The sequence below is a fragment of the Lygodium microphyllum genome, chromosome 23 (genome assembly GCF_053477565.2).
Source record: "Lygodium microphyllum isolate KBCC chromosome 23, Lygodium_microphyllum_v1.1.10, whole genome shotgun sequence".
Taxonomy (NCBI): Eukaryota; Viridiplantae; Streptophyta; class Polypodiopsida; order Schizaeales; family Lygodiaceae; genus Lygodium; species Lygodium microphyllum.
Genome location: NC_141157.1, coordinates 108,520,548 through 108,592,636, shown reverse-complemented (window position 1 = coordinate 108,592,636; position 72,089 = coordinate 108,520,548). Strand labels below are relative to the sequence as shown.

At 44.3% G+C, this 72,089-nt stretch overlaps 1 protein-coding gene and 1 pseudogene across 1 annotated transcript; one reads left to right on the top strand and one right to left on the bottom strand.

Annotated features, from left to right (window-relative positions):
* Window positions 1-503: 503 nt before the first annotated feature.
* On the top strand, window positions 504-18,374 carry LOC148016603 (uncharacterized; annotated as a pseudogene).
* A 6,771-nt stretch (window positions 18,375-25,145) lies between these two features.
* LOC148016602 (methylsterol monooxygenase 1-1-like) lies at window positions 25,146-52,687 on the bottom strand. Its single transcript, XM_087663980.1, has 5 exons — window positions 51,943-52,687; window positions 51,533-51,855; window positions 25,838-25,985; window positions 25,670-25,702; window positions 25,146-25,546 (listed from the first exon to the last, which is right to left on the bottom strand). Exons 1-5 carry the CDS (start codon window positions 52,270-52,272, stop codon window positions 25,493-25,495), a joined length of 888 nt encoding a protein of 295 aa, XP_087520106.1. The 5' UTR covers window positions 52,273-52,687; the 3' UTR covers window positions 25,146-25,492.
* Window positions 52,688-72,089: the final 19,402 nt, after the last annotated feature.

The following is a 72,089-nucleotide window of genomic DNA, read 5'->3' as shown; positions in this document are numbered from 1 at the left end:
TCACCTTAGTTAGTTGAGTTTGGTTTGAGACCCATATATAGGGTTCTTCTATTTCTTTGTAAGAGAGTTCTTTTTGGCTTACACAACTAAGAAGAGGAAAACTGTTTTCAGCCTCCACCTGTGTGTGTATTCCCCCATTGTGCAACCAAGAAAGCGACAAGTGAGACTCATTCCTTCTCTCCCACAATCTTGACATAGTATTGGTGAAAGACCTCACCAAGGGAAGGCCTCTTATCCTCAAATTTGCCAACTTAGAATCTAGACGAGCCTTCCTCTCTAAAAGGACAGCTCTAAAAGGGGAAAAAGTCTACCTGGAGGATGACCTCACACCCGCACAGGTGGCACACCGTAAAGAATGCATGCCACATATCCTGGAGACTCGCAAAGCAGGAAAATGGGCAGTATACAGAGATGGTCGGGTCATCATCACAGATAAGCGCCAATGACGGGGCGCGGCCTATGAGACCCACCTAAGTTTTGCAGTGTGGAACTGCAACGGAGCTATGAAGACAGATGCAGGATTATTCCAGGAGACCTTCACCGGCAAGGACATCGTCCTCTACACAGAAACCCACCAAAGCCCCGGCACCTACTTACTAGAAGTGAGGGGATATAGATGGGAGACGGCATGCCGCCCTAGAGCCCGAACAAAAGGAGGGACCCGAGGGTCCGGAGGGGTGGCTGTGTTGTACAGGGAGGAGCTACAGCCCATGGTGCAAGTCATGCGGAAAGATGAGGAAGCCCGGTTCATGTGGATTCGCGTACACACAGATCGTCCCCGAGACATATACATGGCGGTGTGCTATTTCCCACCAGCACACTCTGCATATGCACCACAGAAGGGCGAGTCACCATACCTACTACTTTACGAAGATATCATGCACTACTCCAGCTTGGGGGATGTCATGTTGGCTGGAGACTTCAATGCACGCACAGCACAAAGGAAGACCCCCTTCTTCAAGAGCGAAGACCACATGTACAAAGAGATTGCACCGGAGGAGATAGGACTCAACCGGGTGTCACAGGACACAACTGAGTGCACCGAATATGGCAAACACCTACTGGCATTAGGGGGGGCACACGGACTGGCCATCCTCAACGGCCTCGACAGACGGCCCGGGTCGGATGCCCTCACATGCTTCCCACACAAGCACGCGGCCAACTAAATCGGACGGGGGGCACATGGAGCACCCACACAAAAACTGGGAGCAAGCACAGCGGACTATATCATCGGCCCTCTATCACTTATCCCCGATGTCCACTCCTTTAAAATATCACCTCGCCCACTCACAATGGCTGCCGACCATGCATACCTACAATTTGACATAACCTGCAGGTATGACCTAACCCCCCCAGCAAGCAACCCCCCAAGATTCCCCATATACCACTTTACCAGGCTAACTGCGAGCGCATACTCCGACCATCTCTATTGGAGCCTGCAAGAAATGAACCCCCAGGCACCCCTAGAGGAGGTCACAGCACAGTTGGTGGGCACACTATACACCTCAGCTGCCGAATACTTCCCCCACACATCCCCCTCCCCCCACCCTACCCCTCCAAACAAGAATGTCCCACAGAATAGCTGGTACAATGTAGAGTGCAGGAAAACCCGGCTCCGTCTTCAACAGGACGAAGCACGGGGAGTACACACGCATAAACAGGCACGCTTGATCTTCCGGTTCCTAGTGCGACGAAAGAAACAAGCCTACCTCTCCAAAGTGGAACACGAATTCTACCAGCTATTCTTAGGACAGGACAGCAAAGAGGCATGGAAGGCATTTCAAGAACCCCGAGCCCAGACGCCCATCACCTTCCCGGACACTTGGCATGCATATGCAACCTCACTATACCAAGTACCCAAGCAGCCCCAGCTACCCCGACCCCCAGGGAGCAGACCCGGATCATCCACATTCTTCAGCACGGGGCGGGTTCGAGACGCCATTGACAGACTCCAAAATGGCCATGCCCAAGACCACGAAGGCTTGGTAGCAGAGCATTTGACCCATGCTAGAGACATACTGGCACCTCTCCTAGCACACATGTTCAACAGAGCCCTATGCGAAGGCTTTCCAGCCAGTTGGTCAGCCAACACCATAATACCTATCCTGAAGGCCGGAGACCCCATGGTTCCCATGAACTACCGAACAGTCATGGTTGGCCATGCACTAGCCAAGCTCTATGGATCCATACTGGACCACGAGCTGAGCAAGTGGGCAGAGCAACACCAACACCGAGCAGCAGGACAAGCAGGGTTTAGGAAGGGGTTCTACACCCTTGACCATATCCTCACACTGAGAGCCATCATAGAGGAGGGCAGAGCACATGGAAGATGGGTGTACTGCTGCTTCATGGACTTCCGCAAGGCTTTTGACACAGTTCCACGAGTGAGGCTCACGCAGAGACTACAGGAACTAGAGGTACCAACCAAAATATGATGGGGGATACTAGCACTATACGAATCGGTAACGGGCCAAGTTCGGGCACCGGGAGGGTTGTCAAAGGAGATCACCAGCACCTTCGGAGTCAAGCAGGGATGCCCACTCTCACCCACCCTATTTGGCCTCTACATTGATGAGATCTCAAAGTACATAGATAGATTGGGCGAGGAGGGATCGAGCCTGGGAGGGACACTGATACCTATCTTTCTATATGCGGACGACATAGTCCTCATCTCCAGCACACCCGAAGGGCTGCAGCGCCAACTGGACGCACTACATGCCTTCTGCCAAGACAAAGACCTAACTGTGAACCTGGGAAAAACCAAGGTCATGGTGTTCAACACGTCAACCCAATGGCTCCGACGGTCTGTACCCCCCTTCACATACGGTGGAGAAACCGTGGACGTGGTCCAAAGATACGTCTATCTGGGGATTATATTCTCTGGACCGAGATTTATCCTGGGAAAAGCCGCGGAAGATAGACTAACCCGAGGCTATGCAGCCCTCGGGTCAATGGAGAACCAATGTGCCTGCATACAGTTCCAAGAACCCCGGACAAAGCTCTGGCTTTTTGACACCTTGGTCACACCAGCCCTCCTGTACGGGGCTCCCATATGGGGGTCCAATCTCTACCACACGCGGAGGGCCTCACAGGATCAGCCACTGCCTAAGGAGGAGGCCACCTATGAGGGATGGGACCAGATGGAGAGACCCCTAATACTTATGATCTCATAGATGATCCGAAGCAAGCCCTCTGTACCACATGAGATCATCCGCGCAGAGCTGGGGGCACCGCCCCTCGTGGCTGAGGCCCTCTTCCAGACCGTGACCTTCTTGCGCCGAATATAGGACCTGCCCCGGCACCAGTACCCCAGACTCGCCTTGAAGTCATCCAAATAGCTAGCAACACAAGGGGACACTGAGTGCTAGTATGCCCGAACAGAGACCTGGCTACGGCTCCATGGCCTGCACATGGACCACCTCCCCCCACTACAATACAACCTAGACTGCCCACACCTGGAGCTCAGCCGAGAGGAGGTAAATCGCATCACCAGAATGGATATCATCCAGACAGACACCGCCAAGACATGGGTGACCCCCACATCAGAACTAGGAACCAAGAATGCTTTCTACCGAGAACACTTCCTGCATATCTCCCCGGACGGCTTCATCACCCGCCCAAGCTACATGGACACACACCTGTCTCACGGGGTCAGAAGTGCCATCGGACAGATCCGCACGTCCTCACACCAACTACGGGTCGAAACGGGCAGATACGGGGCCAACCCCCTCCCCCCAGAAGACCGAATCTGTCAGCTCTGCCATCTCGAGCCAGAGACAGAGGAACACTATATCTGTAGATGCCCAGTGTACTACGAAATCCGTGGACGCTTCCACTGCCTATTCAGCGAAGGATTCGGATCACTCTCCAAGGTGATGGAATTCAAAGACCAGATATGCCTGGGGCTCTTTCTACTGGAAATACGACGCCACAGAGACCACCTCCTACGAACCACGGAGCAAAGACAAGAAGCCACCAACCAATGCACACTCAACGGCTTCTGCCAAATACCAGCTATCCTCCCCACCACCGAGGCCCCACCAGCCCAACCGGCCTCTCGGCCCTCGGGGACCACCTTAGAAATAGCCACAGCAAGAGGTAAAGCCCGGTGCCCACGCCCTGCCGGCCCCCGTCCCCGCAAAAGACACTGGTCGAAGATACAAGGGATACTACGTCGCCATCGGAGGGCCCTGCCCATCCACTTTAGCCTCTCCATGCTAGATTGACCCATGCAGGACATCTTAGGATGAACACCCCAGGAGCAGTTCCACACCGCACTGGAAGTACCTTAGATTGTATCTAGTCCAGATATCATTTTGTACCTACTCAATTTAGTCCAACATAGCATAAATGTTAGCTTCACTGGGACTTTTGAAATCTCCCAGACATTTGTATGCAACATTTTGGTCTCATAGGCCAACCTGGCATGTTGTAGACGTTAATATAACTTTCTCTCTCTCTCTCTCTCTCTCTCTCTATATATATATATATATATATATATATTTGGGAGTCACCTTTACAGCAGCTTCAGGGATTTTCTTGATGACACAGGCAGCTCGTGACCGCCTCACTAGAGCATACTCAGCATTGGCTCTTATGGAGCGACAGTGTCATCAGGCACATTTCCAAGAGCCCCGCACCAAGGGGTCGCTCTTTGATACTCTAGTCACTCCAGCACTGATGTATGGAGCAGCCATATGGGGGCCAAGCCTTGCCAATTATGTATGGACATTGATGGAGAGACCTCAGGTGATCATGATATCTAGATTGATTCGCAGCAAGGCCTCAGTCCCACATGACATTGTGCGAGCAGAGCTCGCCACACCGCCCATGCTAGTCGATGCATTATTTCACACAGTCTGCTTCCTACACAGATTTCAGGATATGGACAAAGATTGCATTGCATACAAAGCATATATGGCATCTCAGGAGATGGCTCGAGCGGGGGATACCACATCATGGTATGCACAGACTAGAGCTTGGTTTGACAGACATGGACTGGACATTGATAGACTCCCACCTCTTCTATACGATACTCACGCTCCCACTTACACCCTCTCTCTCTCTGAGAGGAATAGAGTCATCAGACAGGAGATATGACATATTTATATACAGAGGACATGGGTCAGCCCTGCACAGCCACTGCCATCGAAGATGGCACATTATTATACACAGTTCTTGAGGATATCAAAGCAGGGATTCATAGAGATTCCGAGATATATGCAGATCTATATGCCACATCGATTGAGAGTTCTTATTGGACAGCTCAAGGTATCATTACATCAGCTTATGATTGAGAGTGGTAGAGCCAGTGGCATCCCACGGGAGGAGAGGATATGCCCCCTTTGCAAATCAGAGGTGGAGAGTGAGGAGCATTTTGTTCTCAGATGCCCGGCATACTCAGAGTTGAGATCTAGATACACATTGAGCAGCTCACTTCAGGGATGTATGACTGATATGGATCAGAGATCATTTGGCCGTTTTCTGGGAGAGGCATGGCACATTAGAGAGCAGAGCACACAGCAGGTCCCAGTCAGAAAGGGACCCACCCAGACGACTATTACACAGTTCTTTCAGACAGACAGAGTGAGAGATACTGTACCAGCCTCCAGCCAGACCTCCGGGCTCACACTACAGCAGGCTGAGGACCAGCGTACCCGACGCCGCACGAGGATCCGTGGGTTTCGAACCCCACAGCCACACTGACAGGAGATCCAGAGGATTCTTGATCTACATCGACAGCAGACTGAGATCCGACGACACTCGACACATGGGATCTCAGATCTCCAGTTTGCTCTTTCTCCACCGCCGATGTGCCACAACCTGCATCCAGGAGGGATCACCTGCTATTAGCGACTTCGACGACTGCTGCTATATCCCAGGATAGTATATCTCCCTGCATCTGTTACATATACACATCGCACCACTTTATCACAACCGACAGTTGTTCTCCTATCATAGCCGACATTTGTTCCCCTTTTGTAGCCATTATCTAGAGTACCAGAGCTACATACGCACATACACATACACGACACTTATCACACTCACAGCACCATATTTTCAATTTCCAGTTTTTAGCTTTTCATTCAGCACTTTTATTTTGGATAGCTGGACCTCATCAGTTGTATCACAGTTTGTCTCATAGGCCAGTTTTGGTCTTTAGAAGACGTTAATATAACTTTCTTTCTTTCTCTCTATCTCTAGTTTGGGTGAGGTCTTCCTTATGGGGGACTTCAACGGGCGCACACAGAGCCGACAATGTGAGAGTTTTGATATGGAGCAGCCAGAGATCATGAGAGCATTAGACCCTGAGGAGTTGGGGATCAGTAGGGAGTCAGCAGATACTGGGCCAGACGCCATAGGGTATGGAGGGCATTTACTTGAGCTTGGTAGTAGACATCATCTCATTATTTATAACGGGATGGCACGATGGCCATATTCAGGAGGTCTTACATGCTTCCCACATGGGGGGGGCGAGAGTACTGTAGATTATCTGCTCGGACCGATCGATGGGATGCATACTATCGAGTCCTTCGGCCTTGGGAGACTTCCACTCGGTGCTGATCACACCTTTCTCAGTTTCTCACTCCTCACCTCATTACCATCACCACTTATAGATATCATACCCCACATGCATACTACCATACACTTCACTCATGAGCTCTCACATGTTTACTCATAGCATCTGGAGGAGCACATCACGTCACTTGATCCATACGCACCCCTTGATACACTGACCACTGATATCACACGCATTCTGCATGATTCTGCTACACTCAGTTTTCCACATCACACATACACGCACCCCCCTCGGACCGGTACCATGCCACGGAACAGGTGGTATGATGATGAGTGCAGAGATCTACGTTGACAGCTACGTGATTTGGAGGCCAGAGGAGAGATCACACATAGACAGGCGCAGAGACGCATGCACCGCTTGACCCACCGTAAAAAGCAGGAATGGGAGGAGGAGAGATATTGGGATATATACCACCTTCTTATGAGCAGAGATTGTGCAGAGGCATGGAGGTAGATTAGAGAACCACGCTCACCCACACCGATACATGACCCTGCAGTATGGCATGGATACGCACAGAGTTTATATCATGTATCCGCACAGCCACTGATACCCACACCATGTACACCGAGACCAGGTATTTCATCCTTTTTCACCACTAGTATGGTGAAACATGCTATCTCACGGTTACAGCATGGCCGCGCTCGAGACCAGTTTGATCTTCAGGCAGAGCATATTATATATGGCAGAGACACATTAGCTCCACTCATTGCTCACCTCTTCAACCGTGCATTGTCTGAGGGGTTCCCTGACTCGTGGACAGAGCACACCATTGTACCTATCCACAAGTCAGGGGATCCTATGGATCCTAACACATATAGGACCATCATGATTGGGCCAGTTTTATCCAAACTTTATGGCACGATGATGGAGGAGGAGCTCAGCACGCTGGCAGAGAGAGAGTGCATGCGCACACCCGGACAGGTAGGGTTCAGACGGGCATTTTCTACCATAGACCACATCTTCACTCTCCGTTGTCTGATCGACCAGACACGAGTGAAGAAACAGAGATTGTACTATTGCTTTGTGGATTTTCGTAAAGCCTTTGACACGGTTCCGAGAGAGAGGCTTTTCAGACGCCTACTTGATCTGGGGGTGGATGATGACATGATGTGGGGTATTTATGCACTATATGAGCGGGTTACTCGCAAAGTCAGATGTCCGGGAGGTATATCAGATCCCCTTGTGAGCACCATTGGTGTGAAGCAAGGATGCCCACTCTCACCGACTCTATTTGGGCTATACATTGATGAGATAGCAGAGTTTATTCAACAGCGAGCCGGTGGAGGTATAGATCTCAGTGGAGCCACAGTTCATATCTTACTATATGCAGATGACATTGTGTTGGTCTCAGACTCAGCTCAGGGATTACAGCAGCATTTATTAGCATTGGATGATTTTTGCATACAGAGAGGCATGACAGTGAACCTTGGTAAAACCAAGGTTCTTATATTCCATACATCAGCTCAGATACGCAGACAGAGTATTTTCATGGCAACAGGAGGGAGTATTGAGGTCACTGGATCATATGTATATTTGGGAGTCACCTTTACAGCAGCTTCAGGGACTTTCTCGATGACACAGGCAGCTCGTGACTGCCTCACTAGAGGATACTCAGCATTGGCTCTTATGGAGCGACAGTGTCATCAGGCACATTTCCAGGAGCCCTGCACCAAGGGGTGGCTCTTTGATACTTTAGTCACTCCAGCACTGATGTATGGAGCAGCTATATGGGAGCCAGGCCTTGCCAATTATGTATGGACATTGATGGAGAGACCTCAGGTGATCATGATATCTAGATTGATTCGCAGCAAGGCCTCAGTCCCACATGACATTGTGCGAGCAGAGCTTGCCACACCGCCCATGCTAGTCGAGGCATTATTTCAGACAGTCTGCTTCCTACACAGATTTCAGGATATGGACAAAGATCGCATTGCATATAGAGCATATATGGCATCTCAGGAGATGGCTCGAGCGGGGGATACCACATCATGGTATGCACAGACTAGAGCTTGGTTTGACAGATATGGGCTGGACATTGATAGACTCCCACCTCTTCTATATGATACTCAGGCTCCCACTTACACCCTCTCTCTCTCTGAGAGGAACAGAGTCATCAGACAAGAGATATGGCATATTTATATACAGAGGACATGGGTCAGCCCTGCACAGCCACTGCCATCGAAGATGGCACATTATTATACACAGTTCTTGAGGATATCAGAGCAGGGATTCATACAGATTCCGAGATATATGCATCTCTATAGACCACATCGATTGAGAGTTCTTATTGGACAGTTTAGGGTATCATCACATCAGCTTATGATTGAGAGTGGTAGAGCCACTGGCATCCCATGGGAGGAGAGGATATGCCCCCTTTGCAGATCAGAGGTGGAGAGTGAGAAGCATTTTGTTCTCAGATGCCCGGCATACTCAGAGTTGAGATCTAGATATACATTGAGCAGCTCACTTCAGGGATGTATGACTGATATGGATCAGAGATCATTTGGCCGTTTTCTGGGAGAGGCATGGCACATCAGAGAGCAGAGCACACAGCGGGTCCCAGTCAAAGAGGGACCCACCCAGACGACTATTACACAGTTCTTTCAGACAGACAGAGTGAGAGCTGCTGTACCAGCCTCCAGCCAGACCTCCGGGCTCACACTACAGCAGACTAAGGGCCAGCGTACCCGAGGCCGCACGAGGATCCGTGGGTTTTGGACCCCACAACCACACCGACAGGAGATCCAAAGGATTCTTGATCTACATTGACAGCAGACTGAGATCCGATGACACTCGACACATTGAATCTCAGATCTCCAGTTTGCTCTTTCTCCACCACCGATGTACCACATCCTGCATCCAGGAGGGATCACCTGCTATTAGCGACTTCGACGATTACTACTACATCCCAGGATAGTATATCTCCCTGCATCTGTTACATATACACATCGCACCACTTTATCACAGGCGACAGTTGTTCCCCTATCACAGCCGACATTTGTTTCCCTTTTGTAGCCATTATCTGGAGTACCAGAGCTACATGCGCACATACACATACACGACACTTATCACACTCACAGCACCGTATTTTCAGTTTCCAGTTTTTAGCTTTTCATTCAACACTTTTATTTTGGATAGCTGGACCTCATCAGTTGTATCACAGTTTGTCTCATAGGCCAGTTTTGGTCTTTAGAAGACGTTAATATAACTTTCTCTCTCTCTCTCTCTCTCTCTCTCTCTCTCTCTCTCTCTCTCTCTCTCTCTCTCTCTCTCTCTCTCTCTCTCTCTCTCTCTCTCTCTCTCTCTCTCTCTCTCTCTCTCTCTCTCTCTCTCTCTCTCTCTCTCTCTCTCTCTCTCTCTCTCTCTCTCTCTCTCTCTCTCTCTCTCTCTCTCTCTCTCTCTCTCTCTCTCTCTCTCTCTCTCTCTCTCTCTCTCTCTCTCTCATAAGAAGAGTAAGTGCAAGAAGGAAGCTTGAACATAAAAGTCACCACTTACTAGAAATTGCTCTTCCATTCATTTTTCAACTTTTATACATAAGAATCCAACATTAGGGTTTCCTTGTAACATTGAGTGCCCTATCCTCTTTGAAGATTTTTTAGTTGGCTCTTTTCATGCATGTCCTTTTAGCTAATGAAACCCATTCCATCTAGCCATGAATGAAATCAACTATTCTATTGTTTTTTAAAAAAATCAATTAGAAACCATCATGTCTCCTAATAATTTTACAAGTGCCCAAAATAATGTGATGAAGCCCAAAATTTAATACATTTTCAAAAATACTTTCTAGCACATGCTTGATGTTCACTTTGACTTTTCCCTTCACAATTTACTGTTACTAGTATGAGTTATAGAGTTTATAAAATCGGCAACTAATCCTTCATATGCTTCAATTATGTGATGAAAGACATTATTAGCTTCCCTTCACTAATAGCAAACTGTTGAGATTGTTCTTCACAATGTTCTTATTCTCAAATTAGTTTGCCAAATGCTCAAATGCTACTTGTGGATGAATGGAACACTTAAATCTATCATGGTCATGATGATCAAGGCTTAATTCTTTATTGGCTTGTCCCAATTGAGACATGGATATGATCCACCTCATGGAACTAGTAATGGTACAAAGATCAATAGCCGAAGAATGTTATACGCAGAGGATACCTCCTGCCAGCCTACCAAACTTTGAGGATGAATGAATTCTTCAGGCTCAAGTAGTTGGAATTAACCATGGAAGCTTACTACTCAAAGTTTGTAACCCTTCTAAAATAGGCACCGTATATGGATATTGCACAGCAAGTATCCAAATTTTTTCATGGCCTGAACACTCCTCTAAACCACCGTCTTAAAGCAATGCGTCCAACAAACTTGCAAGATGCATTAGTTCGATCAACTCCAATCATCCAAGAACTTAAATCGGGCGATTGCAGCAAAGATGATTCCCGAGATCAGGACAAGAGATGCCACATGTACGGAGAGATAGGGCACATCCGTAGGAGATGTCCCAACTGTCGATGCTTCCACCGCAATGAGCTAGGACACATCTGAGCTGATTTTCCTAAAGACATGGAGCTTCCAAGGAAACGAAGCTACACAAGTGCCATCTTCCGATATATAGAGGAATCAAATGAAGACGAAGACCTAGAGCCTACTACACCTTTTTAAGATGATTAGAAATCCTAGAAGTTCTATTGTCATGTAATACAACTTGTATTGGAATAAACTTTACTCTTGTACCTACAGCTAATTACAATAATATGAGTTGCACTACTTGAGTCATTAAGAAGAGCATAGTGGACGCATGGTGGGTCCTAACCCACAGGCCTTAAAGCCCCATTAATGCTTGTCTTCCCCAATTCTTCTGAGATGATGACATCTTGAGTTCTCCAAGGGAAAGAGGATGTAATATCCCTCGCCATGCTGCGTAGAACCCCCCCCCCCCCCCTTTTATCAAAGTTGCTATAATTTTATTACTAAATAATACCCCCTTTCCACTATATAAACTTCCCCCTTAAGCGAGGAATTACCACTTCTTGCCCCCCCCCCCCCCCCCTTTTGTTGCCAAAGTAGAGAGAGAGAGAGAGAGAGAGAGAGGAATAATAATAATAATAATAATAATAATAATAATAATAATAAGGAGAAGGAGAGAGAAAGAGAAAGAGAGAGAGAGAGAAAAGAAAGAAAGAAAGAAAGTTATATTAACGTCTTCTAAAGACCAAAACTGGCCTATGAGACAAACTGTGATACAACTGATGAGGTCCAGCTATCCAAAATAAAAGTACTGAATGAAAAGCTAAAAACTGGAAACTGAAAATACGGTGCTGTGAGTGTGATAAGTGTCGTGTATGTGTATGTGCGTATGTAGCTCTGGTACTCCAGATAATGGCTACAAAAGGGGAACAAATGTCGGCTGTGATAGGGGAACAACTGTCGACTGTGATAAAGTGGTGCGATGTGTATATGTAACAGATGCAGGGAGATATACTATCCTGGGATGTAGTAGCAGTCGTCGAAGTCGCTAATAGCAGGTGATCCCTCCTGGATGCAGGATGTGGTACATCGGCGGTGGAGAAAGAGCAAACTGGAGATCTGAGATCCAATGTGTCGAGTGTCGTCGGATCTCAGTCTGCTGTCGATGTAGATCAAGAATCCTCCGGATCTCCTGTCGGTGTGGCTGTGGGGTCCGAAACCCATGGATCCTCGTGCGGTGTCGGGTACGCTGGTAGAAGAAGAAAAAGAAGAAGAGAGAGAAAGAAGAAGAAGAAGAAGAGAGAGAGAGAGAGAGAGAAGGGGAGGGAGACAGCCTTTTGAAAAGAGATGCTTTCTCTTCCCCTCTGAAGAGGGTGGCCACACGCACCTACTCCCCTTTTTCTGTAAAATTATCCCCCACTGTAGTTTAATTCGCTTCCCAATTTGACCCCCGCTAACTAAGGAAAAGGCGCGAAAGTCTTGTGTGACTCGCATCCATGGAAGATGAAGATCGAGAACGGCCCCCAAGCGGAGGATGTCACACGTGGATGGCAATCCCGCAACAAAAGCCTTGAGGGAGGACATCATTTCCCATCCAACAATAGTACCGGTCATAAGTAACGTATTTTCAAATTGATAAATGATTGCTTTGATACTCGCATGAGATGCATTAGGCCCGTACGAGAATAGGATAAACTGCATTGCAAGTATTCGAAAGATTAAGTTCCCCAAATGCACATATCAAGATAAGACCATTGTATTTAGATGCTATACGATGAATTCATAAATATATAAGACTCAAGCATTGTCAACTTTCCATCCTCGCAATAGTAGGTATATTTTTCATCACTTCAAAAGTATATATCGTAACTTGCATGTCTGATAGATTGCATGGGAAGCAACTTATTCTAGAAGAGAATGATTTTCAAAGCTCTAGACCTTTGCCAAACTCTCACTAATAGCTCATGCCGTTAGATTGGGAATCTTGATGTTATGCTTAACTAGTACAAACAATGATCATAAGGATTAAAGACTAAGATGCCTTGGGATCTACCCGATAACCACTACATTTATCAATCCAAATTTAGAGATTGGGCTAGATACAGACAACTCCAAACCTCGAAGGTAAGTAAAGACCTCAAGGAGTTAGGGAAACCCAAGGCAAAGGAAAGAACGATGCTTTTGTACTTGCTAAGAAGAGGGTTAGGTTATCGATCATTATAAGTGCTCAATAGAATTTACATTCTTGCATAGTTGTATAAGACCTTGGCATGTGTCTTAACCGAAGGTTAAGTAAATTTTGCATGGAATCACTTAGATCCCAAGGGAGAGAGCAAATATGCAATTGAAACATTATTGTGAGTATTCTTGCAATGTTTGGAAAAGGATACCATTGTTTTGTTGATTGATCAAATAACGCCCTAAATGCCTTTGCATTAAACTAATTGTTGATGTGATTTAGATGGTTATTCCAAGTGCTTGTGCTCGATGGCAAATGTTGTGCTAAGAAATGCACTTAGCCACTTAAATTGTTCCAAAACATGCTTATTGTAGGCTTATTTTAGCCAAAATCCTAAAATGGGAAGCGGATCGAGAAAGTTAAGTGGGAGAAGATCTAGAACCCTAATTTTCTATAAATTGGTAGCCAACCCTCCACTATTTCACAATCTCATTTTTGCACGTTCCAAGTGTTACCAGCTTGCTATCCACACCCCGGTCACGGAGGACATCTCAGCCCTTGATGTCCATCATTGTTCCCTACAGTCTGGCGTCTATTTCCAGCCCTCCATACGCTAATTGCTACTATTTTTGCCCAGTGACTGACTGTTCTTCATCTACACTATTATCGTACAGCCTGCCCACATCAGCAAACTGCTACGTTTGCAAGCTCCAGCTACCACCCTGACAATTTTTTCTCTCCTATCTGCAGCCGCTGCAGTATTTCTCTCTCTTACAGGCTATCATGCCTGCATTTTCAGTCTTTCTATCTCCTACATGCTCTGTTTTTAGTCTTTCTCTCTCCTACAGGCTTTGTTTTTAGTCTTTCTCTCTCCTCACTGTTGTCTGCATTAGATCCAGCTTCTCACTGTTGCGTTTGCTAGTGTTCGACATCTCGAGGCTGCCTTGCTGCGATTTGGGATCCGTTTGGAGTACGACACACTCTCCAACTCATTACCCGTACCCTAATCCTAGAGATACAGGAGTTCGAGGTTCAATATTCATTCACTGCATAGTGTGTTTGCTGCATGAGCATTGTATTATTAGTAGTCATATCATTTCATTTATTCACTGTGTTCATTGTCTCTAAGTTACTCTAACCCTAACCCTAACTGTGTTCTTTTTATCAGTATGTGCTTTGTCATACAGTTTCTATTTATGTTTCTGTGTTAGGGTATTTTTCTTTACATGGTATCAGAGCCTAGTACTCTCTGAGAAACCTAGGCCTTTGATTTGAAAGCTCTTCGCAAGAAGCAAGAACAACAGTAGGTTCAAATGACTTTGAACACATCAACACCAATTCAGTCTCTAGATCATCCTATACCGAGAACTAAGCGAGAGTGGGATGATCAGCTTGCTCCACAAAGTTCCGACATGGTGGGAGAAACATCTGAGTACCTGGAAGAAAAGATAGGCAAGCTAACCTCTGAGGAATATAAATTGATCATAGCCTATCAAAAAAGAAGATTGAGGAGCTCGACCAAAGGATTGCCCTTCAAGAAAAGCTTCTAAATGAAGGTATGCATGGATTTCACTCTTTAGATGTTGCGCATAAGTCTAATGATGTTGCAAGACCTCCATCAGGGATGGGCCCCCCTCTTGGAGAGCAAGATCCAGAGTAGGTTCCATTTTTTCAGACTCTTCCGTCCTCTTCGGTGCAAAGTATTTTTGATTCGTCTTTTGTGGCTTCTTCTTTTACCTCTTCTGTTTTGCAATATACTGGTAGAGATCATGTGGAAGAAAGAGTCCAGTTTGTTGACTACGGAAAAGGTCCTCTAGAGGACCAATTCTTGTATGTTAACACACGTCGCGGGGATTATAAGAAAAAGCCAGGTAACTCTTCTTCTGTCCTTCCTTCTTTTCCATCTACTTCACATAATCAAAATGAATTTGGTTTTTCTTTCACTTCATTACATGGTTTATCATCATCTTCACATTTTTATTTTCAGTCTTTAAATGATAAAAATGAACAAAAAGAATCTGCACCTCATACACCTCACTTTCAAAATCTACCCATCCGACCAGATTCTTCCATTGCTTACACCATTTACATTTCCATTTCAGACACCTCATGTCGCACCACATATCACTTCAGGGGGTTATGGAAACATAGGCACATCCTTTAGGACCTCATCCTTCCCTCAGTCGAGTGGCATTCCACCTACCTCATACACACTTTCGGGATCATTGCAGCCTGGGTATCCCACTCAGTCTCTCCTGAGTGTGGATCAGTTGCCTCCACAGTTTGCCTCCATGGCATTGCCTAGTGGATCTTCTGGTCATAATGATGTGTCCCAGCCTTACTTTGGACAAGGCTACTATGTCCCAGTGCCTCCACCTACACCGGCACCTTATGGAAACATTCATGTTCCAGTACCTCCGCATCAATCGGCACTCATTGAACACTCACAGCCTACTTCTACCTACCCACCTCTTCCCCCTCCTTCTTACTCTTATCATACACTCTCACCTCCACCATCTTTCCCACCATCATCTTACTCCACCCACCTGACACCTCATGGTTCTAGGTCATCTTCTACCAAGAATGCATTTAATGACAAGACTCGTTTTAATAGGTCAAACTTTACTACTTGGTCGAATTTGATGAGACATGTCCTTGATTCACAAAACCCATGGGATCTAGTGCAGGGGTTGGAACCCCAACCCGATCCCGCATTTGTTCCATACGAGGTCGTCTGCTCATGGAAGGCTAGGAATTCCTCCGTTATTGTCAAGTTGATGCAGGGCTTATTGCCAGAGTTTCATTCTCAGCTTCAGCATTTTGACTTAGCGTCAGAGCGATGGGCACACTTGAGTGACCGCTATGCAGCTTGAGATAGGATCCGTCATATTAATCTTGACCATGAGCTTTAGCTTTTCAAAATCACTGACTGGGATGACTTGAAAGTCAAGTTGGCTGAGTATCAACGTCTCCTCGCTGAATTCTCCACTACAGGGACTCCCAAGTCCTCTGACGATCAAGTCACATTGTTCCTAAATAAACTCGACAAGAAATACTTCAATTTTGTGGAAGGAATAGTTTCAAAGCCTACCATGCCTACATTCTGTGAATTTGAGTGTCAATTGTTGCGTTATGCACGGTTGTTCGATCAGTTTCATATGAATTTCTCTTCAGAGGGGGCTCTTCTTGCTCATTCTCAGAAAGGAAAACAAGGGAAGGGCAAACCAAACCAAACCTCCACTCAAAATCAAAATCAAACTCAAAAGCTAAATCAATCTGGGAATTCTCAAGGAAACTTCCAGTCACAACTCAAACTTGGGTGGCAAAATGTGCCTAAAAAGAATAGGTATCGCCAACATTGTCAAAAGGTTGGATATTTTGACAACGAGTGTTGATCAAAGGCACGAGGCACAACACCAAAACCTAAGTCTCAAACCCCCGCCCCTCAGTCGGGCAACCCCCAGCAGGGGAGGCAGGGTGATGGCAAGGGGCAGTTTAAAGGTCAGACTCACACTGCCACCACACAGTCATCTCAGTCGACAACGTTCTCAACTCCAGAGGGCTTGTCTGACCAGTCTGCAAAGGCCCATATCGTCTCCATAGAGACATCAAATGCGAGTCTCGTCCACATCTGTGAGTTGCCTCCCGACGAGGTTACTGTAGAGGCCCACTCATCACAGTTGAACACTTCAGCTCCAGTTTGGATTGTGGACAGTGGAACTACACATCACATGACTCCTATAGAGGACATTTTCCGTACCCGAGCCCCTGCAGCCGAGCGGGTCCGTGTAGGAAACAACTCATCGGTCAAGATTCAGGCTCAAGGTTGCATCAGTTTTGCCACTGACAAGGGTCCGAATCTGGCTTCCCTGGACAATGTATATCATGTCCCTCAACTTGGGGTGAACTTGTTATCTATTCAGTAGCTTTCCCGGTTGGGGCGAGCAGTTTTCTTTACAGCAACCACAATCGAGGTCCTTGACTCTCTGACTAGTTTAATGATTGCTCGCAGTGAGGCACAGCCTAATGGCCTATACCACATGACACACTTTTTGACCGAGCCGACCGCCAAAGGCTCCATGTTCCATAGCTTCCAGGCCTTAGTCACATCTCGGGAGACTACGCACAATGAGCATCTTTGGCATTTTCGCTTAGGGCATCTTGGTTATGACTCACTTTATGAGTTGTCACGTCGTGAGTTGGTTGAGAGCCTTCCATGCCTGAAGCTAGCTCGAGATGTCTGTAAAGCCTGTCAACTCGAGAAGCAGCACCGTACCTGATTTCCTCAGCAGTCTACACATAGAGCTGAGGATCCTCCTAGACTGATTCACGTTGATCTTTGTGGGCCGACATCCACTGCTGCTTTAAACGGCGTACTGTACTTCTTTTTGATAGTGGATGATCATTCTCGATACATGTGGATGTACTTCCTCAAGCATAAGTCAGATGCTTTCACATATTTTTCTTCTTGGGTGTTGTTGGTTCATAACCAGATTGGTCGTCATGTTGGGTGCATAAGGAGTGATAGTAGTGGTGAGTTTATCTCCCACAAGTTTTTCGAGTTTCTACAGAAGCATGGCATTTCTCACCAGCTCACCTCTACCAACTCCCCCTCTCAAAATGGAGTCATAGAGCATAGGAACCGCATAGTCATGGAAATGGCACGCTCTATGATGTTCGCAGCAGAGCTTCCTAAGCGCCTTTGGGTCGAGGCTGTTAACACTTCAATGTACATCCTCAACCGGTGCCCGACTACAGCTCTTCCTCAGAAGACCCCGTATGAGGCATTTTTTGGCTCTCGGCGTGTTATTTCCCATTTCAGTCTTCGGGTGTCGTGCGTACACACACACACCTAATGACAAGATAGGAGAGCTTACTTTCCGAGCTAATCTCTTTATTTTTGTGGGATATTCTTCTGAAGCAAAAGCTTATCGTTTGTTCGATCCTTGGACAAACAAGGTGATCGTTAGGCAGGATGTCGTCTTTGACGAGAGGGATATTGTGCAGTCTTCTGCACCGGATTTCGATCGGCTTCCTTCTTCCACATCATCAGAGATCGTGCCTACTGAGCATGGTCTACTTCCCGCTCCTGACATTCCCACTGTTCCTTCACCTCCCAAGCCCCCTTCGCGAGACTTGTTACCTCACTAGTACTAGCAGACCATGCAGGATTCGAGGATCCTACCACCAAATTCCACTGCAAAGGACCTAGAAGATATGCCCGGCTTGCTCCTCAAGCATCATTCGCATCGTTGTTTACAGTTGATTACATAGCGGATTCTGAGCCAAATACTTGGCATGAGGCTCTTCAATACAACGAGAGGCCATGGAAAGGGAGCTAGAGAGTATTGACCAAAATGAGACTTGGACATTGGTGGATCGTCCGAGCCACAAGAAAGTCATCGGGACAAAGTGGATTTTTTGGACAAAGCTAAAAGCTTATGGAACTTTAGACAAGTACAAGGCTCGCCTTGTAGTGCAAGGGTTTCCACAGAAGCACGGCATTGATTATGACGAGACCTTTGCCTCTACTGCACGATTGACTTCCTTTCGGTTGCTACTCGCGCTCGCCGCTCACCACAGCTAGCCGATACATTAGATGGATGTCAAGAGTGCATTCCTGAACCACGGATACTTGGAGGAGAAAGTCTATGTGGAGCAGCCACCGAGCTTTCCCTCAGGGAGCCCTAGGGATATGGTATTCCACTTGTAGAAAGCTCTTTATGGACTGAAGCAAGCGTTGCGGTCTTGGTTCCATAGAATGGATGAGTTCTTACAGACTCATGGATACCATTCTACCCCTTATGACCCGAACTTATATGTTCAATCCACTCCAGAGGGGGTTAGCTATATCCCACTATATGTTGATGACTTACTCATCACAGGTTCATATTCTGCTGCCATAGTGGAAATTAAGGCTAAGCTTAAATCTACATTTGAAATAATAGACCTCACTTTGTTGTCTTATTTTTTGGGGATGGAGGTAGTTCGTTCTGGATTATATATTTTTGTGCCACAGCAGAAGTACGCACTTCAGCTTGTGGAACAATACACTTCGGATCAGACACGGCCAGTGGCCACACGTATTGATCCTATTGTCCACTTGTCGAAGGATACCCTAGGACAGCCCTTCGATGCACACACCTATCATTTTATTGTAGGAAAACTTCTTTGGTTAATTCACACTAGGCCAGATTTAGCTTACTCAGTTAGCATACCCAGTCAATATTTCACAACACCTAGGATGTCAATTAGATTGCATGTCTTCGTGTGTTGCGTTATCTGTGGTGTATTTTTTCTTATGGCTTGACATATGGTTCTAGTTTATGTTTGTAGGGGTACAATGATTCTGATTGGGCAGGAGATCCTGACACCCGGCGTTCCCATGGCGGCTACCTCTTTACCTTGGGCACGGCTCCCATTTCTTGGTCTAGCCGTAAGCAAGAGACAGTGGCAGCTTCCACGATCGAGGCTGAGTACCAGGCTCTCTTCGATGCCACCACCGAGGCCATCTATCTGAGGAGTTTGTTGGCAGTGCTTCATTTTCCATGTGACTCTCCCACAGTTGTCTACTGCGAGACAACCAGAGTGCCATTGCCCTTGCGGGCGATCCGATCATCACACCACGGACACAGCATGTGGGAGTCCACTTGCACTTTCCAGAGAGCAGATTGAGCTAGGTACTATTCGCCTAGAGTTTGTGCCTTCATCAGATAATTTTGCAGATATCTTGACCAAAGCGGTCAACCGGCTGGTTCTTCAATACCTGCTACCCAAGATCGGCTTGGATACACCCTCCCCTACTTCTTCAGCTTGACGGGTAGAGGGTGCTTCCCTCTTGCTTTCCCTTCCAGTTTGAGAGGGAGTGGCTCCTACTCTTGATCATGACAGTGATGATGCTTACAGTTTTTTAGACATAACATTCACTTATTTTTTTGTATTGTATTATGGGCATTTGTAACTTCATCCGCACTATCAGGATGACCTGATTGTAAAAGGGCACTTGGACAAGTGAACACTTCCCCTGCGAGGGCACTGTCCCAGTGGCACCGTTGCATGAGCATGACATCCTGCATCTCCCTTTGCATTACCCTATGCATTGGCATTTTGTTCATGTCAACATACATCTATGCGCATTTATCCATTTTCGGTCTTTTGGAGTGGTCGACTCTAGGATCCACCATATTCGTAGCATAACACATGGCAATTTCCCTACCCTGCTTGCTTGCTTGCTTTGCTTGTCTCGCTAAGCCCACCGTTTTTTTTTTTTTTTTTGCCTCACATATTCAACACATGATTGGCACATACACTCACTTTTATCATCCTTAGGCACTTATCCTCGTCAGTGCAAGGGATTGGCTTGCTAGTTTTGTGAATAACTTGGGTTTAAAACTCTCTTTATCTTTTCCTATCTGTCACTTAATCGGCCACTGCCCCTATATTACTTATCTATTTTTAAAACACTTTTCCAAAAAAACAAAAACAAAAACAAAACAATGTAGGCCTTGGTAGGCCCTTGGGCAGCCGACGAGCACCCTTGGTCCTATGCCCTGACCTCTCTGGGGTGATCACTTGGGCTCCCTTGGTAAGATATTCATCGCCTCTGTAGTCTTGGTAGGTCACTGGGCAGCCGACGTGCACCTTTTGTCCGATGCCCTGGCTACTTTGAGATGGAACGCCTTGGGGTAAATCAAAATTTAGGCTAGCCTACTTTTCTCGCTCTATTTTGGGCCTGGAGGGGGTGTTGTGCTAAGAAATGCACTTAGCCACTTAAACAGCCCCAAAACATGCTTATTTTAGACTTATTTTAGCCAAAACCCTAAAACGGAGAGTGGATCGAGAAAGTTAAGTGGGAGAGAATCTAGAATCCTAATTTTCTATAAATTAACAGCCAACCCTCCACTCTTTCACAATCTTGTTTTTGCAAGTTTTAGATGTTACCAACTTGCTGCCCACACCCCGGTCACGAAGGACATCTCAGCCCTTGCTGTCCATCATTGTTCCCTACAATCTGGCACCTATTTCCAGCCCTCCACACGCTGATTGCTGCTGGCGACTGACTATTGTTCATCTGCACTGCTGTCGTACAGCCTGCCACGCCAACAAACTGCTACGTTTGTAGGCTCCAGTTGCCGCTCTAACAGTTTTCTCTTATCTGCAGTCGCTGCAGTCTCTCTCTCTCCTGCAAGTTGTGATGTCTGCGTTTTCAGTCTCTCCTGCACGCTGTCTTGCCTGCATTTTCAATCTCTCTCTCTCCTACAAGCTCCGTTTTTAATCTTTTTTTCTCCCTCAGGCTGTCTTGCCTACGTTTTTAGTCTTTCTCTCTTGCAGACTCTGTTTTTAGTCTCTCTCTTCTCACTGATGTCTACATCAGATCTAGCTTCTCACTACTGCATTTGCTGGTATTCGACATCCGGAGGCTGCCTTACTGCGATTCGAGATTTGTTCAAAATATGACACACTCTCCAGCTCATTACACCTACCTTGATCCTAGAGATACAAGACTTCGAGGTTCAGTATTAATTCACTGCATAGTATGTTTGTTGCATGAGCATCGTATTATTAGTAATCATATCACTTCATTTATTCACTATGTTCATTGTTTCTGAGTTACTCTAACCCTAACCCTAACTGTGTTCTTTTTATCAGTTTGTGCTTTATCGTATGGTTTCTATTTATGTTTCTGTGTTAGGATATTTTTCTTTACAATAAATGCATGGTAGGGATCAGTAATGACAAGTTTCCATGGAAAAATAAAGGAGTGTTTTCTTAGATAATATTAGGTTAATTACCTTGATTGTGCTTGAATTCTTAATTAGATTAATTAAGGAAGAATATCTTGCGCGGATGGATCATCTCCAAGGTAAAGCCACATTGCAACTCGAGAGGGCACTGCTCGATTCACGAGCCGAAGGTTAAGTGGTGAAAAGGCCAACCACCAAAGTTGTGTCTCACTCCTAGGTCGCTTGGGGTCAGTGGAGCTCTAAACACGCCTTGCATAGTTCGGAACGGAGTTGTAGAGTGCCATGAGCTCAACATCAAGGACGTTGAAAAATCATATTCTAGATAATGGATGGAAATTATGGTGCCATGTGATATGGGCCAAGTACTTCTGTTGGACAGAAGGGATACACAATTTCTCATGTATGGGCAGGAGACAAAGATTAATGTGAAGATAAGTTGAGAAATTTCTTTGAATTTGTTTTGCTTGCTCTATGTTCGTGTCTGTGTGATAAGTTACGCGAATGAACCTTATTCCCTAAAGGTTTAATTAAGGAAGCTGATTTTGAATGTCACACATAAATGTGGTAGAACCTAATTTAAAAACTAAAGCTATCAAGGAAAGCGAGTGGACGGAACTCCTAACGGGTCCATCCTATGGCAAGGTGGTCCTAGAGAACTTGGAGGCTTCTCACAAGGTTTTACCAACGTTCGACCTTTATGTATTGTTAAGTTAGAGCCCCATTAATGCCATTTTAGGGGATCGAAATGGAACTATGCCCTACGGACAGCACTCCCTCCTTTGCAATAAATTTTAGACTTCCCTTTTCAAGAGCTGAGCTAAAGTGAGCTCAACAAGAACAAGATCACACGATGAACATCATTCAACTACACATGGCTCGCACAATTTGCATAACTAGGAATGAAGTTGGCTTTCTACTGAGAGCATATTTCCAAATTATCTTTGGACGGTTTTGTTTCTCACTCAAGATACATGAACATCCATCTCTTCCATAAAGTCAAATCACCAAATTTGTACATCTCCACACCAATTAAAAATAGAGACCATGGCCGATATAAGGCTAGCACCTTGAGAACCACATTTGCAAGTTATGTGAGTTCAAGCTAGAGATCGAGGAGCACCATGTATATTGCAAGCTAATATACTACTAGATCAAATGATGCTTCCATTGCCTCCTCCAAGATCACATGGGCTTCTCAAATCAACATTGTATGGGCCCTTTATCAAGTTGCGCAAACATTGAGATCACATTCTCCAATTTGAGACAAAAGGCACAAATAAACCAATTGGTGCACTCTAACTACTTTCTTCACAACAATGACCTCAAACATTGATCAATCACAAGGGCACCTCAATCCCCTCAACTGCCTTGAGAGGTCACCATAGATGCAGAAGGGGATCTAGTTAGAGCACCATACCCACGACACATTACAAGACCATGTTACATTACCCCAACATTTCATCATCCTTACACTAGACTAACCATGTGAGATATCATGGAATGCTCAGCTGCCTCCTTCATGACGGTGCTTTGGTCCCACGCTTGTATCGTTTCCATCTTAGCATTTGTATCAAGCAATTATATTTACTTTGGCCCACTTTCCCATCCTAGCCTTGGTATCATGTTACCATTATTCTTTCTTTGGCCCCAAAACGTGATTAGTCAATTTTCATTTCAAGTTCATATTTTCACATTCTAGTCATTCAATTTTCCCCAAGTTTCACATGTACTCTTGTCTCAAACTATTGTAGCCTCCAACAAATGTACACACACATAGTGCACTCTCTCTCTCTCTCTCTCTCTCTCTCTCTCTCTCTCTCTCATATTAAAGCATAGGTAGCCTAACCCAACTAGTCATCGTGACACTAGTAAGAACATCATCATATTCGTGAATTGAGAAAAAAATGGGAACACAAGATTCTTAAGACCTTACTCTTGGGGACTACTGGCCTTACTGAAATGTTTATAACCCCATAAGCATAGTATTCTTGAATTGAGAAGAATGAGTGGGGATTAAAGCTGATTGAATTTAAAAGATAAACCAACCTCACATCATTTTCACAGGTATGCCCTTCCAACAGGGTCTTTCGCAGTCCATATTGTTAAGTACACCCCATCATCACTCTCCTCCCTTTCTCCCTTCTTGTACTTCTACAGAAAAGGACACAGCGTCATGCTTGATCTCTCTTTCCTTGACCTCTATCTGTAACATCTAGTTCATTGTATGCAATGGTGAAGAGGACCAAATAACTAGTGCCTAATTGCTAGTTAAAACAGCAATCGCACAAATACAATAACCAAAGCTGTTGGACTCTGAGTACAAGGGCATGTAATCTATATGCCTCAAAGTAGACTTCAAGCTTGAACCAAAGCTGTTTGGGCTGTTGAGTACAAGTGCATATAATCTGTATGCCTCAAAGTAGACATCAAGCTTGAACCAAGGCACGAGAAGAATCTCAAATGTACAGCCTTTATTAAATATCATGTTATTATCCACCTGTCATGGTACACACAAGTCATTCGCACCTTTCCCATGTTATTAAATATTGCATTATTATCCAAGAGCCACCCCATGACCAATTCACAACTTTCCCCCTCGTCAAGTCCTTCGGAGTTTGCCTTGAATCGTATTGATGTATCTAGCAATTCGGAGCTACTAAATTATCACATAAAGAAGGAAAAAATGTCTCAAAGATGTGTTGCACACAGTACTAAACCAATATCAGTCATTTTTGAAAGATACCATCTCCATTCACAAGTATACAGCACAGTGACTAACTTTCCCCCACTTTGCAAAAGCAACACAAATAGTATATTTGCTAGTCCAGTTCTGCTAATGCAAAGAAAACATTCAATGGCATATGTTATGACACTGCAACACTCATGCAAACAAGGTTTACTGGTTAACTCATACAGGGTAGGGGTCGAATCACCTTGGCAGGCCCCAAGATCAGCTCTGTCCAACACCAGAAAACATAGTTAACATTTTCCTTGCTATTAATAAATAAGATCTACATTACTGCACAATGTCATGAGAACAAGCTGCCACTTAATTAACATAGTTCTAGCTTCACAAATGCCTCAACACTCGACCCTGTTTCGGAGGAATCATGCAGAATTTGCACCACTACCGAAGACCAATCAACTCATTCAGTAGTGAATTGTTTGAGCGCAACAAGAGAACAAACCCACATCAGACCTTGATTTCTCTTCTTTTAACAAGTAATAGCCCAGTTTGCAGTTCATTAAGACTGGACTAAATCCAGCTTCACACAACAAAGATCAGAAACTGCACAAGCATCTAAGCTTCATTCCATTGCCACATGATAGATCTTTGAACAACATCACTAACCTAATTGATGTATAGCTGGTCTGGCTGGCTGAAATCAAAGTAATGCGTAGGGAAAAGCTAAACTTCCTTCACATTTCCTATCCACCATTAATGCATAATGCATGCTCCTTTAGCACGCTTAATTCCAAAAACGATAAGACACCCAAAGTATCCCTGCCATCCAGTAAAAATAGCTATGCTTCCTTGACACTTTTTGTTGAGCTATCATTGGCAATCTGCTTTCTTGCCTGCACAAAATATCCCACAAACAACCATTATTTTAACAAGTGCACTACTTATCTAGGCATCTATTTTGTTCAGAAGGAACTATACTGTCTGGCTATATCGAAAGCTTCCAGTGATTTGCTCACCTTCAAAAGCATATCCTTTCGATAGCGGTAGCCCTGCACAAAAAAGACGGTCATATTATGTAGGATGTAAAAATTCACACACACAAACTTCTGTAAACTGAAACAGAATCCTCCCATACATGCTTGGGTTTGCAGTGGCCAAACAGGAGAGGAAAATGGAACACTCACCTTGTCAGTTCCATATATATAGTCACAATATGTAAAAACTGATGCAAAATTACTTTGGCTTTTTCCACCAACAAAATGATGATAGTCATGATATTCAGAACCTCCATAGAATGGAATCAACTTTGTTGGAGACCACGGAAATTCATACCTACAGAAAATTGCATACAACAAATAAGAAAGGGACATGCACAACGTGCATGCAGATTGAGTGTGCTATAAACAGGATTATTGATTACAAAGCATACTCTCTATCAGCAATGTAAGGTTAACCTTCTATTGCTACAGCTTTCATAATAACATCAATGAAAAATATAACCAAACCAAAACCAAACACTATGGCTTCCTTTTGGGAGGCCAGATAACTAAATGAAGTCACAAAGGCTTGTCCATAAGAAGGAAAAGAGGTGAACAGGGAGCCAAGACTTTTTACAAACCCATTTTGCACCCCCTCCCAAAATACTAGGTCATGAAGCCATGTACAAAAAGGAAAAGATGATGAAGAGAAACATGCATAGGGAATTTGTGAACCTTTTAGCCTTTTCAAATAATAGAAAGTTCTTCTTCTAGAGAAGGTATACACACATTCCAGCTCATCATTATTATTGTCGGCAACATGGCCTTATCCTCCAGCCCATTTATATGTCCTTGTCCCAAGTTCCAACCACAGACCTACAAATCATGACCTTGACCACTTGACAGTTGGCATGGCAGTTGATGACATGGCAGGTCCTAACATGGCAAGCAAAACAATCCACATGTGGTTAATAGACGTCTGGTTGGACTGTAAGAAACAGTACAGTTTGCAGTGGAGACAACAGAGTGTTAGGAGCCAGACGAGGGAATGCTGACTGAAATGCAGCCCAAACAGCAGCATATGAAGGTGAAGATGATGAGACCAGCTGTCCATCCCTGGCAGCAGCAAAATGCAAGCTGTAGGTGCGAAAATGTAGGCCGCAGCAGTCCCAAGCAGAGGATGGCATGGTGGGATCGCACAACGGCAGGTTGAGCCAGCAGACAATGATCCTCCAATGCAAGGAGGCAGCTCCAGCTGATGGTTACAGCTCCTAGCGGCACCAAACAGGCTGGCAAACACCTCCAACAGCAAGATTGCAGCATCAATGATGAGCAACAACCAACTGAGATGGTTGAAAAGAACTAGGGAGAGGGAAGAGTCAAAGAGGAAAGGAATAAATATAGTGATGCAAAGTAATGGGCGTCTGTCACAAGGACATGAAATTTTATTGCTTTGCTTGGCATTGGATTAAAAGTTAATCAAGTGCTAATGTGACTTGCACATGTGGGGTGCAAGTCAATTATTTCACAATGTAGGACCTAGGACCCCGAGATATTATGTGCTAATTTGACTTGCACATGTGAGGTGTAAGTAAATTATTTCTCAAATGTAGGACCTAGGACCCCAAGATATTAGTTGGTGCCAAAGGCAAAAGTTACAACAAGTTATGTCTGACAAGTACTAGGTGGTACCCATGTCAAATTTTGGCCCATACCAATTTATTGGCCACTAATGTTAGTGGTGACATTTAGGCATCAATTAATTAATTAATGCCGCTCTAAGAGCTAATAACTACTCAAGGATACTTGGGAGACAAATCGGCCTAGTCAATTTAATTATTGGGTGGTGAAATTAATTTTTTGAGTACTAGAATAAATATTAAATTAATTTTCAAAGTTATACATTTTAAAAATTAAATTAATACGCTACATAGTGTTGAAAAATGGGATTAGAAAGCTACCACTTGGCGAAACTTGCCCATGCAAGTGGAAAAAACGTTTTTTAGGGCTAAGTCTCAACCATTCAATTAACTTACAGCCTGAGGGACAGAGAGAGGGAGCTGCTGATCCATTCTCTAATCAGAGAACAGCAATTTACTACAGAAGACGGCCATCTAGATCTCAAGCATTCAATCAATTTACAGCGTAGGGGAGAGAGAGAGAGAGAGCTGCTGGTCCGTTCTCTGATCAGAGAATAACAATTTGCTACGAAAGACAGCCATCTGGGGACCTCGGCAAGCAAAGGACAACAAGGAGACACCTTCCACGGCTGGCAACAGCATTACTGATCAGGCAACAGCATTTTGGAGGTGTCTGGTAGTAGGTGACTGCATTAAACGCAGAGTAGAGCAGGCAACAAGCAGATTTTAGGGTTTTCTCACGCAAAAAATTAGATTTTTCTCTCATCTTGGCTTTCTCTCACCTAACCCATTCTCAAGAGATCTCAATATTTCTCAACCATTTTGAGTAGATCTAACCAAATTTGGTGAACACTGGAGGGATCTCTCCTATAAACCCTAAATTTATACAAAAACCAAGGTTTGGAAACCACCTTGAGGCTCGTGCCAAAAGAATAAGGCATTGTATTTGAAATCAACATCTGCAATCTCTTGTATTGTTAGGCATTTCAAATGCTCGACCATCCATTGTAAATTTGGAGTAGCATTTGGTCAGTTAGAGTTTAGTTAGAGCAAGTTCCAAGTGAAAACCAAGGGGCAAATTGCCCAATTTATTCGTTGATTGTTGGATCAATAAAAAGCTTTTGGATCAAGATCGTGGAATCTCGACTTATATTAGGCTAGTGGAAGTCTATTCTAGCCATTGTGGGAGAGAACGAGGCTATTAGAGAGCAAGAAGAGACTACTACTGTGATTTGCAACCACCAAGGATCAATCTTACAGCATGTAACTGTAGTTTGGAGCCCTCTAGGAGCAGGTGACCAAGGTCCTAATCCAGGTGACAACATACAGAAGGAGCCAATAATCTTTCGAATGGTACCTAAGTTGTAAGCAATAGCTTCCGTGGCTATTTGAGTAGGGCAGCAATAGCTTTTCAGCCTTTCTCATGATGAAACTCTGAAATTTCTCTCTACAATTTCCTCTCTCATCCCCTAGTCATATCTGAAGTTATCTCGATATTTTTCAACAATTTTGAGCCACAAAAGGAAGAGATTTCAGTCAATCTCTATTGTAAATCCTAATTTACAGCAAAAATTAGAGTTCAATCCTAATTTATAACAAAAATTAGAATTGACAACCACCTTGGGATGCACGCTTAAAACTGAGGGCCTAAGACTTGAATTTCAACAACTGAAATTGAGAAACCTTAGGGAGATTCAAGAGGCCAGCCAGTCAATGTCAAATTTGGGACTGAATTTGTTTTTCAAGGAGCAAGGTGAAGGCCAATCCCCAAGCAAACCAAGGGGCAAATTGATTCAGAGACTTGTTGGTCAATTTTGACACTAAGAGGCACTTGGATTAGCGGAGAAGATTAGAGAATCTCAGTTGTACTCCTTCCATTTGCAATATAAGATAAAGAAATACAGCAAGGGATGCTAGTTTTGGGGCTAATCGGGTATCCAATGTCCAAGATTAAAATGGTTAAGTGTACATTTTCAGTTTATGTGAATTTTATGCTTGTTGTAATTAGTGCTTAGTCAAGATATTCACCACCCTATCCAAGAAGGAAGGCTAGTTTCATGGTTCCATTGTCAAGATACCATCAATTCCTTTGACTTGGTGAGCCCAAGGCACTTGATTGAAGGTCAAAAGCTTTGCTCTAGTGCTGAAAGGGTATTCAACAGAGTATTACAGCAAGAATGCCTTCAAATAGTGAGATGGGATCAAGCAAGGATGATGCCTCTTGATCTGAAAATTCACAAAGTGTTGGGAAATTTGCAATGCTTGATCTTGGACAAGACATGCAATATGGACAACAAGCTGATAATATTGGTTTAGACCAAAATGCGGGCCTTTCTAAGCCTTTAGAAGCTCATGATCAACAAGAGAAAGAGCAATTTTATAACCAATTTAAGATCAATTGAGGACAACAATTGAAATGTTTATGTAATTGGCAAATGATTCTCAGTTTATGTTTTTGAACCCCTTAAAGGAAGCAACAAAGGTAAGAAAAGAAAATCATCTTCAAAAACTTCGAGACAGCAAGATGCACCAAAGGAAGAGCCAATAAAGCAACATGATGTTCTAAATGTGAATAGTGAGCATAAGCAAATGATGCCAGCACGGCAATTGATGCATATGAAACGCCAACTTGGAAGTGCCAATCCAAAACTTCTGGGATACCAAGACATGTAGGCAACATGGGGCAACCGTATGCAAATGAGTATGGTTATTACTGCAACTCTGAGACTATACTTTTGCATCAGTTTGGTATCCGTTCATTATCAGTTGGGCATGAGCTTTTACCTCAATTTTGAGTTCAAATTCTGATCAATTTCTGTTCAATTTTTTATCACTTTGAGAACCATTTATGGTCACTTTGGGATTAGTTTTTGCATCAATTGCTAATGAGTTTTTGCAATGAGTTTGTGATTAGTTTGGGATCACATTTGCACCAGTTTGTGATCAATTCTCAAATCAGCATATGATCAATTTGTGATCATATTATGCTCAATTTTTAAAAGTTTATAGTTGGTTCCATGGACAATAGCATGTTAGTAAATGCCATTGATAGTTTCAGCGATAGTTTATGCTAAGAATATGCTTTACTGTGGTTGTGAAGTCAGAACAGTTGAGAAACATGAATTAATAGATGCATCCAATGGGTTTCTAGCAACAATTCTGGACTGATTTTCAATTTTATATTATGTATATGCTGACCGGAAATTTTCAGTAAACTTAAAATTCTAGTGCAATATGCTTTTCCTTTTGGCACAATACAGTGCAATTGAGGACGATTGTAAAGGTTCCAAGGGGGTGGTCTATCTCAAGGACATAAAATTTTATTGCCTAGTTTGCACTATATTAAAAGATAATCAAATGTGCTAATGTAACTTGCACATGTGAGGTGCAAGTCAATTATTTCAGAGTGTGGGACCTAGGACCCCGAGATTAGTTTGGTGCCAAAAGCAAAAGTTGTAATAAGTTATATCTAATAAGTACTAGGTGATACCCGATGTCACGTTTTGGCCCAAACCAATTTATTGGCCATTAATGTCAATGGTCGCATTGAAAACTAGGCAATAATTAACTAATTAATATCAATCTAAGAGCTACTAACTACTCAAGGATACTTGAAAGACAAATTGGTCTAGCCAATTTAATTATTCGCTAGTGAAATTAATTTTTTTAGCATTAAAACAATTATTAAATTAATGTTTAAAATTAATATTGTGAAAACTAATTTAATAAGTTAGATAATACTAAAAAATAGGATTAGAAGGCTACCAACAAAACTTGCCCATACAAGTGGGAAAAACGTTTTTGGAAGCTGGTGAAAGCGAGTCATTGGGAGAGAGAAGGAGGCTATTAGAGAGGAAGAGCAGGCTACTGATATAATTTTCAGCCACCAGGGATCAATCCAACATGTGACAGCAGTTTAGAGCCCTCAAAGAGCACATGGCCAAGGTCCTTCTAGTGTAGGTAACAACATACAAGAGGGGACAGCAATATTTCTAGTGGTCCTAAGTTGTAGGTAATAGCTTCCATGGTTGTTTGAGCAGGGTAACAGTAGCTTTTCAACGTTTCTCGCAGTGAAACTCTGAAATTTCTCTCTACAATATTCTCTCTCATCCCCCAATCATCTCTTAACTTATCTCGGTATATTTCAACAGTTTGAGCCATTAGAGAAAGAAATTTCAATCAATCTCTACTGTAAACACTAATTTACAAATAGAAAATAGGGTTTGACAACCACCTCAAGATACATGCTTAGAATTGAGGGCCTAGGACTTGAATTTCAACAATTGAAATTAAGAAATTTCAAGGAGATTCAAGAGGCCAACCAATTCATATCAGATTTGGAACTGAATTTTTCTTTTAAGGAGCAGAATGAAGGTCAAACCCCAAGCAAACGATGGAGCGAATTGGTTTAGAGCCTTGCTGGTCAATTTTGGCAACAAAAGCACTTCCATTAGCAAAGGAGATCAAAGGATCTCAGCTATACTCCTTCAATTTGCAATATAAGATAAAGAAATGCCGCAAGGAGCACCAGTCTTAGGGCCAACCAAGTGTCTAATGTCCAAGATTAAAGTGATAAAGTGTGCATTTTGAGTTTACGTGAATTTTATGATGATTGTAATTAGTGCTTAATTAAGTTATTTACCACCCTATCCATGAAGGAAGGCTGGTTTCAATATTCATGTCCCTATATAGGGGATTTTAGGGCATTTGTCCTACTGCCAATAACAAAATGCCTTTTTAACAAATAATTATTTTTAGGGCTATTTTGTGGAGTTAAGATAGGCTGAAATAATGATAATTTAGTGTTAATAGACACCTTTAAATTTTACTTGCTCAACAACATTCCTCGTGCCCAAAACAAGTGCCCAAAACAACAAAAGAGTAGAATTCTGCCTCATTTACCCAAAGGGTCCCACATCCCAAAGAGACAAAGGCATCATACCAAGGGTGTCACAATGGACTGTCCAAGGGCCTACCAAGATCACAAAGATAATGCATAACTTCTTTTGGGGTAGTCCAAGTTACTGATTCTTTTTTTTTCAAGACGAAAAATAGATAGTAGGATCCCCCATAAAGAACAATCACATGTCAAGGGTGTCTATGAAGATGATCATTGACACATAAGATGGCAATCAAACGTAGTCCTCCAACGAAGTCAAACGAAGAAAAAAGGGGTATAGACTTGAATTGGCTTGTGATGCAAAGAACTCAATGAAAATGGAATTAAGCACCTACACCACATATGGAAACTAAGAAGATAATACTAGCTAAGTTGAGAGCTTAAGATGCCCAAAACTTACCTCAGTGGAGAAACCGCTACCTCCATCTCCATGCTAGTAAAAATACAAAGGCAAGCCTGAGCTTGGGCCTCGAGTGAAAGAAAGCACTATCCCTATCTTCATGTCAGAGACATGAAGGTGCAGCCACCAAGGCATGTCTATAACCTACACAAAACCTAAAAATCGTGGGTGTTAATGTAAAAAGGGCGACAAAGGCTACAACTAATGCCATGGTGTGCAATGTCCACTAATGAATGGTCACAATGGACCAAAATCCCTCTCTAAATCAACCTCTCATGTGCAAGATAAGCTAGAAAAGCTTCCCAATGGAGGAGACTCACCAATGCAAAACCCCTCTAAATAGATAGGAAATCTAAGGGGTGGTAATAAATCATTTTAGCATTTTATGGTGGTCGATCAGCATTAAATGCTGGCCAACCTGACTTCATTTTTGGCATTATTTTTGCCTATTTATTTAGGTACCCCTCCTCCACAGCTTGTATCATGCATCATCTGTCATTCATCTAACACATTTTGATGGAGGGAGAGGAGCAGGTGCCAATACCTTCACAGCCGATGACTCACATTGGTTCTATACTATCTCATAACTTGGTATATGGATTCCATTTCCCGAGTATCTCTTTGCTTCTAAGGTCTTCGTGCAGTGTTCTTTTCTTTTGCAGCGTTTCTCTTTCTCTTTCCTTTGTCTCTTATGTCCACTACTCTATTACAGTAGTTTTCCACACTTCATCATTGCATCCACTTCTGACATGGCATCAAATTTGGTGCTGTTTTACACTGTTTCAGGTCCGAATTTTGACTTTTTGTCTACTGATTTGACCTGTTTCTAACTGCTGCACCTGATTTGCAGCCTCACCGACCATCTTCTGCTGATTTTCGGCCTGTTCTACTACTATTTTCTCAGCATTTTTCAGTCTGCCATTTGCACTTGCAGTTTTCTGGGGCTGGCTGGGGAACTGTTATTGACCCTTCTCCATCTGTGTTTTGGTGTCTGCTGGCTGAAGGCCACCTGTTTTCCTGTGGGTCGACTGCATATAATGCAGCTACTATCTGTGTTTTCCTAATCAGCATCTAAGTATTCTCCTCCGCAATTTGCATCATGCATCATCTGTCATTCATCATCTCACAGGTTCTAGTGGAGGGAGAGGAGCAAGTGTCAATGCCTTCACAACCGGTGGTTCACATTGGTTGTATACTATCTCATATCTAGAAAGAAAGCAACAGACTCATGCCCGTCACGTCGCGCTGTTGTCCCCCCACCTCGACTACGCACGCCCGTCCAACTAATCGGCCACCGTCCAATTGATCGCCCCGCCCCGACTGATCACCCCCCCACCCCGACTGATCGGGCCTATCCGACTTGTCGCCCCCCGCACTGATCGCGCCCTCCCCCCCCCCCCCCCCCCCCCGCCCCGACGATTTGCAACGGCCGCCTGTCTGCCCCCCCCCCCCGCCTGGCTGTTCCCCCCCCCCCGCTTGGCTGTTTCCCCACACCCTGACAGTTCGCTGCCCCCCCTCGCCATGCCTCCTTTCCACGGAAACCAACAATACAACAATAGCTCCCCCCCCCCCCTCCTTGCGATTGATTCCCCACCCTCCAGTTGTTCCCTCTATCTGCAGCAACTACCCACCCCACCAGGTAGCACCGTGACGTCATTGGTTGTTCCCACAGAAGGGACGCGCAATGGAAACCTCTGGTCAGACGATGGCGCACTCAACGAGTGCCCCCCAGTCAAACACCTTGCACGTCGTCCTCTCTGAGGAGCAGCTCTTAGCCGTCCAAGCTAAGGAGCTGGAGCTAAAGGAAACAGCAATTTGTGGTCAAGTAGTAGGACATTCTCCAGCCAAGGCCCAGCTTTGGGACTGGCTTCACTCCACGCTGTGCATCGGCACAACGTAGATCGTGGAGGCAGTCTTGCTGGGCCAAGGGATTTTCATGGTCCGGCTCTGTTTGACAAACGCAGCTCGCGAGTTACTTGCCAATTCACCGTATGCATCCACAAAGGGGATCATATACATGGTCCCCTGGTACAGTGGCTTTACTGTGGAGGCGTTTGCACTCCACAACAGGTTTCTCCGACACCCAGTCACCCTTCTTTTCCCCGGCCTGGCAATAGAGTATTGCCAGTTGGTGGAAGACTTTGGTCGGCTCTTCGGCACTATCCTTCCCGCGTCCTTCGCGGATGCAGTGACAACGGCAGGAGTCCCAAAAGTACGGGTGGCAGTGAAAGAGGTCAAGAATATCCCACAGTTCCTAGAGATTGAGGCGGGCGAGTACTCCTTTAGGCGGCAGGTCATTGTGACGAGGCAGCGACGGCAGTGCCTGCGTTGCCACGACTTTGGACATCATGCAACAGATTGCACGCATTTCGGAGCCAAGGTGGCTCCGTCAACAAGCCCGCAGGTGAACGTTGATGGCTTTACACGAGTCCAGAGATGACAGAGAGGGAGACGGCAGGGAGGCACAACCAGCGTCTCAGACCCAGCCTCGGCAGGGAGTAGGAGGGCGTGTGATGCCCCCTCGTCAGAGCACTCCACAGCCTGCTAGCAAGACCGCAACCCCCCCACACCCACCACCTGCGCCACAGACTACCTCTCCTGAGTCCCCACAGCCCCCACACCCACCACCCTCCACATCCCATGCCCCCCCCTCCATTGACCCTAGCCCACAACCCCCCACTTCCAGGACCACCAACCCCCCCCACACCCGCCATATACTTCCGTCCATCCCACCATCCCTCGATCATCCTCCCCCCCACCACCTCCCATACCGAGCACCCCCCCTGATCCGCACCTGGTTCACGTGATTCCCCCCAGACCCACCCCCCCCCCTCCGCCCACAAGAGGTGATGAGCCACACACGCCTACATCCTCTTCGCACCAGCAGTCTTCCCCCTCCCATACAGCCACCAGCTCATCCACCCCTGCCGCCCGTCACACTTTCTCGAGACAAGCACACATGTTGCCACAGGAGTTATTCCACAGTGGCCCATGGTCCTACTTGAGAGTTGCGGAGCGCGGAGAGTTCCCACTACCTCTAGAGGTGGGGATCTTCGTGGTTCGTAAGTCAAGGAGGGGCAAGGTCCATCTTCTAGTACCATCGGATGGACCAAACTGCACTTTTTTTTTTCAGCCCTCTCACTCAGGGGAGAACGACGACACAGATAGAGAAAGAGTTGAAGAGTCAGGTGGCAAACAACACCTCCCAGTGGATGGGAGAAGGAGGACTAGCATTGTTTGCACAACATTGGCCTAGTTGCATGATGGACATTAACTGGTGGGCTAGTGCCGAGGTCCCTCACCTAAGCATTATCTTTCGAGCCCCTCCACAGTGGAGGGCTCCGAGGGATGTGATCGAGTGGCCCCTGGCACAGGCGGCCCGTTTCTACCAATGCACAGAGTCTCGACTCTCCGCATGGCTGATAGATGCATTGATAGTACCACCTGGAACTTCTATCACCCCTATGGTCCGAGCCAAGGTCCACCATGGGGAAATGGAGCTCGCTATCCAGACCGGCGGCAAAGTGCACATGCATGCCTCATAGCTCCTCCTCGTCATCAGCAGCCTCCACACCGAACAAATGCCTGTTTGGGCAGTCACAAGTTTCCCTATGAGCTTACACCTTGCATCCTGGAATGTGAATAGCCTCCACTACAGTGGGGCACGTGGTTCCATGAAATTGATTGTTCGACAAGAGTTGCAACCTGCCCTGGCCGGACGGATTGACATCTTACTTCTACAGAAGCACAAGCTCACCCTTGCCCAAGCCCAGTGGGTAGGGAAGGTACTCCCAGGCAGCTCACACACTTACTGGGAGCACGTCATAGATGCCCACGGTAGGAGTGGAGACGAGTACACCTCTATTGGTCCAGGTCTTACCGCTTGTGTTCGAGAGCACGGAACGATAGTGGCAGGGAGGGTGCTATGGATCAGATTGGATATTGGGGACTCATGCCTTAGAGTCCTTAATATCTATGCCCCTACGGAGGTTAGGGCATGCAGCAAGTTCTGGGTAGAGATCGCGGAAGGACTCCCAGAGGTGGACTCCTGGATTGTTGGAGGAGACTTCAATAACCTGGAGGCTTTGGAGGACCAGTAGGGCAGAGGGAGAAACTACAAAGGCATGGTCGGGGAGCAGGAGGCATGGGAGGTGTTTCTACTGGCAATAGGAGCACACGATGCTTGAAGAGACCCTGCCTTCCACAGGAGGGAGAGGTCATTGGACTTCTCTTGGGGATACAGACGGCTAGGTGAAGCCCTGCTAGAGCAGTTGGACAGGTTTTATGTGGGAGAGTGGGGAGGCTCTCGAGGAGGCTAGATTGGGCAGTTGGCGGGCACCACGTTGTCCGATCATTGCCCGGTTCTCCTGACACTAGATCCCCCAACATCTGCCCTAGTTTCACAATCTTGTCGGATCCCTAACTCGATCTACAGGAGGGAGGAAGTGACGAGACAAATAGAGCTGATTTGGACCAAAGAGTGGGGCAAGAGGGGCCAAATCGCAGAGGAGGTTGCAGAGGCCCTAGTTGGGTCGAGCAGAATCTGCCAAGAGGAAGCCATACAGGCCAGGCAGCAGAGCTCGGAGGAGGAGAGAGCACTCCGGGGGGACCTTGCAGCCATGCAGAGATTATTACATGTGGCACCAAGGGATCCCACTCTCCACGCACAGGAGGCGCGTGCGCGAGCAGCCATTGCTAGCCTAGAGGACAGGCGCTCTAAGTTCTCTTTTCGCACCTCAGTAGCTTTCTGGGCACAGAAGGGGGACACGATGTGCAAGGAGTTTTTTCAGGTGCACCAGCCTCGCGCCTCAGGAGAGCAAATACGCAACCTCCAAGATCAGTATGGGAGGATCCGTTCTTGCCCAGACGAGGTGATGGAGATTGCCACCGACTACTATAGTCGCCTCTTCTAGCAGGAGACAGCCTCAACTAGAGGACAACGATGTAGATAGCAGGTCTGGGAAAATATCCCGTCCCTTGTCACAGAGGAGATGGGACGCTCCCTCCTAGCCCCCTTCACAGAGAAGGAACTAGAGGAGGCTTTCCATACACAACACGGGCAAAAATGCCCGAGAGAGAATGGCCTCTCTAAGACTTTCTTCACTACCTTCTGGAAAGTGGTGAAGGACCCCCTACTATTGGCCTTTCAGGAGATTTTCACTTTAGGACAGATGCCAGGGAGTCTATCGGCAAGCCTTATCAATCTTCTCCCCAAAGAGGGAGACCGGTTGGAGCTTTCCCAGTGGAGACCAATCACATTACTGTCAATGCCCTATAAGGCACCATTGACAGTAATGTGATTGGTCTCCACTGGGAAAGATGATTGGTAGGTGACTACGCCCCTTGCTTCCTAACATCATCCATGACACACAGACAGGCTTTGTCCAGGATAGGAGCATCCTAGACAATGTATTCACCTTCTTTGAGGCGACATAATGGGCCCAGCACAGTGGGCAGAGACTGGCCGTACTACTCTTGGATTTTGAGAAAGCCTATGACAAGGTGGACTGGGATTTCCTAGAGGGCACCATGGTGAGGTTGGGTTTCCCCCATGCTTGGATTTCTGGGGTCTCCGCACTTTACAAATCGGCCACCAACAAGGTTCTCATAGGAGGAAGGCGAGGGGAGAAGTTTCGGCTGGAGAGATCGGTCCGACAGGGCTTCCTCCTGGCCCCGTACATGTTCCTTCTCTTTGCACAGGCGATGTCTCACTTCCTCAGGTCACGTGTGAGCAGTTTACATGGCCTCCGACTTCCAGTAAGAGAGGAGACCGAGTTGTTAGACTCAGAGTATGCAAATAATACAGCGCTTTACATAGAGGACGACGAGTTGATGCTTGAAAGAGTGAGGTTGGCTCTTGAGGTGCTCTGTTCTATAGCGGGAGCGAAAATCAACTGGCGAAAGTCGATTGGTTTCCTCACAGACCCGGACTCTAGCACAGAGTGGGCGTCCACCTGGGATTTAGATGGCTGAGCAAAGGACAGACCGTCCGGTACCTAGGGTTCCAGGTGGAACTCGACATCACTCCCGCCCAGTAGTTTCTTCTAGTCCTCAATTCTATTCGGAGGAAGCTGACCTACTGGAGCACGGCTCGCCTCTCACTAGCCGGCCGAGCCCTGGTAGTTAACCAGGTCCTCCTAGCGACGGCTTGGTACATCGCCTCGTGTTGGTGCTTCTCCTCCTCCTGCATAATGCAGCTTCGCCGCCTAGTGCAGAATTTCCTTTGCTCCAGGTCAGACGGTGCCACGGACTCCAGAGCCAAGGTAGCGTGGGCGACCATTATACATCGGTCAGAGGGAGGACTTGGGATCATAGACCCAGAGTATCAAAGTATGGCCCTCCTGGGCAAGCTAGTTGTTCGAGGCCTCACATCAGGAGGGCAGACCTGGAAGGTCCTATTGCAGGAGGGTCTTCAGGACTGTAGACCGGGAGGCTGTCCCTGAGATGGATCTTCACGCCAGCCCAGATCACCCCCCCTGATCGTCCTTCCTACGCAGCTTGCTCTGTGTGTGGTAGGGCCTCCGTAAGGCCCTTATCCAAAGCCCCCCGGGCTGCCATGAGGAGATTGATCATCAACCGGTGATTTGGAACCCCCATGTCAAGGATCGAGAAGGGGCACAGATTGGCGAGCGCCCCCACATCCAATGGGCCGGTTGGGAGGCTGGCCCGACTCGTACCATCAGGACATGGCGGGAGGTGTACAGGATGGCGGACGAGGAGGTGCTGAAGCAAGCATCAAGCTCCTAGCGAGGAGTGGAGCTAAGGAGAAGGAAGATAGACACAGCGATACCTCGGGAGTGGCTTGCTCCCCCGATTCGAGAGCCAGAGCCCGAGGAGGTATGGGCCGCTAGGTTTTCACCAGCAAGCATCCCCCTACAAGTGGCAGGAAGAGTGGGTGGTGCTCCACCTAGGACCTTTTTCACAATGCAGGAGGGGGGGCGTCTGGCTCTTGACAGAGGGCACCAGGATGAGGGGTTAGCTGTCCTTTCATGGAAGAGGATCCGGGTGGTTGGCCTTCAGGGGAAGACATGGCGGCTGGACCCGTTGGTTTTTTTGCAGGAGCTCAGGGAGTGGCACCTCTGGATCTAGAAAGAAATGCCACTTGAGGAGCTAGAGTGGGATCTAGGAGAGTGGCTTTGGCCGGCCAATACGGTCGCCAAGAAGCCACCGAGGTTCTTGGAGTACACCGCCAGGATCGGCAAACACGTACTGATGCAGGAGAACATGGATTGGGCGTCTTCATGTAGCAGGCACTGGGCGGAGCACAGCATCACAGAGCCGTTCCGACGAACCTTTTATCGCCGCCTATGGAACAGCTGGAGGTCGAGGAGGATATCGTATTTTTTATGGCTGGTGGCACATGGAGGCTTGGCGATGGGAAGCTGGCTTACCCAAATGCAATTGGGAGTTTGTAAGTGCTGCACATAGCAGTCGATGGAAACCCCAAAGCACTGCCTTTGGTCTTGTGAGGCGACACAACTCGTGTGGAGAGAAGTATGCCGCATATTGCGCTGCATAGCACCCAACCTTAGATGTATCTCTTGGGGTGCTTTCTATTGGCAAGCGGTCAATCAGGGCCATCACCTTCTGTATGAGGCCAGGATGCAGAACACGATTTTCATGATCGAGGCAGGGTCGGGCACAGTGGTGGGTTTAGAGCCTCTACCCATCCGCCAAGTACTGGAGCCCACAGCAGACCGCTCTGATGTATGGGAAATCATAGGGAGTCTTACTGGTTGGCATATCTAGAAGGCGCGGTGTCACGCGGCTTTCGGCGGAGAGAGACTTACAGTACAGGCGACCCTAGCGGAGCTCTGAACCTCCATCATCCACTCCCTTCGGGACCGATGGGATCAGGTGCAGGGTGAGTCCACAGCTCGTCAGGAGCTCCGAGTTCATTTCATGCGCACTTGGAGCGGCTAGGACCTGTTCTTCGTAATGCAGGCAAGCAGCCCCAGATGGCGATACACCCCCCATCCATGGCTTCTTGCCCCTATCCCCCCCAAACCGCCTTGAGAGGCTTATATATATGATGTAGCTATGACTTTCACCAACTCCAGCTTGGTCTGTTGAGCATGAGCACTTCTTTGTATTCCGGTTTTTTCTGAAGTAATATAATTAGCCACACCTTATTTGCAAAAAAAAAAAAAACTATCTCATATCTCTTTGCTTCTGAGTTCTTTGTGTTGAGAAATCCTTCATCCCTAGTTTGCGTTTTTGTGTTTTTGTGTTTTGCATTAAGGGTTTGCAATCCCAAAAAGGGGCACCATCCTAGACTGACTGTGCCTATTTATAGGCCACTCTCATTCATTCCTTACAACTGATTCATTCAATCCATCGCCTCTTCTCTCCAGGCTTCCATTGCCCTCACACCCCTTCAGGAGGACATTGTGGTTCGTGGTTCATGGCTGTCTTCATCATCTTCCTTGTGCTACGGCACCCTTGTTCCCTTATATCACATTCACTCCATGATTCAGAACTTCATCATTCCATTCATTAGAGTTTCTTCTCTCTTCTCTTCTCTTCTCTTCTCTTCTCCATGTTTGCCGAGTTCACTCCGTGTTCCCGCAAACCCTCATGTCTTGCTGGTACGTCATCTTTTAACATAGTATTAGAACTGGATCTGCTCAAACAGTGGCAAAGATCCTCCACTCCAGTGACGGCAAAGACCCGTGGTGGGTTCAACATCCACTTCTCTTCTTCTGCTGCATCAAAATCTCGTTTTTGCAAGTTTCAGGTGTTTTCAACTTGCTGCCCACACCCCTTTCGTGGAGGACATCGCAGTCTCAGCTGTCCCTTGCTGTTAACAGTTTGGTGCTTGTTTCCAGCCTTCCAACCACAGTTTGGTGCCTATTTCCAGCCTTCCAACCGCAGTTTGCAGCTGTTTACAACAGAGCAATTGTTCTAATGACTCTCCATTCAGAAAATAATCTCGTTTTTGCAGATTTCAAGTATTTCAGCTTGTTGCCCACACCTCGGACATGGAGGACATCATGGTCCAAGCTGGCCATTGCTGTCTATAACAGTCTGATGCCTGTTTCCAGCCTACCACACACTATTCAGAGCTGATTTCAGCATACTGATTGCTACTACTGGTTTTTCCTACGTATTTCTCCCTCCTGCAGCATGCATTTTTAGTCTCTCTCTCCTCCTCATCAAAGAAGACAAAGACCGGTGGCGGGTTCAGCATCAACATTTAATTTCTCTATCATTTCCACTACGCATTGGGAGATATCATTTTTCTCCCTCCCACCCTCCCTTATCCAGTTTACCCCACCGGTACCCTCATTCATTTCTTACAGCTGATTCATTCAGTCCGTCACCTCTTCTCTCCAGCCTTCCACTGCCCCCACACCCCTTCAGGAGGACATTGTGGTTCGTGATTCATGGCTGTTTTCATCATCTTCCTTGTGCTATGGCACCCTTGTTCCCTTGTATCACATTCACTCCATGACTCAAAACTTCATCATTCCATTCATCAGAGTTTCTTCTCTCCTCTTCTCTTCTCCATGTTTGCCAAGTTCACTCTGTGTTCCTCCCCGCAAACCCTCCTGTCTCGCTTGTACGTCATCTTTTGAAACTTTGTGCAGTGTTCTTTTCTTTTGTTAGCAGTCATGTTTGTCATGCCTTGTCATCTCCTGCCTGTGAGCCTCAGTCTGAGTCAGACGAGGACTTTAGGAGCTCTGACTTGTCTATCACTTGTTTTGACGGAGGAGGTAGCTCATTCTAGAGCACTCAGTTTATTGCATTTCAGTGCATTTTCTCCTCCAGTCGGGATTTTATGTGCATTTCCCGGGGCAGTTTCTGCATTCTTCAGCCTGCCTCACCTACCGGACATTGTCCACCCTTTCCGAGATTTTTCTGAGCATTCCTGGCATTTTTACCAGCATTAAATGCTGGTCGGATCAGCATTAAATGCTGGTCGGACATATTTATGGCCTCAAATTTCAGGTCGGCCAGTTTTTGGGTTTTTTGGCTATTTATAGCCATGTCCCACTTGGCAGTCAGTTGTATTATCATCTTCCCTCCTTCTTTGGCAGGTGCACACTCCGACTCCGTCATCTTCCTCCGTCTTCGGTGCTGCCGTCATCATCCGCCTGATCTGGTACCCTCACTGACACTTCGGGCTGCGTGCAGGGACTGATCAGTCCACAGTTTTGTATTCAGCATTCATTACAGTCAGTGCAGACTTTCTTCCTTCATTTTCTGCTGTCTCTCTCTCTCCTCCTCTATGTTCGTGTTCTTCTTCCGCTGCGCACTCTCACATCTTTTGCAGTGTTTCTCTCTCTTTCCTTTGTCTCTTGCGTTTAGCAGTATATTACAGCAATTTTCCATGCTTCCATCACTACACCCACTTATGATAGGGAAAACCTCCATGGTTACATTGGTCTCCCAAAGGGATTATTGTCAATGCCTCGAATGCTTGCAAGGACTTGATGCACGTTGCGTATCATAGACATCTTATTGCCTTGAGAAAAGCAAAAATTTGGAGAGGAAACACATAGTAATTTGCATTTATCTTCATAAAGGCTTATTGCTAGTCCCCCGATGTACTCAAAATGACTTAAGAGTATATCGTAGGCATCTTATTGTCTTGAGCATAATACTCCAACTAATGGTGTAGAACAATGTATGTTGCACCCAAAATGTCGAGTTGGCATAGGGAAAGCCTTCAAGAATGTGAATATGCTCCGGTCTAATAAGGAGCAACAATCAGTGTGGTAATAGGGTGGACTTACCTAACTTGTAACAATAGATGCACCCAATAGATAGTGCAACAACTTGAAAAAAGGAAGCTATGACATCCATGATGCAAACTTGGAATGGGAGGGTGGGATGAGAGCAAAAGATAGAGTTCTCTTGAATGTCATAGCAAAATGGAGTGTAGGAATCTGAGATGCCAAAGGTCTCCTACTCCCTACAAAGACATGTGCTCTTCACGAAGAATGAGGATCTTTTGCTCAAGAGAACCATTGTACTAATACAATGTAATGAAATGTTAGGCTTTATAGCAAAGACAATAGAGTGCATACAAAAACAGTAGTAGTGAATGAACTCAAGAAACTTGGAGCATGAACAAGATACAATGATGATAAAATGACCTTGTGCCTCTGTATTCGTTGAGGAGAGCCAAGAAGCCAATGACACTGGAGTGGCTCAAGATGATAACACTATCCCAAAGCTCAAATATAGAGTTGGGAGTAGCATCCGTAGCAATAGAGAAGATGACTATATCGTCCCAATTGATGAAGAGCAATGATGTTTCTTCCGCATTTGTTTCTCATTCTAACATAACATCACACCACCAATACTATTGGTTATGGTGCTTTGTGTTGTTATTCTTGCTTTTTCAAATATGTTATATGCTAATCTACCACTACAAAGGCTACATTGTTGCATTTCATTGTCGATACAACCAACCTTGTATATATCAACTATTGTCAATATATATTGGCTCAATGACTCACATAATTTTATGCTCATTGAGCTTGAAATATGATTTGTATATCCTTGGAGTAAAATATGATTAAATGCTCATCTTTGCATTCAAAGATAGCAAATGGCTAGAATGCCCATCACCCTGTAGTTACAATTGGATCATCGTACACAAGATGCTCAAGAGGAACTAAGAGTCTAGTTGGGTGATCAAATTGACCAAGAAGCCCAAGTGACCAAGACTTTTTCATTGGAGCAATCAAATCATCTAATACACAAAATCAATCAATTGTATACACTTTACTACTATCTACACCCCAATTTCAAATCCAACCCATCCCATGAAGGCCTTTCATTAACCCAACTATGGTGGAAGTATTTTGTGATTTCCAAGAGCGGACAACCTCTAGAGGAGGCCAGCGGGGGTCTAGTTGGGGTTTCAATCCTTGCACTAGGTCCCACAAAATTTAAAGTCTAAAACATGCCTTATCAAATTGGATCACGTAGTATAATTAGACCCATTAAAACAAGTCTTGCTAATGAAAGCATTATTTACAAATGAAAATCGGGGTAGGACCTATCATATCGATCTTCCATATGGGCTCCAAGAGTTTAAAATCACAAAGCAAGATGACCTTAGGTTCAAGTTAGCAAAATACCAACATTTACTCACTGACTTTGCCATTAGATGGCTTTCCAAGTCTCCTAATGAGTAGGTCATTTTGTTTCTAAACAAATTGCCCCAAAAATATTTCAATTTTGTCCAACAAGTGATCTTACAACCTATAACATCCAAATGTTCTGAGTTTGAGTGTCAATTACTATGTTACACTCAGTTGTTCAATCAATCAATTGCATAAAGCTCTCTCTCTCTCACTTGTAAGAACCCTTGTTTTCACTTTTTAAAGGGGAAGAAAGGAAAGCGCAAGAAGAATCAAACTCAATCTTAGACACCTATAGAGTCACAAGGGAAAACCCAATCACACCTCAAATTGAGATGGAAAAATATACCCAAGGAAAATAAATACTATCAACACTATCAAAAGACTAGCCACTTTGACAATGAGTATCCATCAAAGGCTAAAGGCACAACACCCCCCAAAAACTGCCCTACTCAAACCCCCCTTCCCCTTTTCCACAGCCGCAAGGTGAACCCCCAATGGATTCAAGGTAGTGGTGACCAACAAAATCAAGGACAATGGAGATCTACCACCATCATAGTCTCCACCATTCTCAACTCCAGAGGGTGTGTCTAACTAGTCTGTCAATTGATGAACTTCAATCCTCAGGCCCATGTCAATTAACTTATATCACTCTGCCACTTGGATTGTGGACAATGGAGCTACACGTCATATGACTCCACTCGATGACATTTTCATCAACCACGCCCCTACAACCAAGAATATTCGATGTAGAAACTACTCCTCTACCAAGATTAAGGGCATTGGTCATATCAAATTTGATAATGACAAAGGCCCCAATCTCGCTTCACTGCAGTATCAAAGGCCCTGCTCTCACTTCATTGGACAATGCTTACCGTGTATGCCATCCTTGGATAAACCTTTTATCCATCCATCAGCTTTGCAAATTGGGGAGAGTGGTCTTTCTTACAATGACCATAATCTAGGCCTTCAGTTGATTCATGTTGACTTAAGTGGGCCACATCCACAGCAGCCATTAATGGCACGTTTTGCTTTTTTCTATTAGTGGTCAAATATTCGAGATATTTGTGGGCCTATTTTCTCAAGAATAAATCTAACACCTTGGCATATTCTCCACATGAGTGCAACTCGCCCAAAATCAGAGGGGTGTCTATGTAAGGACAATGAGGAGTAATAGTGGTTAAGAGTTTGTCTACTACAAGTTTTCCAAGTTCTTACATAAGCATCGCACTCAAAACATGGGCAGCAATAGCAACAGCACAGCAAAGCATCGATGTGCAGGAAATGTTTTCAAATTCAATCTACTCTGAATCAGCCATATAGACAGAACTTAACAGCACTTCCACATGGCTGGTCCTTGTTATGAGTGGGTAAAGATAGCTTCTTTTACTCCAAGCAGCCTTCAGTTCAGCTAGTAATGATAACATCACAATTTAAACTATTGTGCACATGACGTTGCCTCTTCTAAATACATGTCACTGGAGAAATCTGCAACACTTGCACTTGTTGACCTAGACGTCGTCAATGATGTGGATGATACTCCTACATCTTCAAGTACCTATACTCCTATGTCGTTGAGTATCTTGAACATGTTCGAAAATGTAGATTAGTTCCTGACCAGCAATGTTCTTACTCACGCTCTCATTTCAGTGTTGTTTATGAAAGTTTAGTTCCTGTGACCAGTAACGTGTTAGATATGCAAAATGCCCCACCCTCATAAGGTGCCACCAATGATCCATGGTGCTCAAAGTTGTAAGGCCCCCATTATGAGGAGAAACCAAATGTGAGCCCGGACATTGATTGGGTCCTGACTTGTATATTAGATGAGGTCTATGTGACCGGATGGCAAAAAGGTGACCATTGTGGGTCTAATCTTTGGGTTGGATTGAGTAGTTAAGCTGGTAGCAACTCGAGGCACATTGCATGGAGTTGCAGGGTAAGGGAGTTAAAAGGGGCCTCTATTTTGGGGTCCCGGGGCTGCGGAAGCAGCCCTTGGCTGAGGGGTCCCAAGGGGGCCAATGGCCCCCTTGGCGGGGGCCTGGGAGCAGCAGCCCCGGCCCGACGGTAAAGGAAATATTCCCTGACCGACTAGTGGAGGCTCATATGGTAGGTCGGTCCCGCCGACCTAACCGCCTTCGCAAGCTATAAAAGCTAAACCCCTTCACAGCCATCAATCATCTATCTTTCACCTAGTCGAAGTTGTTTCAGCTAGCCTCAAGCTCTTAACCTATCTTCTGTTTAGATCACCATCTAAGCTTCACAGTGGAAGCGCACGGGTGGACAAAGCCATCTCTGTATCAGTTGTTTGGAGCTAAAGAAATTTCTTAATTCTCCTCTTATATGTTGTGTACTCTCTATCTCTATCTCTTCCTCAGATTCTATTCGTTGTGTCGTGTAATTTTTACATGGTATGTGAGCCCAAGGGGCTCTAGGGATCGAAGAGTGCGTAAGAGACAAAGGCTTCAACAGCAAAGAGGAACAATGTCGTCTTCCGGAAGCGGTTCTGGCGCATCAGGAAGCGGTGCAGGAGGTAGTGCTGCTGTACCAACTATTCAAACACTGAGGATTCGTCCACCAACCTTCAGCGAAGGAAAGTTAGATAGTACAAACTATACCTTGTGGAAGTTCAAATTTACACCTATCCTTGATTCTTATGAGCTTTTGGAGACTGTACTGGGGACTGATGTAGAACCACAGCCTACCCCCGACCCATCAAATCCTAGTGTAATGATTCCTTCGAATGCAAATCTTCTACGAGCTTGGAAACGAAGGAACGCAGATGCATTGTGTGCCTTAGTTACAAGCTGTTCTAACAGTGTCTGACTTTGATTCAGTATACAACCAAAGTATCAAAGGCTTGGAATGTACTAAGGAGTCAATATGAAACGCGAAACCAAACAAGGATTCAAAACTTGGAGAATCAACTAGCAGTGAAGGTTTGCTGAAGAAGAGACAGCTAAAGCATTCATCACTCAGATTAAGAATCTGCACGACCAGATGGGGGCTGGTGCTGGGATATAAAAGACTAGTGAGGAGCTAGCTCAAAGGTATCTTTGGATTTGTCCACAAAAGTTTAATGGACTAGTAACTACCCTTAATACTCAGGTGAGACCTCAAGCTTTGAGTTTTGAGAAGTTTTGTGCATTATTACTGGAGGAGGAATTGAGGCTGAAAGCCCAAGAAGGAAGCAACAATGGAGATGCTGCATTCTCTGCCAATGCAAAAGGCAAAGATGGTTCCTCCACTAAAAATGATGGTGACAAAAAGAAGAAGAGCACTAAGAAGAAGTTTCAAGGAGAGTGCTTCTACTGCAAGAAAAAAGGGCGTGCAATCACAGATTGTCGTGTCAAGAAGACAAATGAAAAGAATGGTACCCTTAAAAGTAAAGAGAGAGAGACAGCCAATACGACTGAAGCAGAGTTGAAGTTATTTATGGTGACCATTGAGAAGGTGTGCTCCTCGACGCAAGAAGAATCTACCACTGACTCATGGGTGTTGGATAGTGGAGCCTCCTGTCACATGACCAACAAGAAAGGTCTATACAGTTCTATGCAACCTCTACAAGAATCCATCACTGTGACGGTTGAAAATGATGCAAAATACCTTGCTGCGGACACAGGTACTATTTCATTTGTTGCTGCAATGGTGATGTCAAAAAGCTTTCAAATGTGTTGTATGTTCTCGAAATTAAGAAAAATCTGTTATCAGTTGCTGCCATAACTGATCTTGGTCATGAAGTGAGGTTCAAGAAGACATGTGCAGAAATTCTTGACAGTGATAGCGAAGTTGTTGGCAAAGGAGAAAGAATGAACAACCTATATGAGCTAAGTGCTCTTACAACCACCATTGGAGTGGGCATAAGTAAGCTTTGGTATGAAAGGTTTGGACACATTAGATTTGCAGTGTTGAAGGAGATGCACAACCAAGGTATGGTTGCTCACCTACCTACAATGACTAAATTGAAAAAACCTTGTGAAGCTTATATAATGGGCAAGCAACAGAGAAAGGCATTTCCACAAGAAAGTAAGAATAGAACACAAACTTCTCTAGAGTTGGTGCATGCTGACTTGTACGGAAAGATGCCTACATGGGCCTTGGGGGGATCTTCTTATTTTATATTGATTGTCGATGACTACAATAGGAAGATGTGGATGTACTTTCTTCGTGATAAGGCTCAAGCTTTTGGTAAGTTTAAAGAATGGCTAAAACTTGTTGAGATTGAAATAGGGAAAAGTGTGAAGAAATTTAGAACAGATGGTGGTGGTCAGTTCAACTCAAAGAAGTTTGAAGACTTTTGTAAGAGCAAAGGGATCAAGCGTCAATTAACGACACCTCACACACCTTAGCAGAACGGTGTTGTGGAACGCAAGAATCGCACCATTGTGGAGATGGCAAGATGCATGCTAAAGGGCAAGGGATTGCCTAACCATTTTTGGGCTAAAGTTGTTAATACTGCAGTCTACATTTTAAATCAAAGCTACACAAAGACTCTAAAGGGAAAAACACCTCATGAGGCTTACACTGGTAAGAAACCATCTGTCTCACACTTCAGAATTTTTTTATGTGAATGTTATGTACATATTCTAGATGAGAAGAGAAACAAGTTACAACCAAAAAGCAAAAAATGTATCTTTTTAGGTTATAGTGATGGGCAGAAGATACAAATTATATGACCTTTATCATCAAGCGAAAAAGTAGTCCACTATGAACCTGTCTCGAGAGCTGTCCCTATCCTTAAGGAGGAGAAAGCATCATCTTCAAATGATGAGAAAAAAGTTCACCAACCTGACATCACCCCATCGGAAAAGCCATTGCCGCGTTGGGTGAAGCAGCTCTATAACCACAATAATCCTATGCCCACATCTGTTGAGGAGAAGGCAAACGGACCAAGGAGGTCTCAGAGAATAGAGAAGCAAAGAAGGGCTTCTGCTCACATAGTCAATATGGCCTTGATGGGCTGAGATTATGAGAGAAGTAAAAGAGCCAACTGATTTAGAAGAAGCACTTGCAGATCTAGCATGGAAGGCAGCTATGCAAGCCGAGTATAACAGCATAATGAAAAATGACACTTGGGAGCTAGTGGATCGACTAGCAAAGCGGAAGATGATTAGCACCAAGTGGATTTGAAAGGTAAAGTACAAGGCTGATGGTACTTTAGAAAAGTACAAAGCTAGACTGGTTGCACAGGGTTTTTCGCAGATTGAAGGGTTTGATTTTCAAAAGTCATTTGCTCCAACTGCCAGAATAACCACTATTGGCACAGTACTTGCAGTGGCTGTCCACAAACAGTGGCCAATTTACCAAATGGATGTTAAGTCAGCGTTCTTAAATGGTGACCTCAAGGAGGAGGTTTACGTGGCTCAGCCACCAAGGTTTGAGACCCCCCATTCTGAAAACAAAGTGTGTAAGCTGAAGAAGGCATTGTATGGGCTGAAACAAGCCCCCAGAGCATGGTACCAATGGATAGATAAGTTCTTTTTAAGCTTAAACTTCAAAAGATGTGCCTCATATGCTAACCTGTATGTTTACAGGGATGGTGAAAAGTCTGTAGTGATTGTCCTATATGTGGACGACCTTTTTATTGGACTGAGGAGATAGTTCACCTATGGGTCGACATTGAGGGGAGGTGTTAGATATGCTTAATACCCCACCCTCATAAGGTGCCACCAATGATCCATGGTGCTCAAAGTTGTAAGGCCCCCATTATGAGGAGAAGCCAAATGTGATCCCGGACATTAGTTGAGTCCTGACTTGTATATCAGATGAAGTCTATGTGACCGGATGGCAAAAAGGTGACCATTGTGAGTCTAATCTTTGGGTTGGATTGAGTAGTTAAGTTGGTAGCAACTCAAAGCACATTGCATCGAGTTGCGAAGTAAGTGAGTTAAAAAGGGCCCCTATTTTGGGGTCCCGAGGCCACGGAAGCGGCCCTTGGCTGAGGGGTCCCAAGGAGGCTAGCGGGAGCCCGAGGGCAACATTCTCAGCCCGACAGTAAAAAGAATATTCCTTGGAATATTCCCTGGCCGACTAGTGGAGGCTTCATATGGTAGGTCAATCACGCCGACCTAACCGCCTTTTAAGCTATAAATGCTAAACCCCTTCACAGCCATCAATCATCTATCTTTCACCTAGTCAGAGTTGTTCCAACTAGCCTTAAGCTCTTCACCTATCTTCACTCTAGATCGCCATCTAAGCTTCATTGTGGAAGTGCACAAGTGGACAGAGCCATCTCTGTATCAGTTGTTTAGAGCTAAACAAAATTTTCTAATTCTCCTCTTATCTGTTGTGTACTCTCTATCTCTATCTCTTTCTCAAATTCTGTTCGCTGCGCTGTGTAATTTTTACATAACATTCCTACTCAAGACTCTCATCTTGAAAACTGAGTCCAGCAGAGTGTACATACAGCCAACAAAAGTACATTGTGTCCCATTGACTCTATAAAGTTTAATGCTGTAAAATGACAAAAGATATATACCTTCGGGTGATTGTGATGATTTGAAATGGTAAAGATTATGACAGCCTAAAGTCATCCTAACGGTGTGACTTGCTTCCAAATCAAATTGATTCATATTCCCTAGTCCTGCTCAGACTATGAACCAAATCCAATATGCTGCTGACACTTTGACAATTAATTGAAAGCATTGGCTGCATAAACTCTCTCCTAGATTAGCCTACATTGGCTGTTAAATCATGTTACCAAGACCGGCTTGGTCTTCTAGAGCCTATTGCTGCACACATCACAACCACGATGCAACAGTCTCTAGAGTTAAGTTGACATGCAATCAATCACAAGTGCCTTATCACACAGACTATTGTCCTGGCAGCTTTATTGGTAGAACTTGTTAAGGTTCTTTGAGCTCTCACCCACTGTGTGTATCAACAGCTTCAATCTGGCGGAGGCCAATCCACAACCAGAGGGTGATCATATGTCCTGGAACCACCATAGGCCCAATAAATGATGGGATCCCTAATAAGAGAACTTCTGCCCAGTGTGCATAGGGAGCTGCAAAACTGTTGGGAGCAGAGAAGATATGGTGCATGTAATGAATGTTGTTGTAGCCCCATTCTGTATGTAGCCATCTATGAATCCAATAGTTTCCGTAGTCCTCGATAAGGAAGTAAACCGCGATTTGCATTAGGACCTCCCAAGTAGATGGCAACGGTAGGCTTGTCCTTACGCCAATAAGCTGCCAAAATTAGATCGTGCATTGGGATGAGAGCAATGTACTTCCAAGCTAGAAATACAATCTTCTTAAGAAAGGAAAGATGTTTACCTTAACAACTGGAAATGAGAGGAGTTGCAAGGGCATAACGACCATGAAGAAGGTGAACATGACAGTTTTATAGCAGTGGAAGATAGAGGAAGTGTTGTTGTAGATGGTGGGCTGGAGCTTGTAGCGACGGAAGGCCTGAGGGTGGTAGAGATCGAGGATGACTGAGGGAAGGGGTGCAAGGTTGAAGATGATAAAAAGAAAAAGCACGTTGAGACAGTAGAGCCAGCTATCAGGGACAGACGCAGTGTAGCGAAACCAGAGTGTCTCGGCAGCGGTGAGGGGGCGACTGAGAGAGGCCTGTGCCTCAGAGAGGCTGGAGAAAGGCAGCATGGTTTGGAAAGGTTGGGGCGAGCCGGAAGCGGGGAGTGTATATGTGCTCTGCAAATCAAATCCTTTCCTGGGGATGCGAATCCTTTCGGGTCTTCTGCGAGATGTGTGGCTGTATATTTCGCTTCCTTGAGATGGGCAAATCGGCGGATTACAACGATGGGTCTCTTCTGTGAGGCTGCGGCCCTCCCCTGTTTCTTGCTTTTCCTCCTCTGTTTCTGATAAGATTGTTCCGCAGACAGAAGGAGAGCGAGGAGAAGCTCTCTCTCTCTCTCCTCTCTGTCTGTGTGTCTATCTGGAGATGAGAGCCTGGTCCTCCTCTCTTCTGTTGTATGTCCGTGTCTCGATTGATCGAGATATGGAGAGAGAGAGAGAGAGAGAGAGAGAGGCACACACACACACAGAGACACAAGGGATGCGATGAAAGATGCCTTATGAGAAGTCTCAGTTGCTGGAACGGCTGGCACGTTTGTCCAAAAGCGACCCAGGAAAGGGGCCCACCCATACGCGTCGCCCTCCACCAGGTTCTTCTTTTTGGGTGCGTCCCCAAGTGACAAAGGAACCAATCAACGGCGGCCGGCCGGCCCCAGCCTGAAGTTCCATGTCCATGACTCCCTTCTCAGTCCGTCCTTTCAAGGCCGCCGGCGGGCCCCAGCTTGATCTTCCATGTCCCTGACTCCTTTCTCATCAGTCCGTCCTTTTCCTCGATCGCCTAAAACAAAATTCTGGGCATTTACACCCCCCACGCCCTATTTTCGAAAAACTGACTGAAAAAGAGTTTAAATTTTTAATTGCTTATAGAAAGCGGGAGAGAAGAAAAGGTGAGCACTGAGAGACACACACTCTCTTTCTCTCTCACTCTCTCCTTCTATTTTATTCTCCTTCCCTCTCTCTCTCTCCTCTCTTTTTTCTTTTTTTCTTCTCTCTAATTTTATCTTTCCTCTATAAAACTCTCTTCCCCTCTCTCTCTCTCTCTCCTTTTTCTTCTCTTTTCCTTCCCTCCCTTGTCTCTCAAAGTATGTGAGAATATTTTTAATTTAACAAACCTTTAGAAATATTTAATTAAAAAGTAAAAATAAATAAATTCAAATTAAAAAGTTTAATCTAAAAGAGAGAGAGAGAAAGAGAGAGAGAGAGACTTTTGATGTAAAAAGGAGGAGAAAGAGACATTTGTGAAAAGTTTGATTTAATTAGAAAAGGAAGAGGGAGGAAGGAGAGAGCGTTTATTTCAAAAGGGAAGGAGGAAGAGAGAGGGAGAGATTACATGTGAAAGAGCGAGTTTTAATTAAAAAGGAAAAGTTTGGGTAAAGGGATAGGTTGGGGAAATCCTGTGGAAGTTTGGGGCTTTCTAAACCTACAACAAAAATAATATAGTAATATAGCATATAGATAATAGAATAATGTATAGCTTTAATTTCTTATTTATTTTTAGAGGCTGCTTAAATTTTTTGGATAAAGAATATGCAATATGCATATATGTAGATGGACATGTGCAAACTTGATGTATTGGCCATATTTGTCAATCTCTTTCCCTAACCTCTTCTCTCCCTCCCCGAGATTATTATGTGCTTTACATTCAAGTCTTACATATACTATTCTCCAATCAATATATATAATACAATCAATATTCTTGTAAGTGCAATGTGAATGAGGAGTTTGCAACTTTAAGAATATAATCCACACCTATAGAGATAGACATACACACATTCTTTTGTGAAACCCGAATATAATCCACACCTATAGAGATAGACATACACACATTCTTTTGTGAAACCCACACACATGCGCAAACATGAGTGCACACATGTATGTGCATGTGCATCCACACACATAATCTTTTGTGAAATCCCCCCCCCCCACACACACACGTGTATAGACATAAGTAGACATATGTGCGTACACCACACACACACACATGCAAGCATGCATTTACAACGATCCTTAAACACCCTAAAATGCATGCATGCGAGCCTACACACAAAGCCATGCCTCACTCACTTCATGTTTTTGTGAGGAACTACTAGCCAACCCGTTAACTGTGGTTTGTAGACTTACAAAGCTCACAAATCCACGCCTCGCTCACTTCGTGTTTTTGTGAGGAAAGCCAAACAGTTGTGCACTTACCTTTGCTTACGAAAAAAGGATGAATGGCAATAAATAGTGTGCTCCATGCATGATATTGTGTGTGTGTCAATGCCCCTAATAAGAAAGAGTGTGTGTAATCTCTCTGTGTGCAAGGTTGTATGCATGCAATTTAAGGTGTTCAAGGACTCTTGTGGATGTGTGTGTGTGTGTGTGTGTGTGTGTACGCACATATGTCTAGTCATGTCTATATGCATGTGTATGGGGGGGTTTCACAAAAGATTATGTGTGTGGATGCACATGCACATACGTGTGTGCACTCATGTTTGTGCACGTGTGTGGGTTTTACAAAAGAATGCATGTATGTATATCTGTATAGGTGTGGATTATATGCTTAAAGGTGTAAACTCCTCTTCCACATTGCACTTACAAGAATATTGATTGTATTATATATACTGATTGGAGAATAGTATATATAAGACTTGAATGTAAAACACATAGTAATCTTGGGGAGGGAGAGAAGAGGTTAGGGAAAGAGGTTGACAAATATGGCCAATACATCAAGTTTGCACATGTCCATCTACATATATGCATATTGCATATACTTTATCCAAAAAAAAATAGGTGGCCTCAAAAAATAAATAAGAAATTAAAGCCATGCATTATTCTATTATCTATACTCTATACCACTATATTATTTTCATTGTGGGTTTGGAAAGCCCCGAACCTCCAAAGGGCTTCCCCAACCTACCCCCTTACCTAAACCTCCCCTTCTTAATTAAACCCCCCCTCTTTCACATGTAATCTCTCCCTCTCTCTTCCTCCTTCCCTTTTTAATTAAACCCCCCATCTCTCTCTCTCTCTCTCTCTCTCTCTCTCTCTCTCCTAATCAAATCAAACTTTTCACAAACGTCTCTTTCTCCCCCTTTTTAAATCAAAAGTCTCTCTCACTTTGTGTGTGTGTGTGTGTGTGTGTGTGTGTGTGTGTGTGTGTGTGTGTGTTAGATTAAACTTTTTGATTTAAACTTCTCTATTTATTTACTCTTTTTTCTATTTTAATTGAATATTTTTAAAAGTTTTTTAATTTAACATTTTCTCACATACTTTGAGAGACAAGGGACGGAAGGGAGAGAGAAGAAGAAGAAGAGAGACAAAGAGGGGGGACATAGATAGAGAGAGAGAGAGAGAGAGAGAAGAAGAAGAAAAGTGGGGAGAGAAGAAAAAGTGAGAGACACACACACACACACATACACACACACACACACTCTCTCTCTCTCTCTCTCTCTCTCTCTCTCTCTCTCTCTCTCTCAATCCAATACACACACTCTCTCTTTCTCCTTTTTTATTGAACTTAGAATATAATCATGGAAAGAGAAAAGGTAAGTCTTTGAAAAATCGTATGTGGCTAGAGAGAGGGGAGAGAGATTAATTTCTTTTTTAATTAAACACTAGGCACTCTACACCTAGATTCTCATAGCATTTCATGACAATGTTCTTTTGGTGCTTCGCAAGCACTGGTGTTCAAAAGCATGTTTCATGTGGCAAGAGGGTTCATAATAGGTTGATACAAGAAACATAATCCAAACTTTGAAAGCTTTAGTAACTTAGACTAGGCACTCCATACTTAGATTCTCCTAGTGCTTCTTTGTACTTATTTTCCCCTAATGCTTCACATTGGGGTTCAAAACCATGTGTTAAGTGGTAAGAGGGTTCATGGGAGGTTGATATAAGGAACATAATCTTAACTCCAAAATCTTTGGAAGCACACACGTTCATATGTGTGTGTGTGTGTGTGCATGTGTATATGTATAGATGAATGAATGATACACACACACACACACACACACATTTTTTTCTTTTTTCCTCTTCTTTTTTTTTCTATGCTCTCTCTCTCTGTCTCTGTCTCTGTCTCTCTCTCTCCCCTTTTCACACACACTCTTTCTCTCTCCTTTAATTTTACTCTCTCAATTTACTTATTTTCACACTCTCTCTCTTCACTTACACACACACATTCTCTCTCTCTCTCTCTCTCTCTCTCTCATCATGGATTAAACTCTTCCAATCATCCATGAAAGGTTTTGATATCACCATAATGATATTCCCACGTGTTAACCCTGGGAATACCAACTTCTATGGCAACCTAGGCAATCTTGTCAACCTTTCCCATCCACAACTTCCATGGCAACTTGGCAATTTTGTCAACCTTTCCCATCTCGGGTTTCATTAACATCTGAAGATGCATCTGACATCTCCAATTCTCTCAAGATGTACAACATTGGTATCAATATGCTTTTACAACATTTATAACAACAAATCCTCTCTCTCTCTCTCTCTCTCTCTCTCTCTCTCTCTCTCTCTCTCTCTCTCTCTCTCTCTCTCTCTCTCTCTCTCTCTCTCTCTCTCTCTCTCTCTCTCTCTCTCTCTCATTTCGATGAGAATCAAACAATATGACTTGCCACATGTAAAAGTATAACGTAGCTAGAATACAAAAGCATTTATCCAATTTATGATACAAACAAAAATATATAGATCAAAATGTGTTTAAGTGATGTAGAAGATCTCTAATGTGAATAAAATATAAGAGTTTCTCTAGTTTAGCTCATCAAAGTGAAGCTTTCTCTTCCTCTCTGAATGATTCGAAATATTTTGATCTCCACACCTAACATGGGTAGGTGAAGCCACAACATGCTCTTACATTGGCATAGCGGATGATATGCCAGTCTCTCCCCACCTTCTTGCACTTATAATCAACAAAAAACACAATGTAATTTAAACGCCATAGATTATAAATAATAAGGATAGTATAAAACTAATAAAGATCATTACATTGTGTACTCATCACAAAATAAAAATACACAGTCAAATATTCCTAGACCATTTGATAGGAGTTATGTGTCCTTGATGTATAGTCACGAAGCCTTATCCATATGAGATCATTTATACTTGTGGTTCTCGTCAAGGGCAACCAAGTGAACACAAAAAACATTGAATGTAACCTACGTGTGAGATCTTAACAAATAGGGGAAATATAATATCTATATTGGGATCAAACCCCACATGCTCGTAATAACATTGTTAGTAACAATTTGCAAAGTACGTTATAAATACTTGAGATACTCAAAGGCAAGATAGTAGCCATAACTTTGAGTAGGCATATGCAAAAGTCAAGCAAAAACTTAATAAAGAGAGGTTGACAAATATGGCCAATACATCACGTTTGCACATGTCCATCTACATATATGCATATTGCATATACTTTATCCAAAAAAAAAAGGTGGCCTCAAAAAATAAATAAGAAATTAAAGCCATGCATTATTCTATTATTAATACTCTATACCACTATATTATTTTCATTGTGGGTTTGGAAAGCCCCGAACCTCCAAAGGGCTTCCCCAACCTACCCCCTTACCTAAACCTCCCCTTCTTAATTAAAACCCCCCTCTTTCACATGTAATCTCTCCCTCTCTCTTCCTCCTTCCCTTTTTAATTAAACCCCCCATCTCTCTCACATGTAGGCTCTCTCTCTCTCTCTCTCTCTCTCTCTCATCATGGATTAAACTCTTCCAATCATCCATGAAAGGTTTTGATATCACCATAATGATATTCCCACGTGTTAACCCTGGGAATACCAACTTCTATGGCAACCTAGGCAATCTTGTCAACCTTTCCCATCCACAACTTCCATGGCAACTTGGCAATTTTGTCAACCTTTCCCATCTCTGGTTTCATTAACATCTGAAGATGCATCTGACATCTCCAATTCTCTCAAGATGTACAACATTGGTATCAATATGCTTTTACAACATTTATAACAACAAATCCTCTCTCTCTCTCTCTCTCTCTCTCTCTCTCTCTCTCTCTCTCTCTCTCTCCCTCTCCCTCTCCCTCTCCCTCTCCCTCTCCCTCTCCCTCTCCCTCTCCCTCTCCCTCTCCCTCTCCCTCTCCCTCTCCCTCTCCCTCTCCCTCTCCCTCTCCCTCTCCCTCTCCCTCTCCCTCTCCCTCTCCCTCTCCCTCTCTCTCTCTCTCTCTCTCTCTCTCTCTCTCTCTCTCTCTCTCTCTCTCTCTCTCTCTCTCTCTAACCCCAAAACCAAGATCTGCACTACTCTCTCAAGATGCTAACCCTTGCCCTTAGAGAAACTTTGCTTTCCTCACTTCTTTCCCACATACTATATTTTGCTTTTCCCTTTTTCATTAGCAAGGAACTTCAGACAACCTTGAGAAAGGAACAAACCTACTCTTTGCCTATATTATTTGTTGGCCATGCAAATCTTGCCTCATTTGCTCTCTCTCTCTCTCTCTCTCTCTCTCTCTCTCTCTCTCTCTCTCTCTCTCTCTCTCTCTCTCATTTCGATGAGAATCAAACAATATGACTTGCCACATGTAAAAGTATAACATAGCTAGAATACAAAAGCATTTATCCAATTTATGATACAAACAAAAATATATAGATCAAAATGTGTTTAAGTGATGTAGAAGATCTCTAATGTGAATAAAATATAAGAGTTTCTCTAGTTTAGCTCATCAAAGTGAAGCTTTCTCTTCCTCTCTGAATGATTCGAAATATTTTGATCTCCACACCTAACATGGGTAGGTGAAGCCACAACATGCTCTTACATTGGCATAACGGATGATATGCCAGTCTCTCCCCACCTTCTTGCACTTATAATCAACAAAAAACACAATGTAATTTAAACGCCATAGATTATAAATAATAAGGATAGTATAAAACTAATAAAGATCATTACATTGTGTACTCATCACAAAATAAAAATACACAGTCAAATATTCCTAGACCATTTGATAGGAGTTATGTGTCCTTGATGTATAGTCACGAAGCCTTATCCATATGAGATCATTTATACTTGTGGTTCTCGTCAAGGGCAACCAAGTGAACACAAAAAACATTGAATGTAACCTACGTGTGAGATCTTAACAAATAGGGGAAATATAATATCTATATTGGGATCAAACTCCACATGCTCGTAATAACATTGTTAGTAACAATTTGCAAAGTACGTTATAGATACTTGAGATACTCAAAGGCAAGATAGTAGCCATAACTTTGAGTAGGCATATGCAAAAGTCAAGCAAAAACTTAATAAAGAGAGGGACCACAATTAAGAAACCACTTTCTGGACATGTCATAAATAATAGTAAAATGCCCAAGGCAAGTAATTATAAAGGGATATGAACAAAATACATCTCTCAAAAGAAGCATTTCATATCATTGCACTTTTTAATGTCCATCCTTATCCACAATGTTTGTAGTGACATTTGTATCATCTACACTTTCTTCTAGCAAGATTTTCACACCACATGATAATTTCACCCTAGAAAGTGCTACATACAATTGGCCATGAGTAAAGACCAGTGCTCTCAAGTAAAGGCCAATAATAGTCAAAATTTAACCCTAAGACTTATTGATTGTCATAGCAAATGCTAGCAAAACTGCCTTCTTTTCATTGTAAATGGAAAATGCAGATTGCTAGGGGTGAACATAATCCTAGAAATAAAAACCCTATTACCTATATTTGTCCCTATTATTATTTCTACATCTATTAATTTTCTATTAAAAGCCTTGCATATCAATCTCATGCCATTACACAAGCCCTTTCCTAGATTAAACTTTCGTAGAAGAATTATAGGTACATTAATTTTTAATAATAAAAGATAATGAGGAAATCCACCTTCCAAATCCAACGTATTCAAATACTCTAAAAAGTACAAAAATGAGTTAACATCTGTCTCTGCAACAATAGAATCTGCACTATAATACTAATGCATAGTTATTTAACATGGCAACCTCTCAATTACGTGATGCAAGGATGGCATGCTCTCTAAAATATGTTCCAAAATCAATCACAGTGAACACTTACTAGTATGCACTATAAACCAACGCTTGAATAGATTGTGTTTTCAACATGATGCTAAATGGAATCTACAACGTATCATAATCATCTGCAATACCTATCCCACCCCTAATCCCTTGAATCCAACTACCAAAACCACAATCATTTACCCAACCATTTGTAGTTACACACATATTTTTAGAGAGTATTAATATCTTAATATACTGATGTTAACCCCAGTGCAATAAAGCAAAAAGAAAATTAAAAAGATGTAGGGCAAAGTGGAAAAAGATGGCTTGTTGGGCTAAAGAAATAGGAGGAAAATTTTCCAAAAGCACAAGGACAACCTTAAAAGTTTAGGGTGAGCGCGAAAGAGGAAAGGTGCATTTTAAATGCAAAGGCCCACCCTAGATTTTTGTAAGAGAGTGCCAGGCTCCCTCCTGTGCAATTTGTAAATGTAGACGGGCATGGGTGAAGGCACAATGTAAATAGGAAGGGAATAGGAAAAGAGGACCTAGGCTAAAATGGTCGGGCATGTAAAAAAGGGATGGGTGACCAAAAGGGATTAAGGTTATGTATAAAAAGGCAAAAAGTGAATGAAGAAGCTCATTCTTCTGTGTGGCCAAAACTAGCTCTTCTCTTCTCTTATTCTTCTTGTTCTTGCTTTCTTGAGCTTGTGCTAGAGAGAGAGAGAGTTTGAGGGAGTGAGTGTGTGAGGGTGAGGGACTGTGGTAGAAAAGCTCTCCATGTTCTACTCTCTTCTTCTTCTTCTCTTCTCTCATCTCACGCGCGGCAATGGAGCATCGAGCTTGCAGCTTGAGGATCAAGCTTGCACCTTGGATCGCGAAGCTATTGGACTGCTTGAGGGAGGATGCAACTTGATTGATCATGAAGGTAAGCTCACTACACTTGTAGGTGTGAGAGTGCGTATAGCTATGTGAGAGGTAGCCATTGCACTTGGCTTGAAATGCTTGAAGCAATAAGTGGTTTGTGGGTCTTGGTGGTTGAGTGAGAGGGTCCCACATTTTGGTTCCATTGTCGGGACCAATGGACTCAAGCTTTGAGTGTTTGCGCACTCTAAATCGAGCATTGAAGTAGGGTTTGCTCCGAACCAGTGCTTGAGATAGGTAGGAGGCGAGGGAGTTGTCGATCTCCTTTGCAAGTAAGTTTTTCTGGTTTTTTGGACTTAGTAAGTAGATTGGATTAGTTTAAGTGGTTGCTTGTGATTTGGATGCATTTAGGTAAGAAAAACACAAGGAAAACAGAGAAACACACAATAGGGTTTCTACCCCAAAACAAGGAAAAAATAGGTAAAAGAGAGCTTCAAGGCATTAGGATAGCAAAGAGAGAGAAGGGGGAAGTAACAGGGCAAGAGCGAAAGGGTTTAAGAAGCCAAGACGGCAGAGAGAGAGCTCATTTGTGTGCATTCGATTAAGAGAGAGCTTGAGAGAGGGAGAGAGAGCTACAGGGCAAGAGCACAAATTCCTTCATTGATTCGCATTCTCGCATCCCCAAACCTTACAAGTATGCTCTAAGTGTCAAACTGATGCTTGTTGATCTTAGTCAGGACCCTGGTTGCAATGTTAGGATAAGTGACATGAGTATTTAAGTGATTTTTTGTCATTCTAGACCACTGACCACTACACTGGAACAGATTCCACAGTCGTCTGAGTCCCACTACCACTTGGACAGTTTGAGTCACAAGTCCACTCGGGCAACCACAAAACCATCTGAGTCTAAGACTTAATTTGTTCAGCCTCGAATGGCCATCCACACAGACTCGGACGGTTGAGCACCAAACCACTTGGACTAGAACAAGTCAGACTCAAACGGCCAGGAACCTAACTCGGACATCTGAGTTTGCAACTCGAACTTTGCAACTCAAACAATGTCATTTGGATGACAAGCTGTGCAAAACCCTAGCAAATTGGACCCAAGCAGAGGCTAAACCCAAGCTAGACGACACCCCCATAGGTCTCCAAATGCGTAGAATGGCTTGTAGGGCCACTAGACTCACGAATCATGATCTAATGGCCAAGAGAACGCCTGTGACCACTGACCTCAACCACGTGTCTTGATGGAGACCCTGACTAATTGATAGACTTTAATAATCTTAAGAGTCTCTTCATTAATAGATTCTTTGAGGTGGGATACTCTTACAACCTCATAATTAGGTTGATGAATGTCATTCAAAAGGACAAGGAGGATATCTGAGACTACCTCATCCACATGCGGAGTCTCTTGAAGAGAATCCCAATCGTAGAGCGACCTAGCAAACGAGTGGTCTCTATTGTGTTCATAAGGGGGATTCGAAGCGAAGAGCTTTACATGGCCTTGGTGAGAAACTCAACCCTACAAAGGGATGTGCTATATTTAGAGTTTTTGAAGAAGCCATATGAGTGGATGACCTACTCAAGGAGAGGAGCTCGAGATCCACAACTTGAGACAGCACTACCTCTAGAATCTCAAAAAGAGCTACGATCGTTAGTGAAAGATCTAACCAAAGCACCCAAGATAAGGGAAAGAGTATCAACCAGAGCCAAGACGAACATGAAGCTAGAGTTGGCTAGGCTTTAAGGGATGATGAGAAGGCTCGCACGAGCTCACGTATAGTGCTGCATGCATTGCAAAGGAAACCATCTTCTAGCTGAGTGCATGGATCCTAGATCTAAATCCTATGCCAATTGCGGTAGGTTTGGCCACAATGCAATGCATTGCAGATTGTCAAGGTGATTGTCATACTCATAGCCATACAATTAGCCTTACTACCTAGGGAATAGACCGCAACCTTTTGGAAGGGGGGACTCCACTAGCTCTCCCAGCACCCAACGATTCAAAGCCAGCTATCCCTAGGATGGATATCAACCCGACAAGGATACTTAGACCACTTGGACTCATCATGACCCATCCATTGAGAAATGCTCCGATACATTACATAGAGGAGCCAAACAAGGACAAAGCATACATAGACCCTTACATCTTGTACGACAAAGAGAGTAATCTCATCTTGATGGATTTCAAACTAGTGCCAATGATGGCATTTGGTAGGGAAGAGGTAGAGATCTAGGAGGACAGAACCAGGAACCCGTCGCACGCTAGACTTGTAGTCACCTAGGACACATCTCATCTCAATGCCCCAAAAGGGAGTAAGCCAATTGGGATAAGGCCGCCGACTTAAGATGCCCTGAGTGTGGGATCACACACTTATACGCCGAGTGCCCTAGGTGAAAACCTTCCATTAGTTCAACTATCGTGCCATCCATAATACCATTGGGATTGTTTGGAGTTGAAACACTTGATGGTGAAGCCACGCCAATTCTGCTGAATGTCATGATGACCCGAGCATAGGCATAGTAGGCTGGTATTTCATTACCAGGACCTAGCAATCTCAATGTAGCTTCAATAAGGAAGAAAAGCTGTTGAAGAAGAAAAAATAGGGCTGAGATGAAGATTACGCTTAAGACAGACAATGTCACCATGTTGCTAAAGGGGAAGCAAGTCACAGATGTAGAAGCAGAGACATTTGCTCCTAAGATAACAGAAAAGGAAAGTGCCGGGGTTGGAGAGTATCCTGATCCAAGGCACCGATTGGAACTAGTGGATAAGGTCAAGGAGTGGGTGAGAGAAGCCCAAGGACACTTAAAGGATGCGGAACCCACTATTGAATGAAGACGAGATTGATGAGCTCTTAAGTGTGAGCACACCGGTCTTGCCTACTCAGTCCAAATCAAGAGATGCATTTGCATCCCATTTAACACCACATAGATAGAACCTAGATGCCACAAGTGGGTAGATTTCTCAAGATCATTGGCAAAAAAGTGTAGAGCCTAAATGAAAAGTAGGTAGTTAGCAACTTGCTCATGACGTTGAGAGTGACCCTACCTTTGGGAGAGCTGCTTGAGCAGAACCTAACGCTATGGCAAGGGTTGAAGCAGTGGGTAGAATGATATGATGAGCTTAGAGTGATCGACTTCCCTGACCATGACATAGTAACGCACATACCAAGCTTCACCTTGAACTCAATGCCTAAGTCTTTGCACATAAATGCCTTTTGGGAAGGCACAGAGATGCATGTAGTCTTGCATGTCAATGCATTAGGATATGCTATAAGGAAGGGAATTGTAGATATGGGAGCTAGAGTGAGTGTGCTTAGCCATGGAGTCCTGCAAGCTTGGGTAACCCACCCGTGGAGAGACTGCAAGGTTTAATGTCATGATGGCTAATGAAATGGAGGTCAAACCATTCAGAGTACTAAAAGACTGGCCCTTGAAGATAGCGGGAGTCCAGTTCTCAGTGAACTTCATATAGTCATGAAGGGAGTAGACTACAACGTTCTGCTAGGCTGACCCTGGATGCGAAAGGCACAAGTAATAGAAGATTGGGGCAATGACCTTATATTCCTAGGCAATAGATTGGAGACTGTAAGAGTCGAGATGGATACCTGGAAGACCACGCTAGTCAACCTAGATGTTATCTCTACCGTCTAGAAAGGAGACTCATAGGTTAGGAATTCTTATGGGCCATTAAAGAAGTATATCCCTTGCCCGGAGGACAAGTGAGATTGGATGCATGTGCTAGCCACCATCGACCTACCATTTTCAGATGACAAAGAGAATTATAAGTAGGTTGCAAGGACAGCCAATGAGTCCCATAAATCTACACCATCTCAGTTGCCAAAGGGTAAGACCTTGCCATCGGTATCACTTTGCATGATGGCTTGCATGATGGCCAAGAGCCCTAACAGACAATAAACACCTATCCCTTTCCACATTTTTTCTAACAAACTCCAACTCCAGGGGACCCTTGGATACTTGACAAAAGGGCTGGCAGCAGGTAACCCAACTGCCAATCTCAAACCTCTAAGGAATCTCATGGACGTGCCAAAGTGGCAGTGGACCCAAGTACACAACTTGAACCTGATGTAAAATTGGGCACTAATCACGGATGAGAAGAGGGTTGAGGCTAGAAGCCTAGGAGATGATGAGCAATCACTCAAAAGATAAATATTCAAATGATGAGTATGAAGACTACTACTCTATAAATGAGGAAAGTAAGAAAGAGGTTGAGACAATAGAGTATAACATTGACTGCCAAGTGATTGAACAGATATGAGTAGACTCCAAGCCATGGAAAACCAATGTCATTAGGATTAAAAGAGAAGTCTTAAAAATAGAATGCGACCACACTTGGTTGGACCACCTAGGGGTGATAGACTACAAGCAAGGTGGAACAGTTCAACTAAGTACCGCATCACTTCTTAGAATAGAATTGACCTTAGAGCTACAACTACCAAGGGAAACTCCTTCTTCTAGTGAAGGTTGTGAGTTTGACTCCAAGTCAGAAGCGAGTTCTAAAAGTGACCCGCTGACCATCTAAGACCAAATTCACCAAAGGGAACCTCCTAGTCCACCTAAGGTGGTTGAAGAAGGACAAGAGGAAGCATCCAAGGGGATTGGAAACAGAAGAGCAATGAAAGCCCAGTGACCTACCTAAGCGCTTTACGAAATTCAAAAAGGGGGATAGGGTAGTGATCTTGTTAGGAGCTAAGAGGCAAGGACAAGCAAATGAACCAATAGAAGGGCCTGCTAAGGTCAAGGAAGCCAACTTGGAAGGGGAAGGGGGAAAGCCTCAACCTGTGCTCATAGTTGACAACCTAATTGAGTAAGAGGAGGCTGATCTCATCATTATCTTGTGACAGTTCATAGGTATATTCACTTGGTCCTTAGATGAACTCAAAGGAGCCAATCCGAGGGTCGTGACCCATAACATCTCAATGACTCTAGATGCAACACCAGTTAAACATCGGCCATACCCAATGAATCCAAAGTAGGCACATGCCATCAAGGATGAGATAGATAAGTTGTTGAAGGTCGAATTCATCTAAGAAATTGAGCGCACGGACTAAGTATTGCCCATAGTGATTGTGTTGAGATATCGAGCTCCACTCGTGATATGCCAGGGTGACCGTTGTGCATTTATGTCACAGACTTGTCAGTTGCAGATGCGGTTGGTACACCACCCATGAATAATAGCTAGATGACAGCTATCCTTATCCACTCTAGTTCGTGGCTCAGTTAGTATGCCACCTTAGTTAGTTGAGTTTGGTTTGAGACCCATATATAGGGTTCTTCTATTTCTATGTACTTGAGTTATTTTGGCTTCCACAACTAAGAAGAGAAAAACTGTTTTTAGCCTCCACCTGTGTGTGTATTCCCCCATTATGCAAGCAAGAAAGCTACAAGTGAGACTCCTTCCTTCTCTCCCACAATCTTGACAGATTGTCCTTAAGAAGAATAAAAAGATTTGAGTATGTGAGAATTATAAAAGGTCAATGTTGCAACAAAGAGAGATAACTATCCATTGCCCTACATGGAGCCCATGCTCATAAGAATAGCAGGAAAAAAGGCCTATAGTTTCCTAAAACACTTCTCAGGTTATAACCAGGTGCAAGTAGACCCTAACCATAGGCATAAGGCAATGTTTGCGATGGAATGGGGCATGCATACTTACATAGTTATGCCATTCGGGCTGATGAATGCACCAATACCTTTCAACACCTCATGTGAACCAACTTATTGGAGGTGTTTATTGATGATCTATTCATTCACTCTAGTTGGAGGGAACACCTAAATAAACTTCGCGCAATCCTTGAGTGGTGTATGCTATATAGCCTCTTCTTGAACCCCTTGAGGTGTTAGTTCTGGGTGAAGCATGGATGTATCCTAGGGCATGTGGTGTCTAAGAATGACATTGTCACTGACTTCTCCAAAGTCAGAGTCATTATCGATCTACCACCACCCACAAACCTGGGGGGTCCACTAGGGTTTATCGTATGGTACCACATGAGTGTAAGGGAGGGGGGTTATTTAAGGGAAGGAAGGTACATTTTATAAGGTAAGGTCCCATAAATAGGGGTTAGATAAGGGGTATTTTCATATATTTCTTGCATGTAGGTGACGTCTCCTTATTACTACTAGTGAATCCCCCATGCCCACGAACTATAAGGGAGTTCAATGTTTCTTGGGATACATAGGGTACTATTAGTGATTGGTTTGAACTATGCATTGATCGCTAGGTCCCTTTACAAATCGTTGATTATATTAGAGTGGACCAAGGAATGCCAACTGTTAACCTCAGTTCAAGATGGCAGAAAAATGAAGCAAAAAGCGAAAAAAGAACAGAAAAAGAGCAAAGGCACAGAGGCGGCTCCTAAAAGCTAAGCTGAGGCAAAAGCACAATTTTAAATAGAAGGTGCCTCAAAAAACTCAAAAAACACTTGAAAAAGAGTGTTAGGCTCCCTCCTATGCCATTTGTAAAGGAATAGATGGGTGTAGGCTTAAGGCATGAGGCAAGAAAAGGGAAATAGGAAAAAGGACCTTGCCACAAAGGCCAGCCATGTAAAAAGATATGGGCACCTATGGAAATCTAGGGCTTGTATATAAAGTTTAAAAAGTGAATGAAAGCTCATTCTTTGGTGTGTGGGTAACAAGAGATCTCTCTTCTTCTATTCTCTTTGTTTGTGTGTATACTCTTGAGAGAGGGAGTGTGAGAGTGTGAGGAAGTGAGTGTGTAGAGTGAGGGATTAAGAGGGTGAAGCTCTTCACCATCTCCTCTTCTCTTCTCTTTTCTCATGCGTGCATGACTATGATGGATGGAGCTTGATGGAGGAGGCTTGAGGATTCTTGAACTAGCATCTAGGATCATGGAGCTATGGTGTGTGCGAAGGAGGAGGCAAATCATTTTGGCATCGAGGTAAGCTCACTACATTCATAGGTTTGAAGATGTGTCGGCTATGTGAGAGGTAGCCATTAGAGCTCGCTTGGAATGCTTAAAACAATAAGCGGTCCATGGGTCTTGGCGGTTGAGCGAGAGCTCCCACATTTTGGTTTCGTTGTCAGAACCAACGAATTCAAGCTTGAGTACTTGCACGCCTCATATCGAGCATTGAAGTAAGGGATTCATCCTCGAACCGGAGCTTGAGATAGGTAGGAAGTTGGGGCTTTTGGTATTCGATACAAGTAAGTATTTTGGTTATTTTGGTTGTTTAATGATTGGGAAAGAAGGGGAGATCATTTCAATTATTTGCTTTTGATTCTTGTTGCATTAAGCACAGGTTAGGATTAAGAAATCAAATTGGAGAAGCATAGCATTTAGTGCTGTAAAATAGGGTAAAATAAGCACAAATCGGGGTAAATGGAAAAAAAGAGTGGTTGGAATGATTAATGTCAGAAAGGGAGTGATTGGGGATATCCAGACCTTGCTTGAGAAGGGGTTTAAGGGCCAGGAGACCGTAGAAGAGCTCATTTTTCACCCTAGCAGTGAGAGAGAGTTTCCGTCATTGATTCGGTTTGATCTTGCCATTGGGGAGTTCGTCACACGATTCAGATATATTAGAACCTTCCTACTATGTATTTGTTGTGATCTGGAAGTCGGCGTGCTTGGTGATTGCATGGATTGTTGGATTCAATGAGATCATCCTCGGTGCGGCCGTCGTTGCACGCAACTTGGTCTCTGTCCAAGTGGCTTGGTTTTGGGCCGAGTCCCAGAATCAGACCATTCGGCCCTCGGACCACTCAATCCATTCAGCCCTCGGATAACTCGGACCACTCGACTCGGACATGTATTGCTCGGCCCATCCGAGTTAACCATTTGGACCACTTGGCCTGTGCCAACTTGGCTCGGCTCTTTTCGACTCGCCCACTAATGTGACTTGGCCCTCGAACCACTCGGCCCTCAGCCACATCTGTTTGGCAGTTTGAGCTGCAAGTTTGGTCGATATTCCTATTTGACCCTCAGTCCCTTTGATTCTACCATTCGGCCCCTACAATTCAGATGAGTTGGACCGAGTCAGACTTTTGCAAATTTTGTGGAAGTTTGCACCAGACCTAGCTAGATCTCAATGGCGCCAACCTTTGTGAGCCATCCTGATGCGTGACCATAACTCGATTCTGGTGCAAGGAATATGCAAATTCGCAAGACGTGGCTGCTTAGCAACTTGAGTAGGTTGTCGAGAGAGTGAGCCCCTTCACAACAGCTAGTGGAGACCTAGACCCCAAACGAACCTAAACTGAGTAAGACGGTATAGCAAGAAACCCTAAAACCTACGAAGACGGCTGGAAATTGATCCAAGACGAGAATGCCCAGGCTGCTTAGACACTTTCTCTTCGCACTCACCTTGACTTCCAGCACTTGAAGTACACCTAAAAACAACCGAAAGCTTGATTGAGCATAAGTGCATGGAAAAGAACACACTCGCTCTGAGTGGAGGTAACTTGAGGATTGTATGCAATAATTAAGGAACTCTCTCATATAAAAGAATGTGAAGGAACCCACTAATAGAAGGAGATCCCAAGACATAGACGGGCAAGTGGAGCCCAGCGTAGGACTAAGCAAATAACAATAGAGATGTGAATCTACTCGACCTCCTTAACCTTATCGACATCTTGGTGGAGCAAGAGAACACAACCATGTCGGAGGAAAGCTCAGACCGTAAGGAGAACGAGGAATTTGACTTAGGAGTTTTTCTAGAAGCAATCCAGCAGTTGGTGTGTCACAACTCTATAGAAACAGAATTTGTATCCTTTTTCATTAATTTGTCTATATAATGATTTATTAAATTTATTTCCTTTGCACTAATTAGATATAAAGAAAAGTGCATTGGAGCTGGCCACTGATGAGTGGTCACAGGTTATGGTGGACCCACACGGTGGGTTAAAGAAAAGATAGTTCACACTTCCACCTATATGATCCGATTGGGCGCCTGTGACTAGAACTCACGCATATCAGGGTTAGACTCGCACACAGAAAGGATTGATGCCTTGAAGTGTGGGCTAGATCCACTAGAACAGACAGTTATAATCAACAAGATGGCATGATCATGAAATGCTTGTATAATGTGCATGTGTGGGCTGAAAGCTTGAAATGCACATTTCTTTGCATAGGAAAGTCACATGAAGATTCGGATACCATTTTTGCGATGTACACGAAAAAAGCTTTCATATGATACCCATATTGGGGGGGTCCCTAAATTCTAGGAGATCCCTAAATTTTAGGAGGTCCCTAAATTTTAGGAGCCTCGAATTAGCCTAAAAATGCTAGTCCTAAAAAATAGGGATGTCATTCTAAAAATAGTAAGTTCTGTACTCAGACTGTGCTTACTAAATTTGGTTGTTTCTATTCTTGACAATATTCAACCCAAAAAGGAAGGCCATAGAGAAGAGACAAGTGTCAAGACACTTGTCACACAAGTTTCCAAGTGTCCCACCACTTGTCACATCTCATGACATGTGGCTGGACACTTGTCTTGTGCTACTCCACTTTCCCCTTTTGTACTAGCTCTCCCCTCTCCTATAAATAAGAGCTCGTTTTTCTTCATTCAACATCATTTTTCTTTGCTGTAAACTCATGTAAAGAACCCACAGATAGCCAGAAACTGGCCCCATCCATCCCCATCATCATCCCCCACTTCTCCATTATCAAATTCCTCCATATTCCCTCTTCTATCACTGCTGTTTTACAAGACAACAAGCTTGTAAATTCATTACAGCACCTCCTTCTCGAGCTTTTTTCTTCCATTTTAGCTACAAGAAGCAAGCCCTATCCATGTACTGCTGATCAACGATGGAGAAAGGCTGAATTTCCCTTTTTCTTCTCTCATACTGTAAAGAAATCAGTTCTTATCATTGCATAATAGATAATGCATGTGTGTTTGTACATCTTTGCATGATCTTGTGAGAGTGAGAATTACTTCTTCTCACTCTCAGGTTGATTGTAACTGAGCTCCCCTAAGGGACTTGGGTTGAGCAGAAATGCATTCCTTCGGGGGGGGGGGGGGGGGGGGGGGTTGCCCATCTTCAACCCTCAATCTTGTCTCCATTACTTTTACATTTTCATGGCTGTAATTTTGTGAGTAATTTTCATTTTCAGCTTTAAGTGTTCATTCTCTTTTATATTAAATCTCGAAAACAAGCGAATATCATAATTGTTAAGCATACTACGTTGTTCGAGGCGTTTACATGGTGAGTAGCTACGACTCTCAAACTAGGTATGAGCACCGCAGTAGAGTAGCAGAAGCCATCATAGCTGACTTAGAGGAGGAAAGGAAACTAGCCCACAAAGCACTGCAAGGCATAGTGGAATACAACCGAGACTAGTAGACTAGGAGCTTGAGGTAGAACGCAGAGATGCGAGAGATACAGGAGTGTTGAATCTATTAGGCAAGAATCGAACTAACCATGAGAGAGCGCTAGAAGGAGACTTGACGCTAAGTGAGCTTCTCATGAAGCGATTGCTAGACAACACAACAACAAAGCAGAGTGCTGCCGCATTAGCCACGTCACTACTAGCGGGGTTAGGGGTGAACCAAGGCTCTAAGAGCTAGCCTAAGATACCAGTTGTCGCTAAGCAGCTCAATAAGTACCAGTCCCAAGATGATCCGTACAGCTTTATAGAGTAGTTCGAGCAAGTCTACGAGGCCAACGGTCTCACCAACTTGACTCAACGCTCTCAAGCATTCGGGCTTTGCTTAGGTGACAAGGGTCAGACTTGGTACACAAGTCTAGACACCGCAGAGCGAGTTAACTTCAATGGACTGAAAAACCTCTTCATTAAGAGATTTTCCAAGCTTGGATACTCTGACAACCTGCTAGTACGACTTACGAACATCAAGCATAAGGAAAAAGAGGACATCCGTGACTATATGACCCATGTAAGGAGTCTCTTCAAGAGAATCCCCACGGGACCGAAAGAGTAGTGTCGACGGTATTCATCAGTGGAATACGAAATGAGGAGCTTTATAAAGCCTTGCCGGGCAACTCGAGCTTGCAGCAAGATGCGCTAGCTAGGGTGTTCGAAGAGGCCATTTGATTTGATGACCAATTGAAGGAGAGG

Coding starts and splice junctions, on each gene's coding strand:
- LOC148016602 (XM_087663980.1), bottom strand. CDS start 52,272: ATGCTGCCTTTCTCCAGCCTCTCTGAGGCACAGGCCTCTCTCAGTCGC. Junction 25,986..51,532: donor GCTGTTGATACACACAGTGG/GTGAGAGCTCAA, acceptor AATTTTCTGTAG/GTATGAATTTCCGTGGTCTC. Junction 25,547..25,669: donor GAAAGGATATGCTTTTGAAG/GTGAGCAAATCA, acceptor TATTTTGTGCAG/GCAAGAAAGCAGATTGCCAA.